Source organism: Calonectris borealis, chromosome Z, assembly GCF_964195595.1.
Source record: "Calonectris borealis chromosome Z, bCalBor7.hap1.2, whole genome shotgun sequence".
NCBI lineage: Eukaryota > Metazoa > Chordata > Aves > Procellariiformes > Procellariidae > Calonectris > Calonectris borealis.
Genome location: NC_134352.1, coordinates 52,645,922 through 52,718,010, shown reverse-complemented (window position 1 = coordinate 52,718,010; position 72,089 = coordinate 52,645,922). Strand labels below are relative to the sequence as shown.

The 72,089-nt window shown below is 39.8% G+C and overlaps 2 protein-coding genes across 2 annotated transcripts; both read left to right on the top strand.

Moving 5' to 3' along the window:
• The first annotated feature begins 2,066 nt into the window (after window positions 1-2,066).
• TYRP1 (tyrosinase related protein 1) lies at window positions 2,067-12,073 on the top strand. The gene is made up of 7 exons (XM_075136465.1): window positions 2,067-2,448; window positions 5,183-5,505; window positions 6,860-7,064; window positions 8,008-8,175; window positions 9,702-9,881; window positions 11,153-11,299; window positions 11,868-12,073. Exons 1-7 carry the CDS (start codon window positions 2,067-2,069, stop codon window positions 12,071-12,073), a joined length of 1,611 nt encoding a protein of 536 aa, XP_074992566.1.
• A 25,990-nt stretch (window positions 12,074-38,063) lies between these two features.
• On the top strand, window positions 38,064-61,179 carry LURAP1L (leucine rich adaptor protein 1 like). The gene is made up of 2 exons (XM_075136209.1): window positions 38,064-38,285; window positions 60,256-61,179. The coding sequence occupies exons 1-2, from the start codon at window positions 38,064-38,066 to the stop codon at window positions 60,628-60,630; spliced, it is 597 nt and encodes a 198-aa protein (XP_074992310.1). The 3' UTR covers window positions 60,631-61,179.
• The last annotated feature ends 10,910 nt before the right edge of the window (window positions 61,180-72,089 follow it).

The window sequence follows — 72,089 nt, the reverse complement described above, 5'->3', positions numbered from 1 at the left end:
CAACCCCAGTCAGTATGTCTGTTTGCTCTTTTTTACTGGGGCTTTGAATAAGGAGCAGGATTTATCCCTCCTAAGCTTATTATGAATTTGCTGTATTTGCTAAATATTCATAGCTAAAAGCTGTATGCTTCGTCTTTGATCTGGGAGTTCTTTTCAGATAAAATCTCAAGAGTTTTTTTACTAGCTCTGGTTTACCTTCTGATGTGATAACAGTGAATTTGTGTCACATGTGTCCCAACAGACATGTTCAAAGAGGAAAGGTTTAAGCTTGGAAAGAAGAAGGGTACAGAATAAGCTAGTAAAGAAGAGAAAATAGGCTCAAATGGAGAATAAAATGAAAGCCAGAAAAGGAAAGAGTTTTGTTTAAGGATTAGCAAAGATTCCTGTCTGCAAATGGAGAATGAATTAAAGATATGGAGAAGTGTACTAAAAGCCTTGATCCTACACTGAAGCAAGCTATAGCATGTTTGGTTATACAAGCCACAGATGACAACGTTCACTGCTGTGGTCCGTGGTCCATGGTAGGTTGGCAAGAATAAACGCACAAAAAGCTATTTCTGTGGCCTGTCAGAATTGGGTGCACTCTCACATTTTGACTTTCATATAGAGAAGCAGAAGAAGGAGTAGGTAATCCATTTTCTGCTTGATGTCAGTTTTACTGTGGTTGAACGTTTTCCCAGAAAACTTAATGTGTTGTCTTGGTGCCAGTGAAGATGTTTCTTGACAAAATATCCTCACCCCAAAAAGCCATCCTTACTGATAGATCAGAAAGAGTGAGAGCTTGAACAAGGCCAGTTTTGCTCAGTGAAAATTGTCCTTGCAAAGAATAGAGAAGCATTTTGTTCATTTCAGAGACTGTTTTTCTCTATTTCTTTGTTTCATTACCCTTCATAGCACCTGCTCAGAATTTAGCATTTCAGGATACTCCAATGTGATCATTGTCTTTTTATTTGATTACCAAAATAAATAGTTAAACCAAAACCTATAAGTTTAAGATTGGAGTGTTTCATTTTCTAAATTACATCTCTCTGTCACTTACTTCAGCCTGATCTTGAAAATGTCATTTGAAGAATTTTTTTTTTTTTTAATGTCTGTTAAATGTAAATTCCCCCAGTGTTCTTTGTCTGTTTTCAAGTGAGCCTTTCTTTGCAAGTAATTAAAAAAAAAAAAAACCTTCACAGTTGTTCTGTTTTGAATTCAAGTATTTGTCTCTGACCTTTGCTAAAACTTGTAAAATCACAAGGAGATAAGCATGAAAGAAATCATGTGCTGTTCAAGTACTTAAAGTCCAGGGAAATGCACTGAAGTAGAAAGGGGATTAATACAAGAAGGAGGGTGAGGCCAAGCCATACTGTGTTGGTAGAAGAAGGATTAGTAAGCAGACTGAACCAGGAGAGAAATTAGCAGTGCGTATTTCAGGTTAGACACAGCTGTAGGGCGTGCAGAGATAGAACAGGATCTCAGCAGAGGAGAGGTACCAGAAAGAGAGAACAGGTACAATGCATGACGCATTGTAGCTTCACTTTCTGGTGGACCTGCCGACAGAGAACAGCAAGGGAACACAGCGGGGAACTGCTGAGTAGAGAACAAGATACACTAGTTAAATGCAGAAAAAAAAGGCATGAACAGGGGGGTGGGGTTGGTGGAAAAAAAGGTCCAAAAAACCTGGTGCCTTAGACAGGTTTTAGCATTTTGTGGTAGTGAAGTAAATCTGGCTGGCAGACGTACAACGTGAATGAACATCTGAGAAGCACTTAGAAGTCAATGAGCAAATATAGCTCTAGTTAGTTACTATCTTTTGTGCAGATAATGAGAGAAGAGAAGAACATTAGTGTCTGTAGTGAGAGTTGTTCGCTTTTCCAGTTAGAGTATTGAAGTGCAGGGTTCAGAGGCACTTTCTGGGGTGGAAGGGGTAGCTTGGAGGTTTCTATCACTTGTTTTTATTCTTCTCTCTCTCTCTCTCTCTCTCTGTAGAGGGAGCTGGGTGTCCCATCGCAGGAGAGGAGAAGTCAGCGTGCGTGGACTGCCAGCTCTCGGAAGGAGCCGGCTCTGCTGGATCCGCCATCATGCAGCTCCCTGTGCTGCTGCTCCTTTCCCTGCCACCGCTTCTTAGCATGATCAGCCAAGCTGGAGCTCAGTTCCCTCGCCAGTGCGCTACCGTCGAGTCCCTGAGGAGCGGCATGTGTTGCCCAGACTATTTCCCTGTGTTTGGGCCAGGTACTGACCGGTGTGGTGTGTCTACAGGGAGGGGCCGGTGCGTACAGGTGACTGTGGATTTGCGACCCCACGGCCCACAGTACATCCATGATGGGCGGGATGACCGTGAGCAATGGCCCATACGCTTCTTCAACCAGACCTGTCGGTGCAATGGTAACTTCTCTGGTTACAACTGTGGGTCATGTCGCCCCGGCTGGAGTGGACCTACCTGTAGCCAACGAATCAATATAGGTAAGAGCATCAGAAATATAACATGAACATTGCCTGTTGGCAGTGCTTGCTTCTGAATGCACTTAGTATATTTATTTTGTTTAAAATACAAAATGGCCCTTATATTTATTTAGCAAATGTACCTTGCCATAGGGGTTATTAAGGCAGCAGATAAGTTGTTCAGCTTGTGTACCAAGTACCTACATTTACCACCCAATAAAAGGAAGAAGCAAAACCTGTAGTCAGTGCAGGATTAGGACCAAGTCCATTAAAGAATAGAACATCTAAGCTGAAAAAATTATATTCTTTGGAATTATTTAAGAGTAAAACAATATATGTGTGTTTGTGAGTATGTCTGGGAGTAATAGATATCATGTTTAATACCTTGTGACTACTTTAAGTGTGACAGCAGCTCTTTTGATTTAAAATCCCTTAATACATTTCTAAACTACGTACCTGGCCTTGTAAATTTTTACTTACCTAGTTGTTGTCAATGTCTTTAAAAGCCTTAACTCATGACTAAGAGCTGTTCAGATGAATTAGCACAGGCACTGGTGGGCCTTTCTGAGAGTTATCCAGTTTCAGTTTAGTCCAGAATATCAGCAAACAGATGTCTAAAATTTTTTGAAACAGTTATGAAATCCTTGTGGGACTGCAAAAATGTTGAATATTGTAGGTGAATTGAAAAAGACAAGCAGGCTTGGGGACAGATCCTTGTTCTCAAGTCAAAACCATCTGAATGAACAGGATTTCAGTCTTTATTAGTGAAAGTTTAAAGGTGTTATTGAAATCCTGTAAAATCCATAATCCCCCAAATGAGTGATGGGTTCTGTTGACATGAGAAACAACAGATCTCTAGCACAAATGTGCAGTGCCTCTTGCAGAAACAGAAATCAGCACAGCCATTATTTTCCCCAGATAGGAAACGCTCCATGAGTGTGAGTGGATGTTCCAGCAAGGGTTAACAAAGGACCGCTTCCCAATTCAAAATTCTAACAATAAGATTCCTTAAAAACAACTTATTGAGGGGTGTGGGAAAGACCTTTGGATTTTATTCATCCTTTGAGCTGCAAGAAGCAAACTAGAAAGCAGAAAGTATGACTCATGAATTGGATCTGCTAAGCCAGGTTGCAACCTCTGATGCTCTGGCCTGTTCTCGTTAACAATGATGATAACTCTGAAAAATAACCAAGAAATAAATGTTAACACGCACAAACTTAGCAAAGTAAACCTGGAGACAGGCAAAAAGCAGCTTTAGCTGATTTTCTAGGGTATACAAGAGCACTTTTTACTTTTCTTGCTTATTAAATCCTTTACTACTCAGTTAAATGCTAAGCAAATCAGATTTATCATGCATGACAACATGAATTTAAATAGGGGAAATTAGCTTCTTATTATGCTTTAAGTTTCCACATGGAGGTCACCTCTTTTGTCCATCCATAGAGCTGGCCCCAGCTGCTCAGACTTTAGAAATAATTATTGGATTACTGTTGATATATCCATGTAAAATAGCTGTAAAATGCAGTTTGGTGCCTTCATATTTTCTAAATTCATGCCTAACTTTAATGATAGTCCCAATTTTTTTATTGGGATATATTTTCAGGCACATATTTTGAAAAATGAAAAGGTTAAGATGTCTATGTAAATCAAAATTAGATGAATATTTTTAGTGCGCTACTTAAAATCAACAGCAAAAAACCCATCAGTGACCAGAGCTAGCATATCAGTTCAGTTCTGCAAAATAGAAAAGCATGTTTCAAGATACAGAGTCCTTGGATTAAATTCATGCTTCATAAAAGTATTTCTATAAACTCCAATGAAGCCAAATATGCTGCACTGAATCAACTTTATATAGTGAAATGTAATTTACTTTTATTCTTCATACTGATTCATGCTGAAGACTTGTTGCTTCTCATATCAACATAATCTATTACTTATTTGGACAATTATGGATTTTACAGGTTTTTCTATAATGCAAATGAGTGCATGTTGAAGAATAGCTCTGAGGACTGCTACATGTGTCTTAGTCTAAACTTAGCCTGAAATCTTCTCAGTCCAGGTGAAAGAATGCTGGATGGGGGTTGAGGTGACGTGGACTCTGTTCCTCTTGCTGATATACTGGTATTTCAACAAGTCAATTTTCTTCCTTGTTTCAACTGTCTATGTGGACAATGATATTTTTAAAAGGTTTTGAGATACACGGCTAAAAAGGACCATTATAGGGCTGTTGTTAATAATAGCAGGTAATGACATTAAAGAGAGATGTTGTACTGTGTGAAATTCACGATTCACAATTCTCTGGTGAATCTGCCATTTTTCCTACAAAGGTTCAAGCGTAAACAATGTACTTCAATAAATTGTCAAGCGGTAGAGCTTCTGATTATTATAAATTGCTATATAGTATTCTTTTCTTGTAAAGTATTACCACAGGAAAACTTAAGTATATTGGATGAAGTTCTGAAAGGTTTGTGTGACAAAGAACTGCCTGTGTCATTTCTCTGACAGGATGGAAGGATAATCTGTAACAATACTTCTAAAAGCGCTAAAACCACAAGGTTTTAGGCTTTATTTTTATTCAGCTCAACCTTTCTGATAATAAATAACATTTTCTATTTACGCTCAGTACTCTCTGAATTGCCCCAATTAAAAATGGATGAATGCTTGAAGAAAAAGGAATTTATCCAGAATTATTCGGAGAGGGATCAGACTTGAGTGTCTATTACTTTGGTAACTTGCTTCTTTTGTATCCTCACAGTCAGGAGGAATCTTTTGGATCTGAGTGCAGAAGAAAGGGGGCGTTTTGTGAATGCCTTACACGAAGCCAAGGTGACAATCCATCCTGACATTGTTATTGCTACACGAAGACGTGAGGAAATATTTGGACCGGACGGCAACACACCACAATTCGAGAACATCTCCATTTATAACTACTTTGTGTGGTCTCATTATTATTCTGTCAGGAAGACTTTCCTTGGTATAGGGCAGCAGAGTTTTGGAGGCATTGATTTCTCTCATGAGGGACCAGCTTTTGTCACGTGGCATAGGTACCATCTACTGCAGCTTGAAAGAGACATGCAGGTAAAGTTCATATTAATGTTGAGCCATGTGTTCATGCTATGTTCTGTACAGTTAAAGAACTTCTCCTCATATTCCAATAGGCAAAAATGATAGCAGTACGTGTTGAAATAATTCTGCTTCAATTTCAGTAACTCATTAGGTATATTAAAGTTAATACAGCACATTTAGGTTTTAGACTGTCATTGTTACAGATATGCTAAAAATAATATTTCAATCAGAGTAATGGAAAATGTAAAAGTTACATAAAAATCTCCTGTAAAAATATGTATAAATTCTATATATCCATAGAAGGCATTTTATTGGACCAACAAAAGTTATTGCTAATGTTATTTTTAGTATCAAGACCCTGATTCTTGACTAAGTTAGACTAATCAAAGCAGCAGAAATTCTAAAGAAAAGTATTACAGAGATGGCTTGGGGATTCAGAATCACATTTTATTTGCAAAATTAGTGTAACTGGTTAGAGAAATTAGTGTTTTGTTATACTCTGTTCCATAAATCAGTGATTCTCCTGTTTTCCTGTCCTTGTGCGGTCCTATCCATAAAAGGAATATATTATTTTATGGATAATCATCCTTCTTAAAGAAGAGATAATTAAGTTTTCAAGGTCAGATTAAATAGTCTCTGAAATGCCTTCAAGTTTTTTTACTAGCTTCAATGGTTTTGCATCAGGCTGAGGCACAAACTCCCTTCAAAAACTCACATTTGACATCAGTGGCATTTCATTATGTGGAAGCCCTGAGGAGTTCTAGCTCTTGGTGATTTAATATATATTCTTATTTATGTTAGTAAACTTGATCATTAGTTAAGCTAATTTGGCTGGCCAACACATCCTGGTATATAAATATTGGAAGCCAGGACACATTTCAGAACTGTTCAACTCCAACCCATACTAGAACCAAACAATGACAATTTGAAGGGCCGGTATCCCTTTTCCTTACTTTTCCATCTGCTCAGTCGTTCCAGTTGGCTTAGTTATTCTGTGTGCTACAAATGCTGCTGTTGTTGACAGGCCTTAAAAATATTTGGAAAAATAGGGTATCAGTATTAAGTGATGCTTCTTACTACTCACAACATGGTTTCAGGGAAGAGGTACTGTCTTATTAATGAGGGAGATCCATGGCTCAATTCAATGGTCCATCTGTCCTGTTGAACAAAGGCATCAAAGTGAAAAACTACCAAAAGCTTTTACACAGATTTCATAGATTTTCCATGGATTTCCTCTCCTCCATGAGGCAGGACTCTGACTCTTACTAAGATGTATTTAACTGTTTTTTAACATCCTTCTAGCAGTAAATATTATAGCTGTGTGGGGCACACATGTATTAATTAACACCATATTTATGTGGTTTAGAACATGCTGCAGGACCCCACTTTTGGACTGCCCTACTGGAATTTTGCAACAGGACAAAACACCTGTGATATCTGCTCAGATGACTTAATGGGAGCTAGAAGCAATTTTGATGTTTCTCTTATCAGCCAGAACTCAATCTTCTCGCAGTGGCGAGTGCTATGTGAAAATGTGGAAGACTATGAAACTTTGGGAACCATCTGTAACAGTAAGTATGACTGCTGGCAGATATTTGGAGAGAAAATCCTTTTAATAATATATAAATACAATATTTTAAATTCCAGTGGCTTTTCCCAGCCAAAAACTCTTGAAGTGGTTTTTGAATATTTTTGATCCAAGTTTCATCAGTCTTCTGAGATAGTACATACTTATCATCTGTCTTGCACTGAGGCTCCAAGCAGTTCAAAATTTGATCAGGAGCTTGTAGCAGAGGAAGAGCTAAATGCTTTGACGTCCCTTCCTATGCAGTATCTATTCATCTCATGTGCCATAAATAATTAAATCTGGCAGTGTCATTTCTTAACTGAAGCTTAAGTTTTCTTCTGACTACTCCACTTATCACCTTCATGGCATTCTGCTCCTAAAAGGAGAACATCTAACAAATCCCCATGTTAACTATGTGGACTGTGGTTTGAATATGAAGAATATTGAATCCAAACACATCTACCTCAGCTGTAAAAGCTAAAAAATCCCAGCAAGAGTCTTGTATTATCACCTTCAAGCCGCAACTCAGCATCTTCATGGAAATAGGGTGAAAAAATAGGGAAAAATGACAATATTTGGTTAATCATCTATATAATGAACTATGGTCCTTTCCCCAGCTACTCTGTCAGGACATTCTCAAAACTTTTGTCCTAGGTCTCATCAAAAAAATCACTTATATAAAAAATTTTCCCAAAGAACTCACAGAACCACAAATTTCAATAAGAGGCTTCTAGAAGCTTTTTAAAATCCTGCTGCAAAGTATCCAGCACACAGGACTCCATGAAGATTCAGATTCTTTGTCTGACATGAGGAACTGACCCATTCACCCAGTTTAAGTGTCTTTTGCGAGGGATTTTTTCCCCCCCATGGTTCAGCCATTAAAAGGATGCATTCTGTGGCCTACTGTTTTACACCAGCATTGTTTTCTCTCTTCTCTCCACCCCCAGGCACTGAGGGTGGTCCCATCCGAAGAAATCCTGCTGGAAATGTTGCACGGCCTATGGTACAGCGTCTCCCAGAGCCTGAGGATGTTGCTCAGTGTTTGGAAGTTGGTGTCTTTGACACTCCTCCTTTCTACTCCAATTCAACAGACAGTTTCCGTAACACAGTAGAAGGTAAACATGGCAAATAAAAGGACCTGGAACAACTCCAAATAAGTCAAGGGAGCAGGCTTGCCATTTTTCCTGTTGGAAGGATGACTTTGGAGACAGTCTATTGGACACTAAGAAAACATTGTTCTTAGCATTATTAGCTTAGTATTAAGTGGAAATAAGCTCTGGGTAAATGACTTTATAGCTTATGTCAGTTCTCTAAATTCATAAAAGCCTCAAAAGTCTGCCACTAGCATACTAAGTAGAAACTCGCTAAGATCAGGTCCTTGCAACCTAGTAATAGGTTGTCATTGCTGAAAACAGACAGATTGATGCAGCTGCATTCTTAAACAAGGCAAAAAAGTGCTCATAGCAGTTACTCTTGTATCTGAATTAAAACAAACGAAAGCAAAAGAAGTTGTAAGCCTTGGTAGTACTTAATGAAATGGTATTGAGGTAGCAATTGAGGTCTGGGTACAGAATTTACTTCTAAACATGTTAGTCCTTCTCTCTGGGCCATATAACTCTGTTCTTCTCTAAGCTCTACACATTTAAAATGAAATTTTCTGTCACTGGCATCTGAACAAACACTCCCCAACACAGAAACCAGCCTAAAGATTTGATCCACGCTGTTCAGTCAGCATACTGCCAGCTGCTTCTGCATTTTAATAATCCAGAGTTTTTAACAGGAAAGACTAGGATTCATGAGAAAAGATTACCAAGTGACAGTTCAGATCCCTGCCAGACCTTCCACAGATCCTCTGGCTCTTTTGAAGAGGCATAACTTCTATGACGGGGAAGATCTGCTCCATTTTCTTTCTCTTGGAAAACAAAACCAAGAATCTGCACCAACCTTTTAAGTATATATGAAAGCTTTGGATGCTTACCATTTGACAAATGGGTTGTCAATATCTAGGTATCTAAACATGGCTTTAGCCAATTAACTGTATGGAGCCCTCTCTGGAAAGTTTGGCCAGAGCTTGAAAAAGAGAAGTTTTCATGATGCTTCAGAACCTGACATCTGACATGAGGGTTATGAGGTGTTGGGCACTAACAGAGTTACATAGGGTATCTTCACTGAAAAAACAAAGCATGTGAAGCTTTCTGAGATGTGTTCGCAGTAAGCATGGAAATAATGTGTGGAAACATAACAGCTGGCTCATTAGGATAGATGGTAACATACACACTTAAGTCAGCAGTTAGAAAACACATGCAACTATTTCAGTTATGCTGAAAGATATGTAGGTCCCAAATATATACCTTTATTTTCATGCTATGATGCATGGCCATTTTTGCACTAAATCCCAACAGCCTTGCACTCCACATTCTCAGCATTCTTTTATAAAGGCTATTTTAATCTGAAAATTATGCACGCTAGAGACATTTCTCAAATACCTAATAGGTAAAAAATTAAATACTCATTTACATTAAGCAAGGCAACACAACAACATGACAGCCTCTCAGAGAAAAAAAGTATCCAGCTAGGACTTCAGCTTCCAAACAAAACCTTCACTGGGGTTTTTTGTGTTCTTCTTTGTTTGCATATTCAGGGTACAGTGATCCTTCAGGGAAATATGACCCAGCAGTTCGAAGTCTTCACAACTTGGCTCATCTGTTTTTGAATGGGACAGGAGGGCAAACTCATTTATCACCAAATGATCCCATTTTTGTCCTCCTGCACACATTTACAGATGCTGTTTTTGATGAGTGGCTGAGAAGGTATTCTGCAGGTAAGATGTGCTCGTGGACAGAAGCGGGATGGGTGGTTGTCAGTCTTTGTAGTCACAGGAGCTCAGCTGTTTCTTGTGGGACAGCCCCTAAGCTTAGGAGCGAGGACTGAAATTTTAACCGTTAGTATAGTTAACAAAGACAGAGTAATAACAAGCAAGCTCCCTTCCTCACCCCTGTGACTTCCATTTTCAAATCACTGTCTGTGAAGGGACTTGGCCAGAGGCACAATTCAAGAAAACAAAATGTGCAAATACATTGTCTCCATAGAGCAAAGACAGTGTAACCATGGAAGGTCCAAATACTTCATAGACATTCCGTCATTGTGTGGAGTAAATATCTATGTTTCTTCTTGTTAAACAAGATCAGAGGCCATGCACACCCTCACAATTAATTTTGACCACCTTTGTGATTTACTACCAGCATTCCATAACCATTTCCATATCTTTTCAAAGGATGGTCACTATTGCTGTCCTTGCTTTTTTAACTCCGAAAAGCAGAGAGAAAAGGAATAAGGGAGGAAGGAGATTGGCATCAGTGAACTGAGGGGAGAACGTGTAATGCATTAGTCTACACAAAGCGGCGACTATATTCCTCTTAGGACACTCCAGCCCCCTCTTCCTTCTTCTACAGAAGATAGCTGCTGTTGCACAACTGAGACTTCTTTGTGCAGCTTCCACAACCTGCCTCATGTATTTTTCCCACATCAATATCAGAGAGCAATTGTATCCCCTTGTGGTATTTACATGACTTATCACAAGCTTTTGCATCATCTTACCAAGATGGATTTTTTTTCTCTTTTTTTTTTTTTGCTTCAGCTGACTTTCTCCTGATTTACCGTAACATTGCAAAAAAATTCCACTAGAGTTCATATCAGCTGCCCTCCTGAAATGCATGAGAGAGCTCTTCATCACTGTTACAGTCAGGCAAAGCCAGACTGTAGCAAAAACGTTTTGGAGTCCTCCATATATACATATTTCTCCTTTTCCATACAAGAAGACATGAAAAGCCCAACACAGGGCAAAAGTTTTACAATTTACTGGAGGTTTCTGTTAAAAAACAGAGATATCACTAGTGGTCTTGCTTTTGGACAGAGCAGAGCCCTCCGCTCTGGATCTGTCACACTGGAAAACCAATCCTTCTAGATTAACTTAGGTTAGGAAGAAAAAAATTGAGGTACTCAAAACCCTGAGTCATTGTTAGAAAAAAAAATGAAGTAGTGCAGATTATTTTGATTTTATTTACAGAAGTGTCCTTTGACTTTCAAATTTAGATATCTCAACATATCCACTGGAGAATGCCCCTATTGGACATAACCGACAGTACAATATGGTGCCTTTCTGGCCTCCAGTTACCAATAATGAAATGTTTGTTACTGCACCAGAAAACCTGGGATACAGCTACGAAGTCGAGTGGCCAGGTAAACTGTCCAACCTAGATGCTTCCTCTTTTTTTCTTATCATGTCTTTCTTCCTTAAAGTTTATGCATCATACAACAAAGTTGGTTCAAATATCACAAACAATATTTGATGCCTTTGTAAAGGTCTATTTCTTTTTTCTTGCCTGGCTTTTCAAATCAGTTGTGTTTGGGGTTTAGTACAGCTAAATAGTTACTGATTATAGATTGTTCCTGCATTAAGCTCTCACTATCCACTTCAATTTTTGAAGAATTTTTCATTTGGACCTAAACCTTGCAGAAGGTCCTTATCCCTATATCATATGCCTTTATTAAATCACTACAGAGAATGCAAATCCCTCACAAACCAGGTAGCAGAAGAAAGGTCCAGGACTGTTCTTAGAGTGTAACAAGAGAGACTGAAATTTTCTTACATTTTGGAACAAATATTAGCAACCAAAATTTAAACTAGTTCTACTTCATGACTCATTGAATAATGACAGATACTGAGCTTTGGTCTGTCCCTCTGATGTTTCTCCATATATTTGACATTTACTTTTAATAACTTTCCCTTTTGCTTTCCTTCCTGTAGGTCGGGCTCTCCGTGTCACAGAGATGATAACTATCGCAATAGTGACTGCACTGGTTCTTGTTGCAATTATCTTCGCTGCTGCTGCATGTATCGTACGTGTCAAGAAAAATAAGGATGAGTTACATCAGCCTCTTCTTACTGACCAGTATCAGCACTACTCAGATGATTATGATGGCATACCAGCACCGAGCCAGTCTGTTGTTTGAAAAGACATCACTTTTTTGCATTTGACTGAAACTGTTTATTTTGCTGTGTTTTATAAATGGTGGTCATCCATCTGCTTTAAAATAAAGAGCATAAACTGTCAGCTGTCTTGATATGTTTGCTCCAGGCTTCAACTCCTCTTTCATCACACCTAGTCACCTTTGCAATGCTAATTCTGTGTTGATTTTAATAGAATTCCACTAACTCCTCAGGGCTCACCTGCAAGCCTTTTTCATGCATATTTCTGTAAAATCTGGTAAAATTTAGTTAACTTGCCAATGTCATCTAACTTCACCTAATCTTTATACCCAGAATTCTTTTATGAGGTACTTTTGTGAAAAGGTCAAGTGAGTGGAAATGTGTTTCAAAATAGCCAGTGTGCCAGGCAGGGAGCTACAAGGGAAATCTGAACGGAACAGTGTGTTTGAAATCCAACTTTATTCACAGAACACAGTTTTGATCTTATTGCTGCTTTTAGGTGGATCTGCGAAAAGCGATTCACCACCGAGAAGCCACTCCAGCATTTGGACACTTCAGCAGTATGTTCAAACACAGCTGCCTGAAGGGAACATCCGTTTGAAAGGACAGCTGGCAGCAGACTTTGTTTTATTTTTATTTTGATTTTTCACTCTCTCGCTCCCTTTCTCTCTCCCACTATCCCCGGGGCATTCTCCCTAGCAATGAGAGTCCTTGCTTCAATTCTCTCCTGCAGGAATTTAAACCAGCATCTCTTGTACTTTGAGAGAAGGCCCTAGGCATCAGGCTGTAGAATAGACTTGGAAAAATAGCCATATGCAACTCCTGTTGAATTTATTCAACATAAGCCAGTAGGAGAGCAACAAACTGACACCTGCCTTTACAGCCTGAGGTAGGGCTTGAGGAATCTGGCTTCAAGCCTCACCTCCTCTCTCTCATCATAACTGGGTACCAATAAATCATCTTATTGTCTTCCTATGATGGCTTATTGACTCTAAATTAGCAGTAATTAGCTGACATACAGAGATGTTCCTGGGTTCAGACTATTGAATTCCACATCATGTACTCAACCCTCTAATTGTCAGACTATGAAGTCAAGCTGTCTCTTGTCTCTCTTTCTGTCTGACCCCAGCTTCAACAGAAATGGCAAGTAATTTGGATTGAGCTCCTTCAATCTGAGGCAGCTCTCCTAGACATTAAGTTATTAGGCAAAAGCAAGGGTCATTTATCTCCTCCTTCCAGCCACGCCTTCTACATGCTGTGTTAACCTCAGTGGTTTCAGTGAGTACCAAGTGTGCTCAAAGCACATTTACTCAGTTGCAAGGAGATATGTAATTTATACATTGAGAATTTTGTAAATAGAAAGACAAGTACTCTCTAGTAGGCAAGTGAAAGATGGCTTATCATCTTAACGCATCTTACCAGGCATGGCGCATGGACAACAACAAAAATTTACACATGTAACTGATATTTAGGAAGAAAACTTTCACCTGTGGCACCCATGGCACAGAAGTAAATTACACAAAGGTCTTTTGGGTTGCACTCTTGGTTTTACTTACAGTCTAGCCAGTCAGTATTTCAGGTACACAAGTGGCAGTTTGGATTTCAACTCAAATGCCTGTTTCTGCCATTCTTGCTTGTACTGAGTAGCAACTTAACAAGTCATCCACTTTAGTGATTTCAATGGATTAATGCAGGGCAATCCAATGTACTTTGGATTGGGGTCAAGAGACCTGAATTTTATTCTTAGCTCTGTTACTGACCTGCTGAATGTTCTTAGCTAGTAGTATTTTACCTCTGTGACTCATTTGACTCATTTATAAAATGAAGATAATAGAGCTTCCTTTAAAAGGTGTTTTTACTTCAGTGGTTGAAAAGAAGCATAAAGAAGCTTGACAGCAGAAGGAAAATGTCATGGCAAAATCAGATCTTGTGAAGAGGTCTTTAGCCATTAAAGCCATTCAATCTTTCAAGCAAAAGCACACACTCATGGTTTGAGCAGGCCATAGGTCTTGTGGGTCAGAGAATGAGGAGACCTGCCTGCTAGTTACAGATGCCACACATAAATGAAGGAACTTATAACAAACTTAAAAAGAAAAGGAACAGCAAGCATAGGAATTAGAGGGGGAAAGAAAGTGGAGAACGGTGTGTGTGATCCATTCTTTCAAGAGTCTCACAAGTCCTTTTTTCTTTGGTCACTATTTGCAGTACTCTGAACTATGTCTGGGTGCAGAGAAACAGTTCCTGCCATTCATTGAAGCTGCTTGGTGTTTGTTCTTGAGCTAATCTGATGGGGAAAAACTGGTTTAGGTTTGACATCTGAAATGGCCAGCATATGAGAAAATTAAGAAAAATAAATAAACACCAGAAAATTGAGTGTGTGATAACTATAGGCTTTCATGTGTTATATAGAGGCAAGAACAGGTAGCAGAAGTCACGAGGAGAAGGGACAAAGTGAAAAGCTGGAAAAAAGTACTAACTGAGAAGTGCTAGGTGGAGCAATTATGAAGTGTGTGGTGTCACTTCTCCCCATAACTTTTGCTCCCTGTCCTTCTCATGAAGGTTTACTCATGTAAGGGTTGTATAAGACAGCTTTAAATGATATCTGGAAATTATGAGAAAATAGAGCTAAACTCATGTTGAACTGATGACCATGCCAAAAGGAACTATGACATAGGTAGCAAAGGGTTGGCACAATTAAGGAAAAACTGAAAGGAGCCTCAGATTTGGCTATGAGCAGAGATCTCTGAAGCGTTGTCAGACAGAAATTCTCACACAAATTAGAACTGTGTAATTGATGTAAAATTTTGGAGACTGCTGAATAAATATTGATAATGATGCTAAGGGAACCAAAATCCATGGATGTATTGGTCATGGACCCTTTTTCCACAAATAGTTATTGGTCTAATAAAATGTCATAGTTATTGTTTTCACTTAGATTGCAGTGACCGTATCACAAAAAAAGAAAAAAGAAAAAAAAAGAAAAAATATTTTTAGGCCTCTTAGGTGTCCTCTACAACTGGGAAAGTTAATGGGTTTTTATCATTAGTTCTTCATTCTCTAACAGTACCTAAGTTTGGCTTTTGAAATTTATTTCTCTTATAAAAAGCAAATTAGTAGACAGTAACTAGTGAATTCAAATAATGAAACAGTAATTCAGATTCTCTCCAGACAATATTAAATGAATAGAGCTTTTGAGAATATGCAAGAGAGAAAAGAAACTAAGCTTAGGAATTTTAGAAATAAAAAGAAAACTGCCAAAGCTGCATTTGACCTTGGAAAGGAAGTATTGAAAAGGTTCTTTGACCATATAAATGAAAATGCAATAAATGCAGAGTAAAGATTAGCATGATCCAGATACATTTTTCCATGTCAGTGATAGTCGACCTCCGTTTTCAGTAAGATGAACTACGCTGATATTGTACGGAAAGATTTAAAGGCTTATGGAATGAGAGACAGAAATTGCCTTACAAGACAGAAACTAAACAATATATCTGCATCAAGACAGCACGTAATTTCCATCCAAGAACCCAAAAATTACATACGAAACTGTAAGTCCATCTGTAAGGTGTCTGCATAATATTATCAGGTCAGCTGAAGTATTGTGCAATTGAGAGCAGCAATATTTTATGGGGAAGGGAAAGTAAAAATGTTCTGTGCAGCTACAAGCTTATTAATTTAGACTCAATAGCATGACAGTCTCCAAAACAAACTGTGAAAATACAATTGGAATCAAATACAGCACAGATTTATCAAAGTTAGACCATGCTAGCTAGCTTAATAGCTTTCTTCGATAAAATAATTCAAAGATTTTATTTGGGAATTACATTGACACTGAAGCATTTGATAAAGTGCCATGTGATTAAGCCTCAAAAGTTAGGAAATGGAATAGGATTTGCAGACTAGGAAGAGAGTTAACTAGAGGAGAGATGATGAGTATTGAAAGCAGAACCAGGGCTATAGGGCTAGTCCCTGCAGGCCTTTACTAGCAGAATTACAAAGACTAAACCAGCCTTATTTAGTTCTTTCAAGAGAGAAGCTGATGCACAAAACTGCACTGCATGAATAATCACCACCCCTTGGACAGTACTGGAAGAAAATATACAGAGGGATAAGGGTAACCTGCAGAAATACCTTGTGAACTTCAAGATTTGAAGAAAGGTGAGAGGAAGTGAAACAGCATAGTAATGATATCTCCCCTCTTCCCCTACATTCCAGTAACATGAATTTCTATTCCCACATGCAAAATTTTGCAGTAAGAAATAAAAAAGCATTGCAAATAAGCTTATAGCAGAAAACCTTATGCCACCAATGTGATACTAATGTGAAAACAGCAAAGGCAGTTGGTCATATGACGTAGCATAGTTTGTTCAATAAATGTACCATATGTCCTGAAGTTTAAAAGATTCTGTAAGTTGGTTGCCTACAATAAAGGCGGCATCTGGGGAAAAATTTCCCTTACAAACTGGTATTTCTACATGAAAGAAAAGATTTTCAAAGGCAGACTGAAGAATTTAGTGGAAGCTGGTGGGCGATTAGGCTGTCCAGTTAACTTCCTCTTAATGGTGGGTAGTAAAATCATAACTTTCATGAACATCTGCTTTGGACACAAAGCTGAACTATTTTTGTAACTTAGAGAAAGATTTCTAACCCCAGAAGTTTCACCTCTCCTATGTGTGGAAGGGCTAAGCAACACTGGTTAATAATGGCTTTATGATGACATAGAATTGGAATGACTCCCAAAATGAGATTTATTGCTGAGGTGTATTCAGTTTGTCATCTTAATATTTTTTATTGTCCAAAAAATGCCTCCCACTTAAACATTTGACTACCAAAAGAATAATTTGGCAAGGAAACCTGATTAGAACTGAGATATTTATTTTCAAAATATTAATTTGGAGCAAAATGTATGGATCTCCTCTCTCAAAACTGAATTTTAACTTGAAATCTCATTTAACCTCCAATGTAGAATGAAAGTGCTGGCTTTAGCAGATGCTTTGTTCAGGTGCTGTTTTAAGTTAAAGGGAAAGGGAAACGGCATTCACAATATTTGCTTCTTGCTCATTTGAGGGAATTAAAATAGCACAATTCCAACTAAAATAAACCTTGGATTGGTTTCCCTGTAGATTTTTAAATACAGAGCGTAGTGTGCATTGTTTTTTGTCATCCTGCCAATCCCACCCTTACTGCCCAGAGGTATCTATGTAAGCCACTGCCAATTCCAATTATGCGCACCTCTTTCTCTTTTTTCCCTTCACCCCTCAAATGCTGGGGGCAAAGGAGGCAATCTAAACAGTAATTTTGCAGTAAGTTAGGTTTGCATGCACACAGAAACTGACTTTAAGACCTTTGGCAACCATTCAAGAATGGATTTGGGTTTTATAACTAGCAAGAGCTTTTCAAGGAATAGGATTGCTATCTTGCTGAAATCAGTACCCCTGATCAGTACAACAGGGACCCATAGTCCTTTGCCTGAAGCAAAGGTAGCTGCAAAGGAAGACAGAAGCAATGCTTAATGCAGAATTAAACATCCTTAATTTGAGGCTGAACTGGTGATAGGATGACTGCCTAAGGGGATTTTAATCTGTCCACGCAACCTGTCTGTTTACTACTGGTGTTAAGTTTTCTTTTGCTCAGTTCAGAAAGGTTGAGAGAAAACTACTGACATGGATAAAAGGCCTTGTGCTGAAGAAAATTTTTCCAAAGAAAAAATCTCAAGGGAGAAGAGAGGAGGGGCAGAAAATGTTTGTTTAGAAGCTGAAAGTTGTATTGTAGCTGAAATGGTCTCAGGCTATTAAGCTTGAAGTTTGCAGGAAAAACAATATTTCTCTCTAGACTACCAGATAATATACCAGAAAAAAAGTAGCTCCAAACAATATCATTGCACCGAAGGCCTCCAAGTGGAATTTTGTCTCTTTGTAACACCTTCTAAAAATCAATACATAGGAATGATTCTCAGTATGAGCAGCATAGTTAAAGACAAAGAATGATATAAAATTAAATAGTATCGAGTGATTGAATTACTATGTCATGTATGAATCAAAAGTGAAGATGCTGGTTTCAACTGGACTTTGGATGACAGGGATCATCTGTATTTCTTATTTATTAATTTATACGGAAAAAAAAATGTCACCCTTGCTAACACCTACTAAGCAATCGCATTTAATATGAGCATAAAGCAAAAGTCTCATGTTTAAAATAAGGTGAAACTTCCATTTTACATCTCCTTAGGAACAGTATTCTTACTTATGCCATGGCTTCAAGATTGCTCACAGTAAAATTCCCCTGTGCTGCGCCCACACCCAAGCAGGAGTATGCAACGAAGGGCCTTGCCACAAGGTGGCACTTCACCAAATAATTCAAGTTGTTTTCTAACATGGAATAGAAAACTTCTCGACTAAAAAGCCATTTCAAGTTCTGAACGCAATTTTCTAAAAAGGTATTTTAATTTGTGTCCCTCAACTTCCTACTCCGAGAGAAGTCTAGCTTCTTTTTCTTTGGGACTACCTAAATTGTTGCAGGCTTATTATTTTAAAAACAAATCCTTAACAGAAACAATACATGCCTAACTGTCTCATATCTGCCATTATTGGTTCACAACAGCAAGTAAATGCTGTCCATTGGGGAAGGTAATTTATTTTTTTTTTTAACAGGGGCAGAAAAGTGATTGTCATACTGTCATTTTTTATCCCTGCATCTACAAGTGAGAAGAAAATGAGGGCTTACCAAGCACTGATACTATTTGATATTAGCAATTTATGATCTGAATTTGTCCTTTTAGCATCGCTAATGTTTTTCTTCTGGCAGTCTCAGAAGATAAATCAGCAGCTGCAGCAGCAGGGCCTGCAAAAAGAGCATCACTTCTTCAAGTGAGTAAGAATTCAGAAAAGTGATGCTGATAACAATCGAGCTGGCATAAAAGTGGCCAGACACAATTTTTTCAGTTGTACACCATCACTCAATGGCAGTCCCTGGCCTGGATTTTTACCTCAGTTTGTTTGGGCATAGGTGCTGGTGGTAACCTAGAGCAAATCCAATGCTCTGGAGAGCATCTGTTCCCCAAGGCTCCCCGCAGACCACCATGCAGCTCTTGCCACTGTGCTTTTCCCCTGTAGTATTCTCTGCAAGGGTGAGCAAAAGAGATTGCAGTCTCACCGCATGAGAGACCTGTTCACCCATTCTTGAAAAACTGTATGGTAATTATTAATCAATGATAATTTGGAAACAGGCTAAAATTAGGCCATGGACTACAGAAAAGAGGATGAAACAGTATTTCACTGATGGCGTTTCCTTTTTTGAGTAACTTTTCCATATGTTCTGTCATCAGTCTGAGGCTTGTCATAATTACCTTTAATGGGTTCTTTAAAATGTCTTTTCTAGGAGTGGAGATTTGGGGTCAAAGAGGAGACTACTTCACATTTCAGCTTCATCACAGACAGCAAGTACTGTTTCTGCACAGAATTATCTCAAAACTATTTCTGATCTAGAGGCAAACAGCCATAAACGTTAATTACAGCTCTTACCCTTCAGATGTTAGTAAAGTGGCAGGAAAAATAAAGTCTGTCCTCTTAGCTGTGGAAGATGAGATGAGGTGAAATGAGGGACAATGAAGGATAACAGCATGGAAAGCAACATTCAAACATTGTTCCTGGTGATCAACCAATACTGGATATCTGGCACAAACGCTGTGAAGCTTGACATCGCAGGGTCGTATCCTGTATCATCCTCAGGGGCTGCATTTTACATCCCATGGAGCAGGAGCCTCACTCTGACATTTGCTTGAGTCATGTGGGGCTGTAGGAGCTCCCCAGACACGACTGGCTGATGTCCAGTGGTTCACCCTCTTTTACTGTGAGAAGACCCCTCTTGTTCTGCCTCCTCTCTGAGCCCCCATCATTCAGATGCAGCCCAGCAGCACGGAGGCTAATGGGTCAGACCACAGGAAAAGGGAGAGTTTGCTTTCCAAATACATCATCAGCCTGCAGGTTGGAAACCTGCAAAGAGTTACTGGTGATACCAGTATTGGAGAGCTGGACAGGTCAGGAGAACTCCACAAACAGGGGACAGAAGAAGACAGTAATTGCTGGTTCATTTTGGGGGGAAAGTTATGTTTGTGCATAATGTCTGTTCACTATCTGAGTTTTCAAAGGACTCGTGATGGTTGGCATCATGCCTTGCTGAAAGCAGGCCCTCTGCATGTGGATGAACTTCACTTATTTGAGGAGAAACTTTGCCTTCTGGAAAAATATTTTCATCCAAAGCTCTGACTTGAAAATTTCCATCCAAAGTAGGATAATTGATTGATTGCTTTGCTGACAAGTAAAAAAAAGGAAAACAAAAAAAAAAGAAGAAAAAAGAAAAAAAAAGAAAATTAAGAAAGATTCAAGGATGGGAGGCCATAAAGGGAAATGAGAGCTAAAATGTAAACGAGTTTCGCTTGCTTTAATCAAGTTTTGGAAAGATGTTTAAAAAAGGAGTAATGAATATTCCATCGTGGAAATATTTGCCTGTATTTAAACAGCTGTAGTTTCCCTCCTGCATGGGTCTTTCTGTTCAAGTAGCCCTTACTCTATCACTCTAGCACAGCCTTCTTTTCAGGATAGCAAACGATCTTGTTTATTGTTTGATATCCATGTGTTTTGTGCAAAAAATAATGTGCTATGCCTCCTAATAACTTTCTCAAAAGCTCCAAATCCAAACTGGAACAGCTTCTTTTAATCGCCCTTTTCTGCGAGCAATAGCCTCTTCTAAAATCCCAGAAGGAAAACAGTGCAGCACTGGACGTTCATGGGTCTTCCCTAGGGGCTGGATGTGGCAGTCAGCGCAGCTCTAGTTTCCAGGGCTGCCTTCAGGGTCGGCGCTTGGGACTCTCCAGCCGCCCAGCAGCTCAGCAGGGCGGGGGGAGGGTCCCCGAGGCTGGGGCCGGTGCCTGGTCCCCGGTGTGCCGCGAGACAGCGGTATCTCAGAGCACTGCTGCGGCTGGGGGTGCGCACAGCGCCCCGGGGAGGGGCTGCGCTGCCTCTGCCTTGCGTCCTCAGCTTTGCCAGTGCCAGGGCAGCCCTCCAACCCTTTCTGTGGCGTATTTTACTTCCTGCTTTTAACAGCAGATTAACTTCAGCTCCTGTGTCCAGGCACTTCCAGGCACAGCTTCTGGTTTCTCAATTGGCTTGCATTGCGTTTCCACCCCAGAGAAGCGAATGGAGTCCAGCAGCTCTCACGTAAAATTGCATTGCTGTCCCAGGTATGCACAGTCTGGCAGAGAAGAAGGAAATTTTTATCATCTACCACCAGATGTTGGTGACATTGAATTTTCACTTGAAACTACCTAGGGGATTTGCTGCTCATAGTCCCTGAGAGATGGGTACATTATAGATGATATGTGTAGACATGACTCCTTTGATGCCTGGGGAATGAGACCAAGATGCAAGGGAAAGGGCAATATCATGATGCATTTTGACTATAGCTTTGCTTCTTCCATAGGAACAAGGATCTGAAAGGATATCTGTGACACCATAAAATTAGTCAATGAGGTATTGTATTTCCTTCTGGACTTGTACTTACTTCAGTGAAAAGGATTTGTAGACCAAAGACTGTATTTTTAAAATAAAACAGAATTATAGAATAACACTTCAAAAGCCAAATGCTTGGGTGACTATTTACTTGACAACACCATGTATTTTTAAGTGAAGAGGTAATTCCCTAAAGGTTCAGTTTTTTGAATGAATTTATCATTATATAAGGGAAATGCCATTACTGTCTAAGTCAAAAGACTTTCCGTATGTCTAAACAGCACATAGAGTCAGCCTGTACAAACTCCACAACCCCCTACCCCAGGCTATTCATTGGCATAGACCATGCTTCTGGACATCTTTTCATGAAGCACAGAGGGTTACTTCTTTACAAAGCAGAAAGATAATTTAAATTCTTAAATCTATTCCAGGGTTATAATTTGGGCTGACACATTCTTCAACTATGGCTAGGTATGGTGTTCTTCCATATAAAATCGGTGCTTTCACACATCACCTCAGTAGATACAGGTTATCAGAAGAACAAGCATAAGATAGAGCAGATACCTAGGGGAAAGGCTGGTGCCAGAAGATCCTCCAAGAACCACAGGTAGGGTTCGTGAAGACAAGAAAAGTAGGCTTGAGATATCTGACTATATTTAAGACTTCACAGACCTACGCAGAGCCACCTGGCAAAATTTATATCTATGCTGGTAACAATCAGCTGGCTGCAATTAACCTTAGCCTGAAATCAAACCTAAATGTGATCACCTGATCTTTAGGCTTAGTCACCTCATCAGGCTGCTTCTTCTGAGGCAGGCAGGAGGTGATTTAGGCTACACCAGGAAAGGTGATTTAGGCTAGTCCCTGCTAGGTAACCGCTGCCATCAGGGACTATTAATCTTCTTACTTGGCTAACTAAGGTAAGCTATGGATTAACCAATTCAAGCTAGTAGGAGGTGATCAACTGAAGTTAGAAAATTAGGCTTTGTAGGGGCTGCCCAGGTAAGTTTAATGCTCACAGCGGCTTGTGTTAACTACACAATTCTGGGTCTAGGCCATGCAAGCGCCACCAGCTAAGGTAAAGCAGTGGGGATGATATCACAGTGCACGTATATGTAATTCCAGATTACTGCTGATAGGCTAAGTCCAGCAGGGTCAGACCTGCTCAGGATATGGGAGTAGATACTGGTAGGGGACTGCAAGAAATGAGGATTACTTGCCTGAGCTGTACATCTGCAGCCAGTGCTGTACCTAGAGACTTTACTCCTACTTGAGTGATGGTGTACAGTATTATAACTGGTTTGGAAGGCTTCCTCCAGGTCTTACCTCAATTTACAGAAAATTGATGGGCTAAAGTAAAGATAGTGTTGGGTTTAATATTCATGCTGGCAGTGAAGACAAGCAGTAAGAATTACTTTTTTGAAGAGGAGAGTTTTCAAGACTAGGTCTGTGCTTGGTGAAGGTGATGGGGAAGGGTAGGTAGCTAAGGTGATCAAGAGGCATTTAAATATAGGTCATTGTGGTCCTGGCTGGGATTGCTGAGTATATGTTAAAGTAGATGCCTTTCAGAGATGCTTTGTAGGAAAGTGCGTGCTAGGGTACAGATAATATCTGGAACAGGTTTGCTAATCTGGATGAAGGTTGTCTGTCTAAAGAGAAAATATTAAATCAAATCAATATTAAAAGAAATAAATCAAATTATAAAAGCCATAGGGACTGCCAGAAGTCACTGGTTTATTATGAGATTAGGGCTCAAACTAGCAAGGATTGATCTGCTGGTTTGGCAGCCAGAATTTGGATTAGCAGAATCTGGTTTAGCAGCTGAAAACAGCCCACAGGCTAAATCTACATTTTGAGTGTATTTGGGCTCCGAGCAAATGACACTGCTAGACCCCTGTACAAAATGCCAAACAGAATGGCTGAGGCTGGTTTAAGACTGACCATTGGCGCTAGGGATCAATCAAGGACCAAGGTTCAGACTAACAGGTAAATTAGGTTGATGGGTTCATTGGGACAGGCCTACGGACTATCCTGGTTGAACTTGCTCGTTGGATGGTGGCACAGAGCCACTGTGCTGAGGCTGAAATGAGGTTGGAGGTATGCTGTATGCTCACTACAGTTGCAATACATCTCCACTTCACATGAAACCAAAGAGCATCGCTGACAGAGAAGAATATTTTGGTTGACCTTAATGGACACTGGTGTTTGCCATTAGTTTGTTCATATATATATATATACCCTTAACAAGGGTATAAACTGAAAATCTTCAGCTGAAAATTGTACATAACCAAGTTGGGAACGTGCTAGAGTTTTGGTGTGCTTTACATATCTAGGCAGGAAATAAATCAGCCTCGGAATTTTTTCACCCCTTGCTCCCTGCCCATAAATGTGAGTGAAGCTACTGTTAAAAGCTGACAACAGGAAGTCTATTGATTCCACTGTGTTTGTTCCATGTTAAATATTTTCCCAGTAGAACTGGGAGGGATGGAAAGCAATTCAAGCCACTTAAAATAATGAGCTATTTCCTCTCCTTCCAGCACTTAAAACAATTGTCTTGGGGGAGGGTGAGGAGTCATTCCTGGCAATAATTGAATGAGTTCTCTTCATTTTACTCCTTTCAAAGATACTGAAGTCGTCTGTACTAAATGATTCTTCCACAGCTGGCAGTTTTGATAACACTGTTCACTTCCCATAATAAATAGGATCAGCCTTCAGCACCACTTTCATTGACATTTATCTTGTGACAGTATGTTTTCTATCAGTGCAAGGCTAAACACAGACCTTACCCTGTTTGTGACAGGTCTTCAGCCTGTCTGTATAGCTGCTACTGTAGTGAATAAACATCTGCCCCCTTTATCTAATAAGCAAAGACTCTCTGACATCAAGTGGTGTGCAAAGGAAAAAAGGAGAGAGGTTGCACGAGGACTGTCTTTAATAAAATGTCAAAAGTGAACCTTTCAACAGCAAGATAAAAAGTAGAACAGCAATCATGACCTCCTTTGCACACACTTCCTGACCTCCCATGCTCTTCCATTGTCTGGCTGGGGAGGATGAGAAGCTTTGTGCTTTGAATAATGAGTGTGGTATCTTTGCTAGGAGAGCCCAGAAGATTTGTGCCAGGTCTGGATTTGGATTGCTATCATCTGCCTGGGAGACTTTATTTGTTTACAAAACTCAGAGCTGGTAGAAAAGCTAGTAATATGCTCTCAGCAAGAGTACTGCTGTCACAGTTCAGAAGACAGAACCATTCTGCTATTGTCTCAAAATTTCTGAGGAATTAAGGTTTGTCTTAGCAGCAAGCCACACCAGTTAATACATATTATGAAATTCTGCAAATCCAAGAGACTATTTTAGCTTACTTACCAACAAAAATCTATTTAATTCCTGAAGTGAACTTATATAATATCAGAATCCAGAGGATTTAATCAAAAAAGAATCCAATATAGTGTCTCAAAAATGAAACAGCTTCATTCACTTGCATTTCTAATGTAAGGGGGAGAAAACTTCTGCACTTGAATTTAAATTTTTTTTTTCAACAGAAATTTTTGGAGGCAGACTGGAAAGTAACCACACCTTTAGCAGCTGTACAAATTCTGGTGCTGTCAAAAGCATTTTGTCCCTTTTGAGTCTTCCTTCCACCCTCTACCCCTCAGCCCTTCCACAGTGGATGGACACAGGAATGTTTTTGTTGAAAATTTGACCTGCAAAACAGTTTCTTGCTGATGGCCAAGAATACACGAATACTCTTTTTTAGTGAAGTTAAACATGGAACAGAATAAACTCTCAAACTTTTCAGCTATTATCTAGGAGCCATGGCCCTGCAAGAGCAATTAAAAGTTCTGAGGAGGGAAGATCAACGATGAATGTAGAGATCTATTGAACCGCACTGCATGGAGGCACTCCGGAGGACGGGTTGAGTGGCAGGTTGAGTGGCAGAAGGAAGTAGGGTTGCAAATGATCAGCAGTTTCCTGGGGTAGGGGGAGAAGTAACGAGAAGCAAGGGGACAATACCTAAATTATGGAGTGCAGAAGATTTTACGTGGATTTTTGCATGATGGCAAACAATCCTAAAAGTATTTAGACAGTCTTAATGGGTGTCTCAGTGTCAAGTTACATTCCCGTGGTTTCTCTGCACTAGGATTTTTACTGCTTGGACCTCAATAGTTCGTTGATACAGAAAGAACTGAAGAGTACCCTCCCTAGAGACTGAGTTGATGGAGGCTGGGAATAATATTCCTTAGCTCCTGTTGAGACTGTGTAAGCTCTGGTGATGTAGTTTTGTCCTTTATAACTGTGATTCTTTTTCTTTCAGTTATTTTTGTCTTGAATATCTGACCAGCTTCTACTGTTAGCAATATAGCTAACCTGAATCCTTTTATTTTGAAGTCTAGAAATTAGCATAACGCTGATGATAAATATATCATTACGAAGAACAATCCTAACTTTCACTTCTTAACATGACAAATGTGTGGAACACCTTACATCTATGCTGCTGGAACAACAAAAATAGTAATGATCAGTTTGTTCCTTGTGCTTTTGCTGAAACTGAAAATACGCACCTTCACATTACTCATTCTCATGTGATACAAAAGTTTCAGGATCCTGAATGTCTTCATGGTGCCAGAGAGTAGTTAAAAATCACAATTGGCTTACAAAGCCACAAAGTTTTCTCTGTCCAGCTGAGCTGAACAAAAAGAAATTTGAATGGCTTTGCAAGTCATGTGTTCCTTATGAATCAGTCTAATAAAGAGAATCTTACATTAGACTTTGTTTATTGGTTAGATTGGCACAACTGTATATGCTATTATTGTGGCTCTTCTCTGCATTAATAATCTCGCTTCCCATGCTTTCTCTTTTCATCTCCTGCTCCAGGCAGGATTTGACTATTTTGCTACCATCTTCCAAGTGAACAGACCTCATTTCAATATAATATGAAAAGATGCTTCCATTCGTGTCTCTCAGGTGGGAAGTAGGGTGTGGTTTCTCTAGTTTACCCAGTCAGTTGGACCTAACTGGCCTCTGCTTGAACCTAACTCTATTAGCTCCTTCGGCATTCCTCAACAGTATTAGAATGGCTGTGCTCCCAGGAGTAGTTTACGGAGCATATGAGCTCTTCTTAGCAATTCTTGAAGCCCTGAGTAGCTTCACATTGTCTGCAGTCCAATTCTGTGCCTAGCAGTAGTGATAGTACTTTCTTAAAATACAGCCTTTTTCCACTTCTGTCCATCTTGGACAAATATCTGCAAATGAATATGCAAACACTTATATTTGATAAAAATGGCTAGTTCTTAAAACTAGTTGGTTCAACATCTCAGTAATCCACTATATCCCAGAGGCATAACTTCAGCCTTTTATTCTTAATTCTTTCCAGGATCAAACCATGAATCCTAAAGCCACAGAATGGTTTTTATTTCTATAAATCTATTACAAACTCTAAACTGTTTCACAGTACTAAAACAATGAGATCACCAGATGCCTGGCCATTTCCCATAGCAAGGCTGAAACCTAGAATAATATTGGCATCACTAAAAGAGGAGGCAAGCTGCAAGGGGTAATATGATGGGTCTTCTGGGCTGGCCAAGGAGAGTCAGTCATGGCACTGACATGCCCTTTTGGCCTGCTGAGCACAATTCACCTGCAGCAACCTTGGCAAGTTTATGTAGCTTGACATCTAGTAAAACGACAGATTTTCATGGCAGCTACCTCAATAAGATAAGGGAAGTTTTGAGGTTGTTTTTTCCTCCTTGTTTAACAGAGGAGAGGTAAAAGAGATGTGAAAACTCAGATAGGAGGTATAAGAAACTATCCAACACTTTTCACCAGGCAGAAGAAAATAGGGGAAGGACTGGGAAAAAAAAAACAACCAACAAACTGAGAAGTCCATTAGTCCGTTTTTTTACGTTTGGATATGTGCATTAATTTTTCGTCTCAGAAAGTGTTGCTTGTCTTCTAGCACCTCTTTGCTTTCCAGGTAAAATGTGTACAATATACCCAAAAAGCTTGTAGACCTGACTGTTGTTGAAAAGGGTACCTTACCTATGCTCAGCTGGCTTTCTCCAGCCTGAACTCCTAAACCCCTCAATGATTTATGCTCCCTCATGTAACATGCTCCCTCAATGAGCAGAGGGGCTTTGCTCTATCCCCTTACAACCAAGTGCAGTGATAAGGCACATACACCATTAAGTCGGTCACTGACTGCTAGGACAGACCCTGATATTTGCTTTTGGCAAGTCCAAATGTGGAGTCAGGCGCCAGATATGAAAGCAGAAAACTTCTCTCTCCTTCATTTTTCCTGATCCCACCGTGCTGACCTTCAGGAAGTAAGGGAAAGGAACATGTACTGTATGCTGCAAAAGGAAAAAAAAAAAAAAACCAAACCTCAGGTGTAGGTGTAGATTAAGGACTGGGAGAGACTGAGTGGAAGGGAAGCAGGCAGGTGGGAGATGAGGAGGGGAAGTGTTATCAGATGAAAAGTGAAGGAGATTCTGAAGAAAATGAGTGCTGGAGACGGATCTGGAAAGGGGCTGGGTTTAAGCAAAGAGAGATGGAAAATGAAGGGCTTCCTGGTCTTACATGATGGTTCTTAATGGTTGGGAGGTATAATGGGGAATACAACAGCTGGCTGGGCTGTAAGTGGAAGGGGATAAAGAAGGAGAAATGGGATATTGCTGGACTTGGACTTGGACTTGGTTGGCAGAAGGGGAATTAAACATTCAGCAATGAGCTCAGGACTAACACAGAAAGAAGAGTACGACTTGAAATGAGAAAGCTGAGAAAAGGGCAGGAACCGAAAGATGTGGGTGAGAGAAATGATGTTGAGTCAGGAAGCAATTGAATGGGAAGAGGTAAGATGTGGGTGAAAATAAAGCCTGTGATCACATAATTAAAGGTAAAATTGAGAGTATACAGCAAAACAGTTTGAGTTGAGCTGCACAGAGTTATATGTATTCTTGCAACACTTTCCAAACTTCTGAGTGCTTAATTTCTGGGACCACTACTGGAGTGAATACATACTGTTTGCAGGAAGAGATAATTTTGTTAGCAAGGAAAAAGGTAGGAGGGCTAAATCTTAACTGAAAACTCATGCTGCCTAGTGACTGCCCTTTAATTACAGTTGCTATAGCAGAAAATGTACATTTTCTCCAAAGACTTGAAGCAAGAAGTAAAGACACTGAGTTCCAGTGTTACAGTCCAGGTGGTTTGAATGTTTCATCATATGCTACAAGGGTCTACCATTTTGTCATCTATGTGTCTTGGAGATGGTGAGTAAGAGAAGCTTGAAGGATTCATTTGCAAGAGTATGTTTATCCCATGACCCACCTTCCCAAGTCTTTTTACAGAGAAATATTTCTTATATACATAGTAGGAAGAGAATTGCACTGTCGGCCATGATAATGTAGAAAATTGATAATGTAGAAAAGAAAGTTAAATCAAAGCAGCTGTTCTTCACAATATGTTAAAGCACAGGACTGCACATGGCCAAACCTCAACTGAGTAAGGCTGCATTTGAGTTTGCGATGTTGCTGACACACCTCTGACAAGAAGGGAATTGTGAAAAAGACTGAGAAGGTGGAAGGGTAGCATGTTCCTAAGTGCTCAGAATAAGTTCTCCAATACCTTTTCTGTTTTGTTTGTTTGGGGCTTTAGAGAAAGCAGTAAAGAAAACAGTGCATGGTTTCTGAGACTATGCTACTTTACTGCCAGCCAACTCACCTGTTCCTCTTCTTCACAAGTTGCTAAGGAAATTTCTGAGAAACCTGCTGGATTTTATTGCTTCAGTATGGCTTGCTAGAAGGACTGCAAGTTGTACTTATAAAAACTGAACAAAAACTCTTGCTGTGTCCAAGAGTCTTTTTGGCACTTGGGTGGGATACACTTCATGCTTTCACGAGGATACGTGAGGATTATGCAAGGAAAGACCTTGGTGTTCTGGGCCTCACAAAGGTGGTTGAGATTTCAGTAGCATGGAAACACCTTCCCTTTGTGGACAGAGATAGACAATTAGATTATGTTTTGGAAGCAAAGCACCAGAAACTGAAGTAATAATAACCTCTGACAATAATAAGATACTTCATTATTTTACATCCAGATAAGCAAGAACTATCATAATTAGAGTAAGGTTCCTTTAAAATCCTTCTTTCTTATGGAAGATTTATTTATGTCCTTAGGTTTTACTATGCAATTTGAAAAGTTTCTGAGAGGCCAAGTTTAATTCTTTCTTCAGATAGGGACATGATATATACAGACCTGATGTGATTTTTCTGAAGGCCTCATAACGCCTGAATACTGAAGTAAGGTCTCCTGAATGCTAATTCAGTATTGTTTGACTGTTTGTGCTACACTGAGGCACCCAGCTTTTTCCCCTGAGTTTTTTTTTCCCCTCTTCAGGACAAGAAGTAATCCTCAGGTAAAATTTCTACACCGGTATGGCACATACTAAAAATTGTCCTCACAGATTTTCTCTAGCTAGTGTGTTAGATATCTTCCACCTGATCTTACCACTGTGGATGCTGGATGCTGTTTTCTCGACTCACCACACAGGCTGCGATTTTTAACAGAATAAAACTACTAGTGCTTATGTGTATGTCCAACTCTGTCAGCAGTAAAAATGAAAATGGCTCCAGCAAAGTGATGGTGTCTGGAAATGGTGTTGTAATAAAATAATAACATTCAATTTCACAGCAAAAGCAATTGCCATACTCAGGCTTTGCGTCATGATGCATCTGTGATATTAGAAGACAATCGAAGGATTTAGAAATTCCCCTAGGCAACTCTCACATTTCCTCCTCTAACGTGTCAAAACAGCAAAGGATGAGCATGATTCATTGGATGTTGTTATTCTGCTGCTTCCTTATGTGTCAGATCTGACTGCTTCTGGAAGTTCAGTTTGCTTTCTGCTGTAGATGTGATGTAACCCAACGCTTGGGCCTGATGTGAGGGTTTTTGGCACAACTCTAGGGGAAACTGGATGGTTGGAAGTTTTTTGTCCCAGGAAAAAAGCTTCAATCTAGACTGTTGCATTGACTAGAGTTCTTTTGTTTATTTTCTTCATAAAACTGATACACATTATGAATTTCACAGCAGCTAAAGGACTCTTCTGATGGTCCAATGGGAATACAGTTCGTTGAAGTAGTTTTTCAATCAGTGGCTCACAAACCTTGGGAGATCTGTGGACTGTTTCTTTATTAGGCTTGTTTTGCTAAGGAAACTGTAAAAACTACTGTCAGTAGATTTAAAGCTATTGTACAGCAACGTACCTTTCTGCAGGAAAATATTATGAAGTTTGCAATTGGGAAAAAAGGTTAAACCACTGCCCTTGGAGGTTGCTGAGGTGGCTGTATGCCCTTGGGTTTTGCCCAGAGTTCTACACAGTCTCCAGTGTTGCTTACAGCCTTATATCAATCAGTACAGTTACCACTGTAACTCTGAGACAGATGCTTGCCACAATCTTTAGGGCTTTTATATTAAGCTTGATCCATATGTGCAGTTCATTGTTCCATGTATTTTTAAAGGAAAGGCTGGGTTGTATAACTAGTATCTACAGTCTTTGCCCAGTGGCAGTATTGGTTAATGAAATCATGTATGTACATGGGCAAAGCAGCAGACAAAAAATAATAAGGCTTTAGATATGCTTCTATGTTCTCTACATGCAATGATTAAGGCCTCTGAAGTCAGTAGGGTGCATTAGTACAAGTTGCTGTGAACACATTGAAAAACTGGGCCTTCTCTGTATGCCTTCAGTTCTGATTCATCTGGGTTCTTGTACAAGCTTGTGAAACAGCAGTGTCATCTCCTCCCTTTAAACAAAGCCAAGAAAATACTCATCTATGTTCCTAAATGTTGTTCCTGTATTCCTTTTTCTGCTCTCTCTTCCCATGTCAAGGAGCTTAGGAAAGGGGATTAATCACTTTTAGAAGGCACTGCTGAGACAATGTGTCAAAACTGAGAAATAACACGCCCTGCTCCTTTCTCCATGCCCATGTTCATGTACTACTGTTCATGGGCCTTTGGGCACGGGACAATGCATCGAAGCAGTATTCCTGCTGCTGCTGCTGAGGTAACAATTTGTCCGTGCAAGGTGCCCTTAATAGCCATTTCAGACTTTCACAGTTCTTTTTCTTGCAGCTGGATACAGTCTTAAATTTGGGGAAAACCTGTTTTGGGGTGAACTACCTACACACTGCATTCCCCAGATGAAAGTTCTGACTTCAGTTGGTACGACCAAACTTCTCCTGCTCTGTAAGCATGCACCAGGCTTTATTTTGTTAGGGGATTTGAGTAATAGTCACCTTGATGATGATTATTAATGGCTTCTGTTAGTCTATCTGACCTTACTTATCTGCAGTAGTTCTTCAGTTCTAGAATATCTTCATTCCTCCTAAGGCACCTATTTAAGAAGTTCAGCATTATCCTGCCCAAGTAGGAGTCACGCAATGTGACCAATGAACATCCAGCTCAAACCACCTCACCCTCCTCTGGGTGTTGGTTTGAATAAACAAATAATGATTGCTTCCTAGAAGCTTCTGACAAAGAATATTGGCATTAGTGAGGTAACTAGCTGAAAGCAGGAAAGGCAGGACTCCTGTCTACCACACCCTGTGTTGTCATGTACCCGGAACTCTTTTAATGCTCTTGCAGCCTTTGAAGACAAGACAAAGGTCCCACTTCTGTAGCCCGTACTTCCAAGGAAGGTCCGCTTACAGCAATTATTATGTAAGGCTTATTTACTTCAGTGAGGCTGTGGGATTCCTTCAGGACCCAGATTACTAAAACCTCATCTCTTAACGGTTTATTCATCAGAGTCCCCAACTCCTTAGTGTAAGCAATGCAAAGAATATTTTCTCCTCATTACATATGGTATTGTCTTTGTCCAACACTTAAGAAGTACACTTTACTATTGGAATAGCTTCCTCATTAAAAAAAGACTATTTTATTACATCATGAAAAATAACCCCCACAAAACTGGCTGTCCTCCAGGAAATTCATTTTTTTAAACCCTTACTCATCCACAGTCTGATATGACATAACTCCAGGTTAAATATCAACCAAACTTTTTGCTGTACTGTAGGCATCTGTCTGACACTGTCAACAGATTAAGGAAATAGAAAACTTGTATGGACCTACCTACCTGATGGCTACTTTCCAAGATATTGTTCCAGCATAATTTTTATAAAGGGGAACTAGTGATGACAACATCTGAGCACTCAGCTCAGTATGGCTAAGCATTTTATGTTGGCCAAAGGTAAAGATCTGCCTGATTGCCCACCCAGTTAAGTGGAAACCTTGAGCAGTCTCTGAATTGGGCTAATGTTTACAACATCATTGAGTCAAATTCATCTTGGAGCGCACTCTAGCTGAGGGAGGGTCTGACTATATGTGCCCCCTTTGGATCTGACTTCAGGAAAATTCCTACACTGCTTATATTGCAGCTACTTGTGACCTCTAAGACATCTTAAAGACCTTATTTAATAGAAATTGAAAAGAAATGTATTATAAAGGGTTACATTATTATTAAAATCGATTATATAAATAACCTGAACTGCTGTGTCTCACCCCTTAAGTATAACATCCCTATAAAAAAATTTGCTTTTGTTTTGTTGTTCCTTTCCATTTTGAACCCTAGCACTCCTTGATAAGCACCATCTTTTATGGAAAGCAAAAGAAAGCATAAAATGAAAACAAGCCTCTTCCTTCTCAAGCTGCCCGTTGTTGTCCTGTTTAATGACTTTTGTCCTCTTATCTCCCACGTGATTAGCCTCAGCAATCATTCAAGAACTAAATCTGCAAAGAACTACCATTAAAATAAGGATCCTACCTTACAGGCTGGAAAGTAGTTACCTGGTTAAACTACATGCCCGAAGTTTATACAATCAAGTTGACAATGTGATCTTTGTGAAAGGCAGATGTGTTGCGTGATGGCAGTATGATTTTGTTTGCAGTATTTTCAGTATTACCCTTCTGGACAAAGAAAGTATCGTGTTCCAGACCTCAGAGGTTTAAGGCATCAAGAAAAACTACACAGTGGAATCATTTTAGGATCATCAGTTTACTTTCAAAATGTTTAGCATAACATCCACTCTCCAATTTCTTATGGAAAATCATGGTTTGACCTAAGGCAAGTCTAAGGCAGTGCTCAGCAGAGTCGTGTGAAGAAACTTTTATTCCTTGGCTCTTACACCCAGTAGCAGATGCAGGTGAGATGGTGTGACAACACAGAGCCTATCCAACAAGAGGCTGAACAGCCTCATTTCTTGTCTACACAAGCATCCACATTTTGCTGGCCTGAACTATCAAGACTTCTGGCTACAGAAAGAATGAAGTTAACAAGGCATTAAAATAACTGAATATGTCTATCTGGACTTAAAAAAAGAAAAAAAAAAAAAAAGCTAGCAAAGACTGATCTAAATGCCCTTACTTAGAAATTCCATGTAAGTAAGACATTCCAAAAGCTCTGAATCTCACCCAAAGAGTGGACAGCACAGGGCAGAAGAGAACAGACGGACACAGAAGGAGTACAGAGATGCTCTTCACCACTGTAGGGAGAAAATTTGTGTGGCCAAAGCTCCATTAGAGTTCAAGTTAGCCAGCACTGTGAAGGACAACAAAAAAGGCTTTTTAAAATATGTTAACAGCAAAAGGAAGACCAGAGATCACATTGGTCTGTTACTTGATGAGGTTGCTCACCTCACAAATAGGGACATAGACAAAGCAGAGACATTTAATGCCTTTTTCGCCACTGACTTTAACACTGATGATGGGCCCTGGGACCCCCAGCGCCCTGTGTTGGAGGACCGTGACTTGGAGAATGACAAACTCCCAGCCGACTCTAACTTGTTCGAGACTTGCTGCTCCACCTGGATGTGCATAAATCTATGAGGCCCGATGGGATTCATCCCAGGGTACTGAAAGAGCTGGCCAATGTCATCGTGGGACCTCTCTCCATTATTTTTTAACAGTCTTGGGAGTCTGGAGAGGTCCCCGTCAACTGGAAGCACAGCAAATATTGTCCCAATTTTCAAGAAGGGTAAGAAAGAGGACCCTGGTAATTACAGGCCTGTCAGTCTCACTTCAGTGCCTGGTAAAATTATGGAGAAGGTTATTCTGGGAGTTATTGAAAAACATTTGAGAGTCAACGCAGTCATAGCCAGCACAGGTTCGCAAGGGGAAAGTCCGGCTTAACTAACTTAACTTCCTTTTATGACAATGTCACCCATCTAGTTGACCACGGGAAGGCAGTAGATGGGGGGTGTTTGTGTGTGTGATTTTAGCAAAGCTTTTGATACTGTCTCTCACAGTATACTTCTGGACAAAATGTCCAGCACACAGCTAGACAAGTCCATGATACGATGAGTAAGCAATTGGCTGATGGGTCAGGCTCAAAGAGTTAGAGTAAATGGGGTTACATCAGGCTGGCGGCCAGTCACCAGTGGGGTTTCCCAGGACTCAATTTTATGGCCAGTGCTCTTTAATGTTTTTATAGATGATCCGGACACAGGAATCAAATGTACATTTAGTAAGTTTGCCGACAATACTAAACTAGGAGGAGCTGTGGATTCCCTCAAGGGAGGGAGGCCTTACAGAGAGATCTGGATAGACTAGGGAGCTGGGCAATCACCAACTGTATGAAATTTAACAAGAGCAAGTGCCAGATTCTCCATCTGGAATGGGGTAATCCTGATTATACGTACAAATTGGGGGACAAGAGGCTGGAGAGAAGTGACAAGGAAAGAGATCTGGGGGTTTGGGTTGACGGCAAGTTGAATATGAGTCAACAGTGTGCCCTGGCAGCCAAGAGGGCCAACCGTGTCCTGGGGTGCGTCAAGCACAGCATCGCTAGCCAGTTGAGGGAGGTGATTGTCCCACTCTACACTGCACTGGTGCGACCCCACCTCGAGTACTGTATGCAGTTGTTGGCACCTCAATATAAGCAGAACATCAAACCATTAGTGTGTCCAGAGGAAGGGGACCAAGATGGTGAAAGGTCTCGAAGGCAAGACTTACAAGGAGCGGCTGAGGTCACTTGGCTTGTTCAGCTTGAAGAAGAGAAGGCTGAGGGGTGACCTCATTGCAGTCTACAACTTCCTCACGGGGGGCAGCAGAGCAGGAGGTGCTGATCTCCTCTCTCTGGTGACCATTGACAGGACACGCTGAAATGGAATGAAGCTGCGTCAGGGGAAGTTCACGTTGGAGCAGAGAGTAGGACTAGATGATCCTTATGTGTCTCTTCCAACTTGAGATATTCTATGAGTCTAAAATTAAGATAGAGGATCTGTCCCACAGGACAAAAATACAATTTAGATACTGTTTGATGTACATGTTTTTGTTTACTTAAGGAGAAACCTATTTCCTTGAAACGCAGATTAGTCTACCAAATCTGGTAACCCTGAAATAAGGGTGGCTTTAACATAGGCATACCTTTTTATCTGTGTAATTCAAGAGTAAACCCATTGACTTGCATGCTGTTATACTGATGCAAAGCCTGTGGAAGATGACAATCAGGCCATCAGATAGTAAAGCATAGTAAAGCATAGCATTCATGAGTGCATAGGGTACATTATATAGTTTACTTTCTGAATGTTGCTCATCTGGAACAACAGAAAGAACTTATTTTCACTATTTTCAGAGTATTTACAGTAGGGTTCAGGGAACTTTTTTATCAATAGGAACACTTTTTAAACTAACATGAAACTTTGGATTATCTCTTCTTACATTTTCATTTTAAAAAGCTGGATAATTCAGGTAACCTGAAATCTTAAAAAAATTAATTTTTCAGATCTTCTTTTTAAAAAAGTCGCTTTAAAAAGAAAGTTTGAATACAGTTGAATCATGACCTTTTTTATAAGGTGCTTCTTGTGTAACAAAGAACCCTCCTTTTATAGTTCAATACTGTAGCAACAGTAATATAAATTTAAACTTTTACTTACAAGATGTTCATAGTTCACATAGGAAGAACTTCAAGGTGATCCTTGCTAATTTACAGAATAGCATAAATCAATATTAACTTGAGGTTATATAGAAGCCGTTCTCCAAATATCCACAGATTTAAATAGAACTGTAGGACACATTTGGGGGTGGTGACAGTAAGAAAGAGAATTCCGATTTTGTGTGTGTGGCTGCTTTTGGCTTTCTTTTCTGACAAGAATATTGATGGTTTTTCTGTCATTTGAACTAAACAGTCCTGGCAAATATGAGTGACATAAATGTCTTTGCGTATGCCTCAAGCAAAGGATCTCCAGATGGTCTGATTATATTGACGCGATAAGGTTCCTGGCCTAAAATCAATGCACCTATAACATTATCACACACGTCTGTGGGATTTTTGCTTGACTGTACTAAACCCTTGCAAAGTTCTCTGTTAAATAATTCTTAGATTTTAAAGTACTGATGAAATTATTTCACAGACAACATCCAGTTTGGAATAACGACATTTTGTTTTCCCGAGCTCAGCACACCACTTCTTCTGATTCTAGTTGCTATCAAGGACCTGGCATCCGAACGGAGTGGCTGGCCTCACTCCCTCAACCCCCCAGCCATGCGTCAGCTGCAGCTCCACAGATGGGGCTATTCATACTCCAAGTTTCATGCCTAAAAGGTTTTTCAGTGCTGTGACAGGTGTATGCAGCAACAGCCCGGGCCAAGGAGCAACAGGGCGCTTCCTGCACTGCTATCTCCACGGCCAGCACATGCCTCACTATCAGAGTTACAGCGACTGGCTCAGCTTGCAAACTTTGCTTTTTAAAGAGGAGGAAGGGGGTACAAAAATAATAATAATAATGAGGCAGGGGGGGACGACGACAATCAGCCTGCCTGCGATAAAACTGTTTGACGAGTGGGAATAACATTCACCCTGTAAGCATACTCCTATTCCTGTTAGAAAGTGATGTAGGGTCACAGAGCTCTGGAGACTATTTTATTTTCTCCTTTTTTCACTTTTTCTTTTCTCTTTTTCTCCGTTTTCTTCTCCTCTCCTCTTCCTTTCGTCTCCCTTCTCCCCGAAGGAGCACGCTGCTCCCGCGCCGTCCCGGCAGCTCCCGGGCGGGAGGCGCACTCCCCGCCGGGCGGGGGCGCTCCGCCCCCGCCGCCGTGCCGCGCCTCTTCTCCAGGCATTACGGTAGGAGGGCCGCGCCGCGCCTCTTCCACCTGCCAGCGCGCTTTAAAGTTGCAGCCGGCCGGGACGCGCGATGACTCGGATCCGGGTGCCCGGGGCGGGCGGCAGCCGCAGTCGCAGCAGGGCCGGGGCGCGCCCCCCCCTTGGCTCAGGGGGAGTTTTTCTGCGTCGCCCCCGCCTGCCTGCTTTTGTCTTTCCACCCGGTGGCAAAGGAGGGCCGGGGAAGGGCGGGGGGGGGCTGTCGGCCCAGGAAATCCCCATGTCTGCGGCGGGTCATCTGCGCGGCTCGGCCGCCGGCCCCAGCGCTGCCGCGGATTACCGCGCCTCCGCGCCCCTGCAGCGGCCGGGCGGCCGCGGGTAGTGCCGGCGCCGCCGCCGCGGGCCCCTCCGGGGCAAGCCATGGAGCCCGGCCCCCCGCCAGACCTCCGCGACGTCGAGCAAAAGCTGGGGCGCAAAGTGCCCGAGAGCCTGGCGCGGCCCTTGCGCGGGGAGGAGCTCCCGGGACGCCCCGCCGCTGCCGCGTCCGCCCGCGGCCCCGCCGCGGCCCCCGGCCCCCGCCGCCGCCGCGCCGCCGCCCTGGCCAGGCTGGAGACGAAACTTCACCTCCTGAAGCAGGAGATGGTGAGTAGCCGGGCGCCGGCTGAGGGGCCCTGCGGCAGCGCCTGGGGCGTTTGCAGCCCTCCCGCGCCGCCGCCGCCCTCCCGGCGGCACCGGCCCTCCACGGGCAGCGCTCCCCGCAGGGCCGGCCGGGGCCGGGGCCGGCGTTCCCCCCGCCCTGCGACCCGTCCCCGCCGCAGGAAGGTGGTGCTGCCCGCCCCTGGGAGCAGCCGTCGCCGCCTCGCATCCCTCCGGTCCGGCCACGCCGCGGGTGGCAGCGGGAGGCTGCGGCCTCTGCCACGGCTGCTGCCCGGGTGAGGACGAGGGCGTTCAGGTGAACGGCGTGGGGGACCTGTAACTCCTCGGGTCTTTTTCTCGCAGTGACAGTTCGCCGGTGACTCGCTGCTGGCTTCTGTTCCTCTGTCAGCTCGTTAGAAGTACGGAAAGCTGGTGTGTCAATAAACAAAATAACGCACTAGTCTCTCTCTGTTGTAAATGCATTTTCTGCATCGCACCTGTTGCCTGCTGATGAGACACTGGATGTTTCCGGGCTGAAAATTTGGCCTGGTATTCAGTGGCTCAATTTCTAGACATCGGTCTTCAGAGACTTATTTAGTTCCAAACAGACTGTGCAGGAGAGGCATGGTAATTCTTGAACAAACAACTATTTATAATTTGGTTGAGGGATTTTTTTTGCTGGTGGTCTGTGATGGGACTGCTGCCTTTAGTTCAGAACTTCTAACTTGTTTACTGTCTTAATGCAGGTGCTTGTCCTACTTTGTATGTCACCATCTCAATAAATTTATTTTTTGATGATGCCGTAAACCTGGCTTCATTTTTTTTAAGGCAAACCAAAGCAAGCAAGCGAGCAACTAGTGAACACTCAGCAGATACAATTCTGATGATGCAGAATACTTCAGATGTGCAAGCATAGTTGGCTTCCATTTTTATTAGAGTGGAATTGTTATGTGAGGTCCCAAAAGACACATTTTGGTAGCAGTTCTTTCCGTAGTTGTTGCCACTAAGCTTATTTGAAAACAGTATGGAATTTGATCTTGTTGGGGTGAGGATTTTGCTGGCAACGTGTTGAGGTGACTTTATGCAACTACCTTGGAACTCAGCCGTTTACAGCAAACAAAGCAATCTCATCCTATGTGAGCAAGTATAATGCCATACCATCAGTCTCTGTGTAACCTTACATATACATATATAAAAAAGCAAAAAGTAGGTGGGTTTGTAAGAGTTTTTAAAGAATAAGCTTACTAGGGGAAAAGGGAAACCGAGAATGGATATTCTGAGAGTTAATAGCCAAGATGATGACCTTAATCTTGAGAGGTGATTTATAAATCACACTTGCTATTGTGTGGCTTCATACGGTTTAAGAGATCCTCACAAATCAAACTGTCAATGTATTTTAGTGTAATGATCACTGCAAATTTCAGTTTTAACACTAAGTTCCACATTTTCAGCATATCTCAGGTTTATTTTTGAATTTTAAACTTGCACAAGGGTTGTAGAGTGACCTGCAGGTAGCTTATAATGTAAAACTGTTAGGAATGTCGAACTGCAAAGGAAACAAAGAAGGTAGCCAGAGTTCTTGGCATGACAGTTAGGCCTGTTAAGGGGGGGGAGAAACGAGTGTCTTGCCCTCATCACCTTTTCCTTTCACCTACTTCGTACTTACAACTTTCATGTCACAATCTTCAGTTTGCCTCTTCTTCCTTCTGCAGCCCAGTTTCCCTCTTTTTTTTCCCTGCCCTCAACATGAACATGTTTTAGTCCCAACATCCTTGACCTCTCCTGTTCTTTGTCACTTCAGTGACAGACTTTCACATCTGAACTCATTGCTCATGCTAAGTGAGGGGAGTTCTATTACACACTTCTTCCCATTTGACTTCTGGTCAATGTATGCCTATTAAACCACCAATACGATGACTCTTCGTAAAAAGGTGAAGTATTGGTACTCTGTCTACATCTTTTTTGTGGTCTCAGTTGTCTACTGTAATCCAGAGCATGAAAGTGAACTATCTTCCTGGGGTTTTCCTCTACTCTCTTTAGCGACTTAAGGATTTTCCTCTATCCTTAAGGTTTCTTCAGGTTCTTAATCTGTCACTTTCCCCTCTGCAATTTCCTTTGTGACATTGTATAGAGCTGATCAATTTAAGAACAATATCAAGTAAAAATCACACTGTTTCTTTCTATGTTTCTTTCTCTTTTTTCTGCACGTAATTCCTAAAACAGAGGCAAAACTTCCATCTAGCTTCTTATTTCTCACCTTTTTGTAGCATATTATTATTTGGCTTCGCTGCAAGGCCTAAGAGGCCTTGAACATGTAGAAAAGTAGTTTATAGCTGCTGCGGTAGTAAACGTGCAAAAAATGGAAAAGATTAGAAGTTTAGAAAACCAGGAATCATCTATCAAGCTATCTTTTTTCTAGTTGCGCTATGATGGCGGCTTCTGCAGCCCACTCACTGAACTTTGGGTAGACGCATCTGTGCTTTTTTTGCTTGCTTTCTTCAGACTTGAGGCAAACGTTTTGTAAGCATTTACAAAACAAGGTTATTCAGGCTCTTCTTTTCCAGTGACATATAAAAAAAGTTTACACTGGTTACTCTGCTGACATCTTGATCTTTGATGCTGAGCAGTGCTGTCTCATTATCTTCTTGTATTCTTCTTTTTGTTAATAAAGATATTTTGGACAGATGTGGCTATTTTCTGTTTTGTTGTTTTTTTTTTTAACTTGGCTTTATACAAATTGTGCAATTATGCAGCTCACCTTCTGTCCTGTCCCACAGCTATTGTTTGTCACAATGACTGTGCCTGTGCTGACAAATTTCAACTAAATCTGACAAAGCCTTAGTATGTTTTGACTTATCATTGCATTTAAATCATGGTGATCCCAAAGCTCTTGACTGTGCTGAGGATTTTACGGTTAACTACGTTTTCTCATCACTTTCCAGCTCATAGCTACTATAAAATAATTCTGTGTTCCCCCGACGTCCTGTTGTTTGGCCCCTGCCAGTAAAGAACAAGGGAAGCATACCTGAACCTGTTTCAATGCTTGGGAGTAGACACCAAGCCTTAGCTCAGGCTTCCAGCGACCAGAGTAAATGCTTCCAGCGACCAGAGTAAATTCAAACATACAGGAGTGGTAGTAGGTGGAAGTTTTTGTTCATTTAAAACTGGAGGGCCATCTCCTTTCCTGTCAATGCACACTTTGTTCTTCCAAAGAAACTGATCTTCTGTTCTTCCATCCATCTTGTATATGAGAAGCTAGTGCTTGTCTTGCCTCAGAACCTCTGAGGAAGAGAGAGATGGTGGAAGCTTTGAGAACTCTCTCTCATCAAGGTGCTGTGTCCTTGGGCTGGAAGAGCATGAATGAAATGGTGGAAGTGATTACCTCTCCTGTGTCATCTGCTGCAGGGGAATGTTAAGAAAGAAGCATATTATCGTGTCATATTTGACTTAGAAATGCTGGGTTTGACTGTGAGTTAAAGCACCTGACAGGTGTGCCTGTGTGGCAACTGTATGTCTGCTGGCTAAAGGCCTTGAGGCTTACATCTTGCTTCCTCAGATCCTTTTGCTGTTCCCAGCATATGGTTCTTTTCCCCTCAAGCCTGATTTTGCTGGTAGTCACTGGAATCACGCACAAAGCACCAAGGAGCACCTTTCTTGAAATACGGACGTGCTTGGCCAGGCCTCCTTCCCCTTCTTTACCTTCAGTTTTCCCCACCAAGGCCATGGTGGAGACTGTGTTGGATCCTGAAAACCTTTGAGGTATAAGGCCATCAAGTAACAGGAGAAGCAAGATATAATTGCCAGTGTGGGTCAAAACGCTGTGCTCTGGTCAGCCTAGGATGTGAAGAGTACCTCCTGCTAGCCTATGTGCCCTTTATTTGGTATGAAATTTGTCACAATGTTAATGTTAAACTCTCTCCTCCTGTGACATTTGAGGTGGAATCTTCCATTGGGGGATTAATAATAACTGTTTATAGCTGCAGCCCTGTTTCTGGTGTATCGTGCTCTTGAGGTCACCATTCAATACACGACTTCAACAGCTACACACTGCAGTAAATAATCAGTGAGGTTCATTCTGAAATGATACTGCTTCAAAAGCCTCATTTCTCCATCACAAGTTCCGGGGTTACTCAAAGGGAGATTTTCCTTAACAGCTGAAGAGAAAGAGTGGGGGCTTTTCTTTTTTGTTTTCATTCAAAAGTTTCCCAAATCAACTTTTTATTGCCTCTTTGAAAGCTAAAAAAGTTAAACAGAGTATAGTCTGCATCACACGCAATAAAAAAAAATAGCATGCTTTACATAAAAATATTTCAGGCAGAAAAGGTAAACTGTGTCCTGGAAGTGAGGGGTAAATGGCAGTGCTGGGACTTTAGATGAGATTCCTTCCAGTGAACACTGTTGAGGATCAAATATTGTTGATGAGTCTGAAGGCCAAACTGGGTATTCTGAGTGTAGCAGTTTTTAGGGTGAAGGGATAAAGAAATGGAAACAATCCTATTGCCAAGAAGCTGAGCATGTCAGATTTAGGCTAAAGCTATTTCAGATAGAGGCATATTCCTATGCTCTCTCATTAGTTGAGTTTTCTCCCCCTTCGTACTCCTAGTTCTTTTTTAGTATAATTATTTTTAAAAGGCTAATTAACGTGGAGCCCTGCAAAATGAAGCAGAACTAAAAGTACTTTTTACTGATTGGAATTAAGACAAATGTGGTCATTACAGTGCCAGTCCTTCTCTTATTCCTTTTTTTTTTTTCTTTTTAACATATCCTTATCATGTAAATGAAGGTGCAGGTTGGAGGGCCGAGCTTCTGTAACTCTATTCTACAGCTCTTGAGAGTTTGAACAACTTCAAATCTGCTTAGATTTATTAGATTCACAGTTGTGGGGGGTCTGCCTTTATTAGTTTCTTTAAAAGACCTTTTTGAAAAAGTCAACAACTGTGACTTGAAACATCTCTTTAGCACATGCTGTAGGTACAGGCTGCTGTATTCACTGTTTTGTATGATAACATCAATTGACTTAATTGAAGCCAAGATCTTGTTCACTGTGTCTAGTCAGCAGTGCAAAGCTGTGTATCAGATGCTGGTTTTCTATTAGATTAATTGGAATTTTTGCTTAAAAACTTGATTGAAGATAAAATCTTAAATATAAAATTACTAGTGGCTAAGCCTCAAGCCTGTGTAGGAGGGTATGATTAACCTTGGTTTCTTGGTGAGCAGTTATTCAGTGAATCCCTGAAGTGAGGCTGCTCTTAGAAGTAGAAAGAAGACATACAGTAAAAGAAATGAACTTATTTCCCCTAGTCCTCCTGAAGTTCACTGAAAAAGCGATAATCTTGGATCTTGCTAATGAGTTCTCTCCTTCATACCGTCCAATTTGCTTGATGTGATAGAGGAGTTTGTAATTTTTACATACAATGCGGATTGGGCAGTGATATTGGGATACTCAGGTTAAAAGGGATTTGTAGATTGATCCTCAGGGAGAATCTAGCAAGAAAAAATTGCAACCTAATTACAATACCAGAACTTTACCAAGTTTTCCATCTTTTCAGACCATCTTTGGAAGAACGGGGTGAGCAAGGTTATTTAAATTAATGCATATTTAAACATATCTTTTGACTGGCAAATCTCACCCAGTGCCTGGCAAAAGGGTTTGATTTGTGGAACATCTCTGTGTTGTACTCAGCCAGTGCTTCTGGCCACTCTCATTCAGCTATAGCAGCCGCTGGAGGGTTTAAGTTCCCAGAAGTACAGGTGAATATGTGCTTACATTATTAGCTACTGCTTGACCAAGAGTAGCTTGATTGCTGATACCTTACCTAGCAGCATCAGTACTAACCCTGATGTTAGTACTGGAGCACTATACTTCAGTACAAGTGCTTCTGTCTCATGTATGGATTGTCACAGCAATGTCGGGGATACTTCACTCGAGACTTAGACTGCCCATGTACAGATGAGACTTTTGCCAGCCCTTATTTCAAAGACTATATATTATCATTTAATGATACTTCTTTCCTGATTACTTTGTTGGGTAGAAAGCATCTTGGCTTTGAAGTTGCTTTTTAAAGTCTGATTGCTAACAATTTGTAATGAAAAGACATGAAGACTAAACCCTTTCTGCACAGAGCTCTACAGTTTAAGTGACTTGTAATAGCTTTTAGCAAATAGATTACAAACTTTCTGATGAAATCAGCAGAACAGCATGATTTTCGTAGAACAGCCCAGGCTAGAAGGGACCTCGAAAGATTATCTCATTCGACTTTTCATGGGAAAGGGAGCCTGGATGAGATTATCTAGCACCCTGTCCAATCGCAGCTTGCAAACCTCCAGCGATGGGGACTCCACCACGTCCCTGGGGAGGTTGTTCCAGTGATTGATTGTCCTCACCGTCAAAAATTTATTTCTTATATCAAGATGAAACCTCTCCTGGTGCAACTTGTACCTGTTGCCCTTGTCTTCTCCACGTGGCTCCTTGTGAAGGGAGACCCTCCATCCTCTTTGTAGCAGCCTTTTAAGTACTGGAATAACGTATTGAGATGCCCCCCTTTTCTCCAGAGAGAAAAGACCTAACTCCATCAGTCTTTCCTCATAAGACAGGTTCTCCAGCCCTTTGATCATCATCGTTTTGTGTGGATACTTTGTTTTGTGTGGATACTTATGGCTAACAATTATTAAAAAGCACCTTTTGTGTAAGCAGGAAAAACTTGAAAAGCACAATATCAAATACATATTTTGAGCAGAGATGATGGCCAACAAGTGCATTTCTACTCTTCGATACTTTTTTTCCCCCGTAACAGTAAATAGTTAAAGAATACATTTTCAATTCATTTTTTAAGGGTTATGAGATCACTTGTCTGTTCTCTGCCTTCAAGCTCAAAACCTAGTAAACTTTCCACAGTGGACATGTTTATTTCCTACGTGTTTCATTTCTGTCCATGTCCTGGAAGACAGGCTGGACAGTGGAATCTGGAGCAAATGAGGATGAAGTTACAGGAGTAAAAAGACAGAGATCTGAGCTGTTGAAAAGCAATTGGAGTTTAATTAAATTGAGTGCAATTTCTTTCTTGGTTTTTCACCTGCATTTATAACCATGGAAGTTGGGCATCTTACATGTAAGGAGTTCCAAAAGACAGTTCTCAGATTACTGTTTGTAAAGATGAAGAGCTCTGAACAGAAAATTATGCGCAATCTCATAATAAAAGAGGAAGTTTTTTGTTACGAAGGCAGACTTATCATAGAATCATAGAACAGTTTTGATTGGAAGGGACCTCTAAAGGTCATCTACTCCAACCCCCCTGCCATGGGCAGGGACATCTTCAACTAGATCAGGTTGCTCAGAGCCCCATCCAACCTGACCTGGAATGTTCCCAGGGATGGGGCATCTACCACCTCTCTGGGCAATCTGTCCCAGTGTTCCACCACGCTCATTGTAAAAAATTTCTTCCTTATAGCTAGTCTAAATCTACCCTGTTTTAGTTTAAAACCATTCCCCCTTGTCCTGTTGCAACAGGCCCTGCTAAAAGGTTCGTCCCCAAAGTAGCCTTTGTTTTCGAGCCCTCACTCTCATGAGTGGGGGTGCTAGTTACAAGCATGTATCTGTCGTGGATTACTTTTTGCCTTCATAGCCGTTGTTCTCTGTGTTGAACTTTGGCTTCAACCACCCACTTAACCTTACTGGTGTGGAATGGGAGCTGGTATCTAATTGGGCAACTGGGGCCTGAGGTGGCATCAGTGTATCATTTAGTTTCTTAATTTGAAAAGTCTGTATCTATTTGGATAGCAGTGCTAAAGCCATCTCAGAGCAGAGGATCTGTCCCCTATGCAGCCTGTAATCTTCTGTATAGATATTTTTAAATTCTTTCTGAAACACAGGTAACAAGCAGTGCTTGAAACTTTAGCATGGTTTTTATGAATGCAAACCTTCTGTACTGGAGATACAGGAAAGTGATGACTTTATAAGCTGTGATGACTCAGAAATAGCTTGACCAAATATTGCTCTAAAATAACTGCAACAAAAATGGCTTTTGCAGGCTTGTCAGAAAGCTATTACATTATTTACAATGCTGAAGAAACTTAATTGCAACTGTTAAAAGCAACTAAAGAAGCAAGCATGAGAAGCTTGAATTTGGACTGAAGTGTGAGGGTGTCCCTCAACCCAACAATTCTGAAGGGCAAGATTACCCAGTTTTGGCTGATTTGTTTACTGAATGCTTAGGAAAATCTGGATGTATTTTGGTCAGTTAAGCTGTTCTGTCTTGCTGTCCTGTGGCCTTGTACGTACTGTAGTTGTTTACAAGTACAGTTTTGAAATATATTCTTGACGTTGGATAACTTCAGTTAATGCCAAAAGGGAATCATAGTACTAAGAATTTTAAACCTGTGAATCTTGGTCTTTTCAGCCCCTTAAGAAAAACATTAACTTTTTTGTGGTAGGTGGGATAAGTTGTTCAAGGACTGGAGAGAGAACTGGGTAGGAGTGACTGCTACAGAGTTTGAGGAAGACGTTGAAATATTTGGTCTGAAATATATGGCTGCAATAAAAGCCAAGGAGGAGATTAATAATTAAAATAATGATGTTTCTTTAATGTAGAAGATAAAACATTCTTGCAAATCTGTACTTTGCAATGACTGTGAGGGGCTCTTCCTTTGTCAGCTGAGTGGCTGCAAACCAGATCTAGCTGGGAAACCTTCTGTGCCAGCACTCACCATAGTAATGCTGATTATGAAGTAGTAAGCCTTGCCCCAAGGGTAAGTTGCTTTCTGAGCTTGATTTTACTCTGTACCATGATGCACAGAGCCATGTGAGTATACAAATGGCCTTGGTGTCCCTAGAGCCAAGTGTGCTCTTACTTTGAGTCTGTAGCAAGCTGTAGCTGTGCTAGGAGTAAAACCTAGAATGACAGAGACAATATTTTTGTATGCGTCCGTTGAAACAGTTGTGTTGTAATCCATATAGTATTGCTATTTGTCTTCCTGTAGTAGATAGGTGTCTAACTAGGATACTTAATTCAGTAGTTGTTGAATTCACAGCTATGTAGTGGCTTCTGTCAAATTAAAACATCGCTAAGGTTTGTGCCTGCAACGTGTCTAGACTCGGTTTTGTAAAGTAACTAGAGTTGGAGGATGTGGTTTGGAGAAAGATTTTAACTATACTTATTGAAGTAATCTTCCTTCTTTTTCACAGCGTTTAACATGATTTCTCTCTGTCATCAGTCATTTACAGCTTAGGTGTCAATGGATGTCTTTCCATGTCTGTCTTCGTCTCTAGTGAGAGCTGGCTTGTGTCCAAAGTGACCAGTGGGCCCGGTAGGTACATCCTGAGATGTTCTACGTACCTGAGCAGTTTGCAAGCTTCAAGAGATGCTTGACTGTGTCGGGGAAGTGTTCATGATAACCAACTGGAAGGAACCCTAATCTGACCAAAATAAGTGACCAAAATACATCCAGAAGGTCTGTAAGCCACCTTGTATTACAGCTTTGAAAGGTATAAACACACAGCTCAAGTTTCTTCAAATCTAGAAGCATATTTGGACAGTCAGTTATTTCAGAAATATCCTCTGTGGTGAGTCCCTCTGGCTGCCTACCTGCAGATGAGCATGTGGAATAAAATGTGCCTGAGGATCTGCCCTTGAAGTTGCTCCAAAGGAGGTTTCCCTCCTTCCGTAGGAGGAGATAAGGAGAGGACACTAGAGAGTATATATATGTCAGGTGTTAAAGTTAGCTACTCTGTTTTGTCAGAATATGCAACCTCTCCCAGAGCTTCCACAAACATGGAGAAGAGCAACACTAGCACAGCTTGCAACCCTCCTCTCAGCAATCTAATCTTCTCCTCCCTCCCCACCAACCTGGCATCTCTTAATACTTACATTTTGTCAAGGGAGTGGTATGGCACATTTGTTAATTAACAGGAAACACAAACTAGCTAAGCTGCTAGGAGAAGTTATCTGAATGTTTCATTTGCCGTGCTGTAAAATAAACTCCTCACACTACTGTATGGCCCTGCTGGGTGCAGTGCCAGGTGAAGTGAAAGCGGTTAGTGCCTGTAAAGCAATGCTAAATTGCTATTTAACTCCTAGGCGTTTCAGATTTTATAAACACTTTACTGGCTTAATTTGTAATTTTGTTCACTATTGTTAGATACCAGCTGCATTCATGACTAAAATGCTTCCAGAAGGAGAGTCATTTTACTGCATTGCTGCTTTGGCCATGAAACATACCTCTCTTTAGATACAGAAGGAAGCAGACATCCAAGAATTATAACAAATGTGTTGAATGTTTCCAAGCTTCCACGTTTTTACCCCAAGGTAGAAACAAAGGTAGAATAGCTCTGTTGCTTTGCATTTTTCTGAGTCTTATTTTTTTCTGTCTTCCTGCAGAATTTCCACTGGTTTAAGGAAACGTTCTATTTGAAATGGTTACACTGCTTTTTGTACAGATATGTGCTTATGAGATACTGCAAACATTGGACACGACTCTCTCAATACCGAGTGTTTGCTGAAAAGATTTTTTTAATTTACAAAGCTTCAGATTCTGACCTTGACCCTTGCAATAATTATAAATGACTAGGAAAAACAGTCCTGACAGCAAGGAGGAAACTGTGAAGCATTTCTATGTAAGCAGAAATAGGATCTGCATTGGTTTGCCACCTCTTCAGAAAACTAGTGAAGGGAGTATCTAGCGTCCTTTCTGGGATGAGACTAACGTGTAAGTTTGGAAGGGTGCCTGAGGAAGGCCTGTTCCAGCCACATCGCAAGCCTGAATTTATTCTCTAACTTTGGCTGCTGATACAGACTGTTTTCTCTGCTGGGCAAAGCCAAATGGTGTGTGTTTAGAACAAAGTACATTATGATAAAACAGTGGCAATGTAGTGTTTTTATGTAGTTCGGTACTGAAGAATCCTTTCCATGGGCAGGAAGGTATTCTGACTAACATGATTTGGATAGGTCTGCGCAAAAACATGACAACTTTGAGAAATCATTCAAGGAGTCATTGTAAACTCCGACTTTACACTATTGTTCTAGCCTTCCCAAAACTATACAGTTATGAGAGGAGTGAACATGAAGCCGGAGCGATAATTTTTAGAGGACTTTTCCTGATTTGTCACTGCAGGTGTATTTTGCCTTCACAGGGCCACTTCAACCACTGTTGATGGGCTATCCATATGTCGTGGGAGAATTGTGCTGTACACTGAAATACTTAGTCTCAAGTGGTGGCCTGTGGCAGGTTCCTAGTGTTACAGGGCTTGTAGGAGAAAACTGTAAATCCTGCAACAGTAGTGGAGAAAGCCTTTTTGCAAGAGAAGAGCAGTTCTACTAGCATGCCAAAGCAACAGTAATTTTCTTCAGCTTCGAATGCCCACGGAATTTATGTACTCCTTCATTAGCACCTAGCACTAGTTGCTGTGACTGGAGCAATGGAGTGGAGGCACAGTTGCTGTTTTCCCCATAGGCAGATGAGGTAGCTCACAGTGGCCATCAATTCATGTAGCTGGTCATGCTTTCATCAGTGTAGAGTCCTCCCATTTCAGAGGAAAAAGAAATGCAACCCAAACAACAATATGATGTTTAAGCTTTTGTCATTTATCTCCTTGATTTTTATTAATTTGTACTCTGTTGAAGTTTAATGACAAAATTACTTCAGAAGGGCCCTAACCAGCCCTTTTCAAATACAACCGTACTTCTCTACTCCGACAATGTGTGTCCTAGATTTCCTTGTCTAGTTCTCTCACTTCCCAGGTATTCTTGATTATTGGCCATATTTGTCTTTTCCTAGCAATCTGGTGCAAGTCTTGCACCCTATTTCTGCTCCCCAACTAGCTTAGTAGCTAGTATTTCCTTAGCAGAAGGAGAAATGGGAAATGTAACCAATGACCTTGATTCCTTCCCGCTCTACTCATTGGGAACTGCATTGAGAGTTATGATTCGTAGTCTTTGCTGAACTAGGATCAAGCCACACTGCCCCAGTAGTCTGCTGTGTAGAAATCTTTGATAAGAGCAGGTTTAGGTATTAAAAGAGCAATATGACATGAGCTGGAGTGGTGTAGGAGAAGCTGAGGTCTGCACCACATGGTGTGAGTGATGGTTATTGGTCAGAGGAGGGATCAAATAATGTGGAAAGACTGGTACGTAGAGTGCCTGGTTTTGCCTTGAAGTTTATAGTTCATCACTGATTACTGCTGCTACCTTCTCATGAGATGTCCTTGGCTAGAAGTATAGGATTTCTGTGTATTTAATTTTAATATATGTTTTCACCTTATTACCTGGACAATCATGCCTTGTGACCTCCAGAACGTATTACTGCAGTGTCTTCTGTAGGAGCCAAAGAGACTCTTGGCTTTTTGAGCCAAAAGGGCTCAAAAGCTGCAGCTAGTATAGCCTGCAGCAGCCTGCTTGGCTAGTTGTGTTGGCCAAATTCAGGGTTTCAGCTTGCTAAAAATGGTACTAGCCTCTTGTTTGCTTCTAGCTTTTTAACGTGGAGATCCCAGATGCAGCTTGGCTGCTAGCTGTTTGATACCTTCTTAGTGGGTGAGAAAGAACTAAAGTAGTTAACTATTTATAGATATCGGGAAGTTTGGAAGGGTATTTTTGGTTGAAAGACAAAATAGGCAACTTTGCTTCATTTTATCTGAAAGATCTCAAATTTGCTAGTACGTTCAGATGGGCATAAAGCCTGTGTATGAACCGTATTTTAGTAGGATGGTGATTACACCAATGGGGAGATTTGGATGAAGTTTTTAATTTAAAAGAAAAAAATAAGGCTGAATCTGAAAGACATGCAACTTCAAATAGTGCACAGATTAAACTTAAGGAAAAAAAAAACAAACCTTATTTTATAATATTTTTATTCAATAAGTTTGAAAAGATTTAGCACTGAAATATGTTCATAAATTTTTCATAGGGAAAAAAAACAGTGATCAGCATATCACTTTCTAACTCTATTAAAGCAGTTCTAAGAGGACATGTGAACACTTAAAATTACAAGGCTGTCTTGAAGTTCCTTTTTATTGTTATTCAGATAAACCTTCAGTAAATATGATGGGAGTTTCCCGTTAGTAAAGATTTGGTTGTTAGATTAAAAATATGCTTTTAACAAGACCTACCCCATTATTACAAACAGAATCCTATTTTGAATTCTAGGGAGATTCAGACAAAGATTTGAATTTTTTTTAATCTTATGTGTCTCTCCAGTGGTATTGCGAAAGCAGACTTGAATTTCAAGAAAGTTCAGATTTGTCTCCACTAGTAATATTGTCGTGTCTCAGTTCTGACTTAATGAAACAAGTTGGGGGGTTTTGTTGATTTTTTTCCTTTTATGAGGTGAGGATCACTGTTGTCTTAGGAAAAGCAACGTTTTCAAACTTTGGTTATACCTGTAAGCAAAACCCATGATCTTCTTTCACTTTTATTTTAGTTCTATATTTTTGAGCGTACTTACACAGTGCCAGTATTAAAACTAATTAATTTTAAAGGGATGAGCAGGTTTGGAGTGCTCATTAACCAAATCTAATTCAGAAATGAACAAATATTTTATCCAGTTTTTGCAGTGTATTTTTAAGAGCATGTTTTGCTCAAGACAAGCATAAGTAAGGCAGAGAGTGAAATCCAATGAAAAAAAATCTAGATATGCTGTTGAGCCCCAGTGCTGTCTCATGTTGGTGGGGAACACACATCAAGTCTGTGTTGTGGCTGATGTCCATTATGATGATGCTGTGATCATCCATCTGCTGTAACACTTTCTGACACCCACAGCCAATCGTTACCACTGCATAGTGACCTGAATGTTTGCTGTGGCATTATCTTGTCTGTCAACATATGTGGGTCCATAGTATGGATTTTTCTGGACATTTCACCTCTGTCATAGTAGATACATTTCCAATGTCAGATGCTGCTTTATGACAGCAGTATGGGATATTTGGAAACATTTAGTAAAAATTTCAGTAGCATTAGAAGCTTTTTACCCTTCTCAAACCCCTGCATTTCCTCACTGCTTCCTTTCATGTTCATTCAACTAAGCTTTAAAATAATCAGGACCTTCCTTTTATATTCATTTGTCCTTCTGAAGCTGGATGTTTCTCTCTCTGAATTCTGTGGTGCTTCCATATTTAAAGAGCTGATTTAGCATTTATTTTATTTGGGCAGGAGGTGATGAAATAGGGACTTAACTAACTAACCTTTTTTTTTTTTCCTGCTACTTGCTCTCTGATGTATACCATGTTTCTGATAATCATAGTCATATCTACTTAGTAGGTATTTAAATTGTTTCTTCTTTTTCACAGTAAAATAAAAAGATAGCCAAAAAACTAAACAAACAAACAAAAAAATATTTTCCCCCTGAGGATTTTGTGCTACACTTAAGCATACAAGATACCTCAAATAATATAATGTTTAAAAAAAAAAAATTGTACCCTACTGAGTGAATGATTCAGCCAAATCATTGAGATTTTACTAGGTATTAGTGCAAATGACAGGCTGCCCAGATACTCCACAGAAGAGGATCATGCACATTTGAGGGAGTGGAGAAAGGCATTGAGGTCCACATTTTTTATTACACAGGTAATGTAACTAAGCAATTGCAGAACTTGGTGGTATGTATTTTCCCATCAAGTCTGAAGGGATCAATTAGTATGTATAAAATTAACATAGTAAATAGGGTGTTGTAAGAGAAACGTGAATCACCAATACTGTAATTTCCTATACAAGATGATAGCCATATTAGCATAATATTTTGTTCATGTATTTGCAAGAAATGTCCTTGAAACCTGTTCATTAAATTATTTACACTCATTGCTTACTGAGCTAACTTGCTCCCTCATGAAGTTGCTCTGCCTCCTGATTATTCTGGTGGTTGCTCACATCTGACCTGCCCACTGGCTTGCTCTAGCTAATGGGGGTTTGGTGAGCTCTGCTTACAGAAGGAGAATCCTCATCTGGCTGGTGTCGAATCACACTGTCTCTCTTTCTCCTTCCTAGTTAAAAAACACTGTTCACAAAGCTGTTATGTTGCTCCCAAATTTTACAGAAGGACCTGTAGAAGTATTTATCGTAAGAATTTGGTGCAGGATTGCACTGGAACTGCAGCAGGTTGAAACAAGATCATGACTGGGCTAGAGCTTCTTTTTAAACTAAGAAGGTCCAGGGCACAGACAAGAAACTGAAGACTTAATGACTGCTCACTTTCTGAACAGCTGCGTCTTCAGTGATTGTAATGAATGCTGCCTAAAAATCTACTATGAAGGTAGAGTCTTAGAGTCTTCAAGAGAAACAAGAGTATAAATAATCTCTTTTGCAAAAGAAGGCAAAAAGTAAGCAATCAAGACTGCTTCTGTAACCTGCTGCAATGTTTTTATTATGATTCACTATGGAAATGCAGATGAGAAGGTTCAGTGTAACTTGCTCCATTTGCAGAAATAAACTAGATCAGCAAACTGCAACTACAAATCAATGATGGGTCACATAAATTTAGCTTTTGTATATATAGCTTTTGTATGTGCTCCCTTGTTGTCTGAAGATTACCACAAACCTAAGAAACATAAGGAAAGAAATGGGATGATGTTCCAGCCATACATTATAACACAAGTCCATGCTGAAAGAAACCAGATGCACAAAAAGCTGTTGATCTACATATATCACTGTTGACTGAAATTTAATTTACCTAAATCAGTATGAGGTAAATCACAGTCAGACACACATGGCATAATGATGAACACTGGAGCACCTACCTCGACTCACTGACAGTCTTATCTCTGCCAGACTTTGCTCACCACCACCATTGTTTATGCATATGACATACCGTGTCAGGTTGATTGGGTTAGCTTGATTTATTGTAATGCATTAATTAATCCAAGCTACTTGACTTTGCGGTGGAGAGGATGTGGAGCATTCCCAGAAGCAGTTACAGTTCCACCTGTGCGTAGATGATCCCTTTCAGGTAAGGATGGTAAACCTGTGTTCTTGTACTCTGTCACATAAAAGTTGCCTGGATTTTTGACAGGTGATGCTGAAGATTGTGTACAAATTCAGAAATCAGTCTAGGCATTCTGCTTTTTCATCTTGATCCTGAAATACCATTGCCCAAAGCGGCTTAATTATATGAAGAAACCAATGCAAACATCCTGAATCAGTGGGACAATTTTGAAGTAGGCAAGAAGTTTAAAGTCAAGCACATGCACTGATTAAGGTAGGGTGGAGCTCATGCACAGCCTATTAATCATCCTATGTGTTTAAGGTGCAGACATTTGTCCCTTATCTGTCATTTGTGATTTTATTTTAGACATGTTAAATGGAAAAAAAAGCATTTCTTTTACTCAATGGTGTTGAGAAGCTATTGTAATATCATTCTGAGCTTGCTGACCTTCATGCTTTATGGTGGTTGCTTAATAAACAACACCTCTGTGTGTGACCACGCTCATCCCTATTGTAAATTTGTTAGCTCAGTGACTCCAATTAAATAATGCTTGCATTCACATATTTTGAATTTTGAAGTTTGAATAGGTTGCTTATGGTCTTTTTAGCTTGTTACATATATTCTATCACAAAATTGGTGAGGTTTTATTGATGAGTTTTATATCCTTTTATATCTGCTTACTAAATTTGTATCTTTATAAGACTCAAATAATTCAACATTGCCAACCAATGTTTATTTTATGTTTCACATTCTCACCATTCTCCTTGGGAATTAATTTTCTTAGTTACTTTAAAGATTGTTACTCAGTGTTTGTAATAGCAAAAGTGACGCCAGGAGAAAGTGGAATAAGGTTAGCTTTTGTGAAGAAAGAGACTTCTCAGAATTCAAAACAAATTATTATTTGGACATTGATTGTTAGATTTTTTAAATTTTTTTTGTTACATCTCAAATGAATGCATGGAATTCATTATTCCATGGAAAACTGAGGTAATCTGCCTTTAAAAAAAGAAAGAGGAGGTAGGCATAGCTGGGTAACCATAAAACTGTTTATCCTGAATGACACAGGAAATAGAAGAAATTGAATGGGAAAGTGGAAAGCTGTCTCTGACACACCCTAAAAAAAGGGAAACAGCAGTAGCATTAATACACCTAAACCATAGTGGTCACGCACACCTCTTTGGCATGGAAAGATTCTACTGGTTTGAAATTCTGTTTGTAAAATGGGCGATGGCGATGGGTATGGTAGTATTTAACAACAGATGGAATTGGCTCCAGTGCCCATTTCATCTAACCTCTTCATGTGCTAATTCTCTTCTGCAAGACTGCTCACACGCTGAACTTCTGAGCGGCTTTCAGTGGGGTACTGTATCTTGCTGCTGGTTCCATCCAACTTCCATTTATTGTGGCATGTCCATCCAAAATTATACTGCTTTAGAAGCACAGATTCCATAGTAGCCAACTCTAGATCAGTGTTTGAATCCTGCTCAAGATCCTGTGCAGAACAGAGCTGCTGAGCTGGGTGACTTAAATAGCTTCCTGAACCCATTAACCTGTAAGTTTAAGATTTTGTGTCTTGTAGTGACTTATTTCACTGTGCTCTGGGTAAAAGATTTGTCTTGAAGGAAATACCTTGTTATTCAGGCTCACTCATTTTCTTTCCCTTTACTAGTGGACTCTGTATAGCACACAACATAAAGGTGTTGAGGAAAAAATAAACTTAGGATTTTAGACCACATTTTATGGTTACCATTGATATCCCTGCAGTCTTCCTGTAGTTAAAAGAAGAAGAAACAGCAGCATGTGACCCCAAGAATCTAAAAGAAAGTAATCTTCAGAAAGAACCAGAGTTGCAGACAGTTTTGACAGATTAAAAGAATATATTTAATAGAATTTTTAGCTTTGTCATTTTTGGAGGGGAAGGGGACCCACTGTGTTTGGAGCCGCCTGGAAGCTACGTCTGCAGAACATGCAGCAGCAAAACGCAAGTCCATTCTGCCTGTGGTCCAAGTGCAAGTGCGACTTTGATCCAAAAGCAAAGTGACCAGTCTAGGGACAGCTAATGCACTATTTTGGGTGACTGCCAGGAAGTGATAATTGTCTTTGTTAACAGCCCTGGTCATTAAGAGTTTTATTCTAAAACCAATAACCTAGTCAAGTACTTTTTTAAAAACACTGTATGTATAAAAATAACATGAATATTTGTATATATCTGTATACACAGATGCCCATATGTCTGTATATATAAAAATTCTCTTGAATAAATTATGACAATGTTGCATGTGTTATTACGGAAGACCATAAGCAAGGCTAGTTGTGTAAGGAAGAAATATCTTGGTAGAACAACCAGTATGAGAGGGAGGGAGGCAGAGACAGGTGTTTAGGCAGGTTATCCCTTCTAGACTATCCCTGGTTGTGTCTGAATGCTAATCTGTTCTGTCCACTTATGCTACCAGACTACATTACTTGAAAGTGCTCACTGTGACTTTAATTTCATTATTTTTTCTTGCCGTGACTAGTTGTGTAATGTTAAGCATTTACGATCCTTCCTGGGGATCTGCACTATTGTGGTTATATAAACGAAGCAAAAATATATAAAAGCTAGCCTGTAACCAGAATTTCTCTTCTGGTCTCTTGTCACAATTCGTTTCTCCTGTATACCACAAGTTTATGCTGAGGACTGATACATACTCACACACACCTTCCCTATGGTGGTGCTGTGCTCTACCTTTAACTCAAAGAGCAGCTGTAGAAACTGTTCTGAAATACCTATATTAGCTATGATACACTCTGTTTAGATTCTTTCTGAAATGCACGTGTTACTGTGCGTAATGAATGGAGCTGTCAAACATGATGAGATTTTATTGTGTTTAGTCCCTTTAGTTGAACCATCTTGGAACTGACTTGTTTACTCCAACAGTTACATGGATGGTAGCTACATAAGTGAGGATGAACTAATGTGATTGTGTCTGGGCTAAAGCAGATGAGAGGCAAGAAATGTCATAGTCACATTTTTGTGTTATCAAGCAGGTGATGAAGTAAACCATATTAAAGAAAGATGACACTTGGTGGACTACTTTTTAATGTTTGCTTTAGGAAAAGCACACTCTTGATATGGGAGACTTGGGACGACACGTTAGCTTGGAGGAGGAGGACTCAAGTACTTGCAGGAATGCAAAGAATTACTCCCAGTAAGGCTGTTGCACAGAAATGCCAAAGCTGTGGGTGTATTTAGAGCAAAAAATTATTTCCTGTGAACTGAATCTGAAATATATGAGATACCTACTTCATCTAAAAGGGACTGTTTAATTAGAGGCATATTGGTGCTATCTCTGTTAAACATCTCCTTAATCAGCCTTTTGGGAAATTTGCCGTCTCCAGGCTTGCTTATATTCAGCAAGTTGCTAAAGTCTGTAGTTGCATTTTAGAAGTCGGGTAATTTGCTGCTTTCATGACAGCCTACTTGCTGAGCAAATGGTTTGTAGTGATTTATGGGTAGGAGTAGAGGAACTGGCTTGAGCAGGAGGGCTGCGAAATGGTCAATCTGTTCTCAGAACCTCACATCTGAAACAATGACAGATGGATAGTATTGTTAAAACTGTGAATGGTAAAACTATTTTGCACAGGACCAGGTTAGCTGTGTTAAATCCTGTGATACTGGATTGAGGATAATTCAGAAGTCATTCTGGGGACTGGAGAAGGAGACTAGGAATACATATGAGAGTTATATAGATGGTATGTTACTAGCAAAGCTTGAAATATCTTTGTGTTGGGTTGACCCTGGCCAGTAACTAAGCACCCCCCAGCTGCTCACTCACTTTTCCCACCAGTAGACCGATGCCCAGCCAGTCCCCAGGCAGTGGCTACATTGGAAGGACCAAACCCACGGATTTTATTGCTGAGCATGACATTAAATGGCAGGGAATGGCATGGTCAGTTGTGGTCAACTGTCCCAGCTCCGTCCTCTCCAGACATTTTTCCCAGCCCCAGCCTACTCACAGAGGGTGCAGAGTGAAAAACAGAAAAGGCCTTGATGCAATCACTGTTCAGCAACAGCTGGTATGCTATCAACACTGTTGTAGTCACAGATCTGGAACACAGCATCATACTGGCTGCTGTGAAGCATCCCAGCCAGAGCCAGTACAATCTTCTGCAGTATCTAACAGAATAAAAATACATTAAAATAACTTTTTGAGCAACTGTACCAGGTCAGTGTAATTTAGGATATTGAGAAGACAGCGTTTGAGTATGGAAAGAACCACATCCAGATTGTACTCTTGGCAAAACAAGATACAGTCTTTGCTTCCTGAGAATACTGATTCCATTCCAGTCCATTGTGGATGAACAATACAGGTGGTATATTTCTATATAGTAATTGCAGACTTGAAGAATAGCATAAAATGTCTGTTGTCTAGCTTAATAGATCTTTCTTGTTTTCTTCCTTATTTCTCAATTGAGTGAAGACATTCAAATTTTTGATATACTGTATTGTCTTTCTTGAATTAATAATCTGAAAGTTAACATGTTAGTGCCCTATGGAAGAAAAGCATGTAATATATGTGTATGTATCAGACATTATGGCACATATTTTTGTAGAGAAGTACACTCAAATTATATACAAGGGAAAGTATTTTCCAAATGCATGTATTAAAGCAGTGACATATGTGCATGTAGTATGCTTGATTAGTACAATTAAAGGATGTAAGAACGTGATAAAATATGACACAAATTAACATGGTAGACATGTTATCCCTATGAGTTAATCTGAAATGACTGGCGTTTTTTTTCCAGTGGTTTTAAGCATGCATGCCTATGTTGGCACTATGGCAAAAGTTCATCTAGGCGGAGGTCTTACTCTGGAAGTGATGAGACTGGAAGCGTGTCTGTTGTGATGTCAAGTATTTAGTTGTGCTGAGGTGCTGTTGGAAAGGGCTGGAGAGTTGATTAGGTCATAAACTAGCATTATCTTCTCACAATATGGATGGAAGTAGCTTCTGGCTCTCCACGCTTGATATTATGGTCAAACCCAGAATCATCTTCAATTTGTCAGACTACCTTTTCAGTATTTTTACTTGTTTCATGTGATGAATAGGAGGTCACAGAGATTTTTTTTGCCAGCACTTGTGATGTTTCAGATGGAAAGAAAGAAGGAACAAGTAAAACCCTTAGGCCTTACCTTTATGTGTTATCTCATTGTGGAAATTTGAGTAAAACAGTGTCTTATAAAGTTTTTCTGTTAAGGAAAACATGAAGTCAGTTTAATATCTGTGAAATGCAGCACTGTAATATTCCAGTGTGCTTTACAATTAACACTTCTGTGCGTACATGCATCAACCACCACAACTAAGTTGGAAAGTAGGACTTTGTGCTTAATGTGTATTTTTTATTTAGTTATTTTTTGCAAATTGTTGCTCTTTATGTTAATCTATAATAAGTGGTTGACTGTGAACTCATCACCTTCATCTAATATGGGTTTAAATAATTTGAAATTTACAGTTTCAATAAGTTCAGTATTTCAACTCTCAGACATTTATACAGCAGCTTGCAGTGTAAATGTAAGTGTAATGTGAATAAAACTTAGAAGTCCACAAGCCTTTTTCCAAATGATGCACATCTGAAAAGTTTAGGTTACCCAAGTAGCCATAATAAGGATAATTTGAGGTGAATGCTTAGCTGCCTGGATCTGTTAAGTAGCTTAGAGTAATTGTAAATGGAAATAGGTTTGTGTCTTGCTTCTCTGAATAATGAAAAGCCAACCCAAGAGTTGTCATAGCAGCTGTGTTTCTCATCTAAGTGGGATTGTACTAGTGTGTGTACAAGTATTGTCATTGACTGGCATTCCTGTTAATGGACTGCTTATGTAGCCTGATCAGGTTCCCCCTTGAACTTCATTGAAAGTATTAGTATAGCAATACTTTTACTTTTTTTTTTTTAAATAATTATTTAAATAGATTTGTCTTAGATGTGAAAGGTCGATTTTTTTTGTGGGTTTTTTAACCCACTCATTGCCTCCAGCCTGCTATTTGGAGTTTGATTTTGAAGAAAATGAGTAATTTTTTTAATCACTTTTGCCTTGTAGGTTAATCTCCGAGCCACTGATGTGAAGCTTATGCGCCAGCTACTCATCATCAACGAAAGTATTGAATCAATCAAGTGGATGATTGAAGAGAAGGCCATTGCCAGCAGAGGTAGTAGTTTGAGTGGCAGCCTGTGCAGCTTGCTGGAAAGTCAGGAGACATCCCTTCACGGCAGCTGTAACAGTTTACAAGACTGTAGTGATGGTCTGGATGGAATATCTGTGGGGAGTTATTTGGACACCTTAGTGGATGATGTCCCTGGTCACCAAACCCCTTCAGATATGGACCAGTTCAGTGATTCTTCTATTATGGAGGACTCACAGCCTCTGCATAAGCATCCCAAAATTGATTCTGATGAGTACTACTGTTTTGGTTAATAAAAACAAGTTCCAATGGGACATAAATGCACTTGTACTTACCCTTTTTCTTTGCTGCTATTTTATCTCACGTGCAAAACCCTCAAACTTCTCTTGGAAGGAAAACATAACATGATACTTTGATTCCACTTCATAACTTTTCTATTGCTTCTAATACATTTTCTCCTTGGTGGGTTGGGCTTTCCTCCTCCTCACCTTTTCTTTTTCTTAATTTATTGTCACAATTTTTCTTGTTTTGTTTTATTTTTTTACAATGCTGTATTTACAGGTCTTTAAAAGTGGTGAAGGAAAAGCTTTATCTTTAAAATGAGACATCAGGGAACGAGAGCAACAATTTTGCGTTTGTTGGCAATAAAATGTCTTCTGGTAAATATATGTTGTGGTAAATTTTCTTGACTACCATGTTTGGCCTTTCCAAAGACACTGTTCTTATTGAGCCTTAAATCTGAATCTTGAAAATACCTCTACAAAATAATTTTCCTTTTGTAAGCAATGATATTTGATTCTGTTAAGCTGTCTTCACTTGGAATATAAATTATCCTAAACTTTTCTGTGTGGGGGGTTTCTTTCTTCTTGAATGTTCTTATCCTTCTGGTCTAATTATGATTTTAAATTCTGGGCTTCACTGGTGTCTTGCAGTGATACATTCCAATACTGTATATTCCAGCTCTGCATAAAAGTATATTTCATATTTGTGTTTCATACATTTCATTTTCATTGAACCTGCTGTTTTATAGGCACAGTCTGTATCTGTAAAAAAATGAAAGAGGCATCCCACATTAAAAATATCCAATTCTAATAGTTTGGATACTGAGCCAAAATTCCTCAGCAGAGTTATTTTAAAAATGTAAAGTCTTGACAATTTTTACCTTGAAATTTTGAGGGATTTAGAGGGCATTGGTGAAACATTTTACAGGAGGCAACATGCTAGAAAGCATGTCCTGATTTTCTTTTGTATGCACACCCTCATCCTTAACAAGTTTACTTTGGTTTTACTGAATTTTATTACTAAGAGAAAGTGTTGCCCTGCTGTCAAATTTTTGTTTCCTGTTTTACAAATAAGTGTTTGTTTTAACCTTTTTGTGCCTACTGGTACAGTTCAGAGCTATGGCTAGTCATTCGTATTGGAAGGATCTGAGAAGAAAAATGGGAACAAACTGCTGTGTGGAAAGTCTTTGGCTTTGAGATTCCCCTGGCCCTTGCTTTTGTGCAGAAGATTAGGAGGCAGATTCTTCTTTTAATTGCTTCAGAATCATAAAGAAACAAGATTTTATCCTTCTACAGTAAAGAAAAAATAAGAATAAAAGAAATAGAATTGAACTGGACACTTTAACAGATTAATGAATGTGTATTTCCAGTTTACAGATAGTGAAAGAGGTGTTGATACTTACACATCACCTAAAAGAGTTCTGTCTTGCCATGTCTGTATTCCTACTGCCAGTAAAGAATGAAATTCCCTCACCAAAGAAACTAATGTTTGCCAGGTATAATACAGGCTCCCTATGTAAAATATCTTTTACACATTCTGAAGGAATAAAGCTAGTATATGCAGCAGTCAATGTATGTTGGTTTGGTTCATTTTGAGATAAAGTAATTGTCCAATAAGGTTCTGCTCTTCCAAGCCATGTTTCCATGGACCTGTCTTGTCCAGCCTTGATCAATATCAAATGTGGAGAAAAGGTAAAAACTCAAGAAATTGAAAGTGGCAATTTGTGCTTGGTGGTTAGCTCCATTACTTCTCAGTACAGTAGATGTCTCTGTTCCTCAAAATGAAAAAACAAGGTATGTGTATTTTGCTTTGGACATCGTGATTTATTCAAATAGAATGAGAGTGAAGAAATGTGCGGTTACCAAGAATGAGGCTTCTCAGTTCAACTTCTGAGATCAATCAGGCTATTGCAGATAGCTTGAATGAAAACATAGGCAAGCCCTCAAATGACAATGCTGTGCTGACGTAACATTTTCAGGTTTTTTTAATTCCTTCCCCAGCTTATGACTGCTGGACATAGTTTGAAAAAAAAAATTTTGAAGAAAAAATCTTGGAAAAAATTATTTCTCGGTGTACCATTAAATAGAACATCAATCATGAATTCAAAATAGGTTTTATTACTTTACTTTAAATTATTTTAATCTAGGGAACAGAATTAACTCCCTGGTGTAAAACTGTGACTCTCTTGAAAGTTTTTCTACCTTTATTGCTTGGTGTGGAAGTTAAACATCAGGATGTATACTCCCTCTGAATGTAACAATTGTGCAAAATATAGAGCCTTTTCTTCTCCAACTGAGATTTTGAGCAGTAGGCCAAAATGCACATAAAATTTTTCTGCTATGAAGGAAATTCAAAAATATCCTTAACGTACCTTCTCAAATATCCCCTAGAGTTACGCTGAAATTACTTCAAGGAAAATACAGGCTGTAGCTGTCACCCACCCACTCACAGCTGTAATACTGGATAAAGAGTAATTACATCAGTGACAGATTTATCATATTATGATTTAAAAGTTCATTTAAATGGGAATCAAAGCTGGCAGAAAAAAGGCCTACTACTAGAAGTGGTGAAATAACTGTATGTGATTAGGAGCTTTTATTTCTGTATGTCTTTTGACTGGAAATGGAGAAAGAGTATGAATGACAAAATAAAGAGGCAGAAGACAGTTAGAAGGAAACAAGAATTTCCAGGTGGTGGTTTTCTCATATCCAGGAACACGAACACCCTGGTTTTCATTTTTGAAGCATAAAAACTTCAAAGATTTAGATTTGACTTAGATTCTTTAATTGCATTAATAGGACTTCATAGCCAAAAGATAATAATTTACTCTGACTTCCCGCTTAAGGCAGACTATGAAATTTGATTATCTCCTAAAATGAATCCAATAACTTAAAATCGAACTACAACTTCACTATTTGGACAATAGAAAATGTTCAGTGCTCCTTAAAAAAATATTCCCATTGGTAATTAATTTTGCTTTTAAACAGTTTACATATTTCTTCCAGCTTCCTCTGGACTTGGTCAACCTTGGTCTTGCAAAATCTTTGTCCGGTAAAAAGGGATCTGGAGAGCTGGGTTCTTTTTTTCTTGCGGTTTCCTTGTAATTTTTCTTCTGATTTGCAGAGCTAAAAAATAGTATTCGGTAGTATAGGGCAGAGTATCTGAAAGCACTTTACAAAGCTATGTCTGTTTCAAATGGATAAAAGAAACAGAATTAAAAAAAAAGGGGGGAGGGAAATAGCAAATATAATTCATTTATTCTCTGTCATTTTCTATCATCTTGGCTCATCTGTCACTTAGCTTGCTTCTAGGCGCGACAAACGATTTCAAGACAATTTGTGAAATCACAGACAACGAGCAACACCCAGTCCATTCTTATTTCCATACTGTGAAGTTTTGTCTTTGAAAGACATTTCACTATGTAAGCTGTGTAATTCAGAGACAATAAGGGACAATCAGAAAAGATAGATTGAGTATGCTTTCTGTTTTAAAATAACTATTTCCTGCTAAAATGGGAACCAGCTAGTAAATGGATGTGCTCTGGTTCACAAACTATTGAAGGAGAAAAAAAAAAAAAAAAAAAGCTCAAACTTTCACATCTGAAAACCGTGGTGCTTTAAAGATTCTGCCAAGACAGTCTAGTTTTCTTGCACTTTCAAAAGAGCAATTAAAATTCTTTGAAATGTCTCTGCCAGCTGCCGGGTCTAGTATTAATCTCAAGGTTGCATGACTGTTTGTGTCTCCACAAATGCTATATGAGAGGATGAAGAACCAAGTACGAGCTCTTGGATCCATCAGTAGGCCAGAAACATTGTACTACGACACTGAAGACAGAACAACATCTCTGCCTTTGGAAGGCGCACTACCATTATCCTGCGAACTGAAACAAGATGATAAAAAAAGGCAGAAATCTGCTGTATCTTGTTAAAATGAGCCCTGACTTTTACCCCTTTTGAAGGGAGTGGTAAAATGCTGGAAGTACTGTCAAAATGTTTGAAAGTTTGAAGTTTCAAAAATCTTTCTCCGCATTTCCCTTTGAAAAAGAGAACTGGTTAGTCAAGGTGGGTGAAGTGCAGCCTGAAATAATGTCTGGTCACACCATGTAGCTGCATCTCATATAACTCTATATAATCCACTCAGAAACTGTGTGTGTTTTGTTTAATAATCTTAAGCAGTTACTAAGCTGTCTAAAAAGCATGTGCTAGTATTTTTCATGTTGCCAACACTTCTTCTGAACCAAGCCTAAAAGCTGTGTCTTTGATATAAAGAATTAACATATACCGAATAAACATGAGATCAGTAGAAAGCATCCATCACCTTACAGCAACAGAGGCTTTGTATCACTTTAAATATGTTCTGTTACAGCAAGTTTGTCTTTCTCAGAATACCTATGAATTTACTATAGAAACAGTATAAAAGTATCCTGCCCTGAAACACATAGAAGCTTTTCCCTTACATAAATTAAAGAAAGATTGATGCTGCCTGCACTTGACCTTTCCATTGGTCAGAGATTAAATTTCCCTAGTAAGTATATCTACAGTGAAAATAAAACAACTTCTTTTTTTTCCCCCATGGAATTTTCTATGCTATGGCATACCACTAGTAAGATAAACAATCTTCATGAAGTCTTTTTAAAAGCATGCTCTTCCAGCAAACATGTCTGGTCTTCAGGACTGACATTTCCCTATAGTCTTGCTTGGTTTTGTTGGCTCCATCCCGAAAGAAACATGTTTGAAAAGATATGTCTTTTAGTTACTGTTAGGGGACCACATGATACAAATGTCTGAGAATCAGCAACACAATTTATCTTCCCCCCCCCTCACCTCATGCCCCGAAAAATTGGCTGCAGAAACCCTGTTGGTATTCTTGAGCAAATTTTTTTTTTTTTACCCCATTTCTGTCTGACATCTATATTGAGAGAAAGCAGCAGATTGAGTCCAAAGGTCTGAAATCACGCTTTTACCTGTGGACCGTAGAGCACATTTGTGCTCAGTGCAAACTTGTCAGCCTTGCTGAGTCCAAAACTTTATAGCTAACAGTTATAACATTATAACACATTAAAACCCTTTCATATGATCGTTGTATTTATCACCTTCTAGAAACCTGTGAGATCACTGGAACCTGTTTAATTCAGAAAGGATACTGCTTTGATTTTGTGAAGGAAAATGTTGTTGTTAGAACAGTGTAAATTTTGGTCTATGAATTATGAAATCAAAGGACAAAGTACACAATAAAATTAAAAATCTTTTGTGTTAGGTCAATCTTGTATAGGCTATGTTTCTCTTCAATGTTGTTGGAAACAGTGTTTCTCTTTAATGTTTGTTATACCACTTGAAAATAAAAAGCAGTTTACTTTTTTCAGATGGCATTATGTGAGGTTTTGTCACAACTGTTCAAGGTTGTTGTATGAGGTTCAACAAGGCCAAGTGCCGGGTCCTGCACTTCGGCCACAACAACCCCATGCAACGCTACAGGCTTGGGGAAGAGTGGCTGGAAAGCTGCCCAGAGGAAAAGGACCTGGAGGTGCTGGTCGACAGCCGGCTGAACATGAGCCGGCAGTGTGCCCAGGTGGCCAAGAAGGCCAAAGGCATCCTGGCCTGTATTAGGAATAGTGTGGCCAGCAGGAGCAGGGAGGTGATCGTGCCCCTGTACTCGGCACTGGTGAGGCCGCACCTCGAATCCTGTGTTCAGTTTTGGGCCCCTCACTACAAGAAGGACATGGAGGTGCTGGAGCGTGTCCAGAGAAGGGCAACGAAGCTGGTGAAGGGCCTGGAGCACAAGCCTTATGAGGAGCGGCTGAGGGAACTGGGACTGTTTAGCCTGGAGAAGAGGAGGCTGAGGGGAGACCTCATCGCGCTCTACAACTACCTGAAAGGAGGTTGTAGCGAGGTGGGTGTTGGTCTCTTCTGCCAAGTAACTAGCGACAGGATGAGAGGAAATGGCCTCAAGTTGTGCCAGGGAAGGTTTAGACTGGACATTAGGAGAAATTTCTTTACTGAAAGAGTGGTCAGGCCTTGGAACAGGCTGCCCAGGGAAGTGGTTGAGTCACCAGCCCTGGAAGTATTTAAAAGACGTGTAGATGAGGCGCTTAGGGACATGGTGTAGTGGGTATGGTGGTGTTGGGTTGACGGTTGGACTCGATGATCTTAGAGGTCTTTTCCAACCTTAATGATGATTCTATGATTCTAAGAACAAACAGTTGTAGTCCCCTATTTAAAAGAATGCACTAAAATACTGAGTTAAAAAATAGATTTTCACTTTTAGAAATTTTAATTGTAAACTAACTATTTATTGTTGGGCAATATGGCTATCACTTCTAATTTCATTTTAAAGAAAAAACATCTCATTTTTGCCTTTCAAGTTCTTTTTTATTTGCATTCCAAGTCAAATTCCAAGAACCAACACTACAGAAAGAGAAGACCAAATGCTATATGTGAGAGTATTTGTAGAAAATGACTTGGTTAATTCTTCGTTCAAGCTTTACTGCCAGAAATGTGCCCATCATCTTACCAGATGAGTGTCTAAACAATAGTGTATGACTTATCAGGCAAATCAGAATTAAGCAATACAGCATAAAGTAGTACTTGTAATAAAGTGATTGTGCTGCCTTTTTAGAAAACAAAACAAAACAAAACAAAACAAAACAAAACAAAACAAAACAAAACATTTTTCTAGGAAGGGAAGGAAAAGAGACAATAACAGAGTAGTTACCGATGCACTCAGTCCTGTGTGCATCCAAATGATAGTGGATCTCAATATGTTAAGGACAGATCTGACCCTATTGCAGGAGGCAGCCTAAATGTTTTACACATAGAAAACAAAGCTGAATGCCTCCTCTGCATTTTCCATTGCAAATCCTTTTCTGAACTCTACCTAAAAGTGTTTGTTAAACCAAAGAAAAAAAAAATATGAGCCTAGCATTTGGTAGTCTGGCTTCCTAGATTCCTCGTTCTAGTCCTAAGACACACTGACTTTCCAGGGGACTGCTCAAATGTTTGAAGACAAAGTGCTACAGTTGTCTTAAAGTAATACATGAATATAAAAAACTATTTAACAGGAGTATTTGATATTTATTTTTTCCCTATCCATTTTTTGAAAGCCATATCTTTCTCATAGTTGGTACCATTTTTCCTAAAAGGCAGGTTTTTCCTGTCAACGTAAGAGGGCTCTCCCAATATTTATATATTTTGCAATCAAATTCTTTAGGTAAAGCTATTAACTGCCCAGTTGATATCACAAATGATTAAATTAGGGAGAACCTATTCACCTTTTGTGCATGTCTGAGAATTTTGATTGCTCAGAACACCATCCCTTTCCCTCAGCAATACAGTGCTCTTTGTTTCCTGACAACTGGCTATCACATAGTTTGCACAGTCAAGTGATCCTAAAAATATTTTGATGATGGGGGAGGAGAAGGGTAATTAAAATGCTCCTCGCTTTTTGCACAGAGAGGCTGTGTTTGGAACAGTGACATAATTCCTAGGACAAATATGGCTTTCATTGTGCCACCCCACCTCCCCGTTGCCTGAAGTAATGTAAATATTTGCTTCAGTCCATGAAGCTACCCAAAGTCATTGCTGGGTCACTTTCTTTCTGGTATTCAACATGCTGATTATCAGCACAGAGATTTCTAAAATGAGTCATAGTGCTGTATGGGAAGCTACCAATTTGGTTTAAGCTTCACATAAAACAGATTGCTTCTTCAGAACACCATCATCAGGAAAGGTAGAGTTGAGAAAGTCTTTTAGATACTAATTATATATATTTTTAAAATTAATGTAAGCTTAGGGATTTCAGTCTTATCATTCCACTTGTCATACTGTAGCTTAAATTACTTTGGCAACTGAAGAAAGCTAAAGACTGAGTTTCAGGTAGTAACAGGAAGACTGATTTATTGATGACCCTTTATGCAGAAGCATAAGTAAAAGAGAAAAATACCACCAAAAATGTTATGAAAGTACTTCTTCCTCTGAAATTAATTCAAATCCAGAATATAGCCTTGGATTTGCTGAAGGGCAATATATTTTCTTCTTTTTTTTTGAGAGAGAGAGAACATAAACTCTCCAGGGAGTGTAGTTTCTTGGTGAACTGGGACACACAGATGAGGGAGCCAGTGAATATGAAGAGAATAATTTGAATAAACAGAGTAGGCCACTGACCCTAGTGAAGTATGCAACTGTCCTGGAAGCCAATTAAAATCTGAATGGATTTCCAGAGGTGAGCCTTACAAAGAACGGGGAATTTGATACAGTATTTGTGGAGAACTTCCTTCTGGGTAAAGGTTTGGTGGCTATGGGGCTTGCGGTTTGCCTTGGGGGTTTTTTCGTTCTTTTGTTGTTGTTTGATTGGGTTTTTTTCCTTACTGAATGGTAAGGGAAAAACCTTAAATTCCTATCAATCTATGGTTTGGGAAATCAAATACCTTCCCTTTTTCTGTCTGTATCTTCAAGTGCTTGGCTATCAGAGCCAATAAGAGGAGCTCCTCAAAAAGTTTCAGCTTAGAAGGGCATTCACTGAATAATGCTAATCTGTATCACCATGACTGGAGTTGGACTTTCTATTAAAATGCTGACATTTCTGTACCTTTAAATAAGCATACATGAAATAATTTAATATAAATTTGAATTTTCTCAGTAGAACTTGAAGCAGATTTACTGAGGACGTCACCCTTGTACCAAGGTTTTCTTACATTTCTGCACAATGTGAATTCTTTAATTTTTGTAGTGCTCTTTTCCATAATACAGTAAATTATAGAGGTTTTTTCCCTTTCCTTTTGTCATTTGGGCCAACAAAATTCTAGCAAGACTGTTAAGCTCTTTTATTTCATAAAGATGTAAGAACCATTTAGAAAGACAGAGAAATTTACTGTGTTTTTCTCAAGGAGTTCAAAAATTGTATAGGACTTACAGGGCAACATCCATGTCCTCAGATCCTTTACCATGGCAATTAGGGCAATAAAAAGTACAAGTTTAGTTTACTCCATTACTAGTTTACTTAGTTTCTAAGTGGATGTTAATCTTGATATTATGACAGAAATATTTAAAGCCTGAATTGCCAGTTTTGCCATGTCATCAGGCTGATGAGCCATTGACAATGGAAACATGATATATCGCCATGGTTTAAGACTTAGTGGCATATGATCTAGCCTGGGAAACGTTTTCAGTGGGGCATCCTAGGAATGGCTGATTTGTGCTACCAATCTCAAGTTGATTCTTATGCTTTTATACAGATGAATATTAATCAGATAGGACCTGGGGTGGTATCTGGAATGTACACTACACAGAAGACTGTACCATTACAGTCTGTCATGAACAATGTGCAATTCATTCAATTTATTAATGCTTTGTTTCCCCTTCAGGCAAATCATTTCACCAGTGTGTGATAATAAAGGGCTTCAGTCAGACGCTTTTGACAAACTTGACATGTTATTGGACAGAAGCCATGTTCTCAGACATAAACTCACGGCTTGCTTTGCTGGGTTTTCTCACAACCAGGCCTGGAAAATGAACACACGTTTCCATCAGTGCCAGATTATTTGATGCAGAACTTCAGAGGCTGTTGGCATGCATATGATATTAAAGAGAACTGTTTAGCGACAAAGATTAGGAGTTGGAGAGAGGGGGAAAAGGATTATAACACAGCCGATGACAAAAGATGCTGGTGTCGTGTAGGTTCCAGACAGTAGCTGAGAACCTAGACCACAAAGCAGGATCAGTCATGAAAGACTGATCCTGCAAAAGATTTGCATCTCATTTGTCCAGTCTATCTCCTTTCCACCACTGCAGATCTCATGGCTATGTACACTGGTAGGGCAATCACAAGCCGTCATTCCTTTTCATTGACTATTTTTACACATATAGGGGATAATTTCATGAACCTCTTAAAATGCTACAGCTTGCTTGCCTTTTCTATCTCTTGTCCCAAACCACTTTCCTTTTTCACCTTGGGAAGAGCCTGGAAGAAACCCTAATCTATACCTTTTAACACTCAGGGAAGGAATCCTGGCAGAGAGAGAACTGGGCACTACTCAACCCACCTTCCCTTCTCAGAACTGCACTGCAGGCTTTGCCAGCAGCTGATTTATGTTAACCAGTACAGTAAACAGAGCTTTATTAGCCAAAAAGTAGAGGTGAGGGGACAAAGGTTATAGGTTTGGTAATTCCTTAATTCAGCAACAGTCTATATTCTGTTTATGTTTCAGCAGCTTGTAGGCAGCCAATACAAAACAGGGCTTTATTGTGTCAAAACATCACAATGGCAGGTAAGAAAGACTACGCTTTGCCATGAAGAAATTAAAAAGAAAAAAAAAAGAATTATCTATGTTTTTGATATGGAGCAATAAGGTACAAAGGTTTGTCACTTTTCCCTGATAATGAGGGAAGTTCAAAGTATGGTCTGGAATAAAGCCCAGAATACCTGAAGTCACATAACTTTATCAAGGACTACCTTTTCCTATTTACAAAATACTGTTCTTTGCTGTAGGTATCTCATTTTTTATCATGGTTTATGACTTTCATCCTCTTAAGGGAAAAAAGTGATGTACTGTGTAAATCTTCATGTGTTCTAATTATTTTATCCTTTTCATGTAGAATTTTTTTTTTTTTCAGATGAACAAGTCATAGTCATTTCTTGGATAGTTAGCCTCATTTTGGAAATTAGGCAGGTTTTTGTTCTGTTTACAGGCTCATTGTCCTTTTGGTGTTTACAATTATTTTAAATGAATGACTCATCTATTTTTTTGGAGCATCTTGTTTTCATAACGCTAAAGCATGGACATTGGTTTCTCTCTTTTGTTGCTGTATTTGAAGTTAAATAAGAATAATAGTACCATCTTCCCTCTCAGCTTCAGTTTCTTTACAGCTGAGAATGCTGATCATTGACAGTGATAGGAAACTTCCTTTCAAGCTTCTGGAATAAGCTTGGGATATTTTGGTCTTTTTGAAAAACAACCAACATGAATAACATTTTGCAAATCTTGCAAACCAATCAGCATTTGTTCTTTCATTTCATTTTACAAGTGCTTCCCAGGAGGAGGATTTGCTACAGTAATAAGCTCCCTCATTAAGATTCAAATATGAGAAAATAAGTCCAAAAAAAAATTAGCTCTCTTGACACAAAAGGCAAAGTGGAAAGAGGTTACTCTATGCCCCAGCATAATCTTCTTAAAGAACAAGGCAAAGGACTATTTTATCTGTTTTACCTACTTGCCCCTAGCTATCCTGGCAGTTCAATGGGATGGAGAAACATACCTTTTCATGGGAAAGCTCTGACAGACTTTCCAAACAAACATTACAAAGCTGATTCGTAGCCAGTCTCTGGCAAACCAGTTTCCTACTACCGTTCTGCAAGCGTAGGCGTCCATTTCAAAAAGATACTTAAGTATGTGGTTAACTTCAAGTAAGTGAGTAATCTCATTGACTTCAATGGGACTATTCATGTCCTTAAATGCCTGGCTGAATCAGGAACTAAA

Bases quoted from the DNA above. Each gene is read 5' to 3' on its own strand.
- TYRP1 (XM_075136465.1), top strand. From the start codon at position 2,067: ATGCAGCTCCCTGTGCTGCTGCTCCTTTCCCTGCCACCGCTTCTTAGC. The intron at 7,065-8,007 runs GTAAGTATGACT...CTCCACCCCCAG, and splicing joins TTTGGGAACCATCTGTAACA to GCACTGAGGGTGGTCCCATC. The intron at 8,176-9,701 runs GTAAACATGGCA...TTGCATATTCAG, and splicing joins TTTCCGTAACACAGTAGAAG to GGTACAGTGATCCTTCAGGG.
- LURAP1L (XM_075136209.1), top strand. From the start codon at position 38,064: ATGGAGCCCGGCCCCCCGCCAGACCTCCGCGACGTCGAGCAAAAGCTG. The intron at 38,286-60,255 runs GTGAGTAGCCGG...TTTGCCTTGTAG, and splicing joins ACCTCCTGAAGCAGGAGATG to GTTAATCTCCGAGCCACTGA.